The following is a 57,176-nucleotide window of genomic DNA, read 5'->3' on the forward strand; positions in this document are numbered from 1 at the left end:
ACCGACAATAACCACTATAAGGTGATGATTACAATAGCATAATCCGAATTATTATCTGTAAATGTATTTGGATTATATTACTAGTTTCCTACTTGGAGTATGAGTAGTTTCCTAATAGGATTCTGTAAGCCTTTTTCTATTAGGACTCCTTGATTTCCCCTTATATATATCCCTTGTAAACTGCACGGGAAGGATGTGACGGCCCGGTGTATTCCTCTGCTATTGTAATCATCACCTCATAGTGGTTATTGTCGGTTGGCGCCAATTTTCCTAACAAGTGGTATCAAAGCTATCAGTTGGAAGATCTGATCTACTCCGGTGGCGACGTTCATCATCGCGTGTTTTTAGCCGACGGCGGTGTTTGTCCTCCCCGTCCCTGCAACCGGTGCACGCACAGCAGCATTGCATTTGTTCTATGACTTCCGTCGACGACGTTCTCAGGCTCGTCCAGCTGCTTCCTGTCCTTGGTCGTTGCATACATGCACTCCATAGCAAGGCGTGCGGTAGCAACATCGTTGGATTTTTTCCTGGTTGTGGTAAGGTGTGGCTGCATGTGCTTATGTCACGTCAAGGTCAAGATCAGAATCAATTGGTGAAGATCAATATTCCATTGATTTCTTTTCTACCCGCACCAAGTCTATCAGAACTTTTCTCTCATTCTTGAGATCTACCATATTTTTTATCTGTAATTTTTCTCGAAGTCTTTCACCAAATTAGACATTAATGGCAACATCAGTTTCAGCATATGGCAGATTCTTATGAGAGTCTTCTTGTACAAGCTGGTGTTTGGAAGGGAAAACAATTCACCGAGGAGATTTTGGTTGTTCCTGTTTATCACTTTGATCAAATTTACCAAGAGATTCCAATACTTCGTTTCGCTATTCTATTGGGTTCCCCTAATTTATACCAAAAACTTCAGGATTTGATCCTACGGCGAGTTTTGAAGCATTATTCAATGATCTTGTTTTGATCATGTGATTTTAGAGGAACTGCTATAAGCACATGACCAGTTTTTCATGAGGTTTATCAGGAGATTAAAGTACTTCGTTTTAGTTCGCATCTCTATTGGGTTGTACCAATTTATACCAACGGGTTTAGGGTTTATTCCCATTGCGAGTTTGAAGTATGGCTCACTGCTCCTGTTCAAAACAAACGAGATTCTCATTGTCCTCAAAGTTTGGTTTGTGCTTACTATAGTCCAAATGACTATTTGCTGCAAGATGATTTTATCGACATGAGGTTTCTGGTGATTTATGATTTTTATACTACAAGGGAATTCGTCTCAAGGTGGGGATTATTAGAGATATGATCCGAATTATTATCTATAATGTATTTGGATTATATTACTAGTTTTCTACTAGGTTTCTTCAACCATTTTCTACTGGGAGTAGGAGTAGGATTAGTTTCCTAATAGGATTTTGCAATCCATTTTCTATTAGGACTCCTTGATTTCCCCTTATATATATCCCTTGTAAGCTGCACGGGAAGGGTGCGACGGCCCGGTGTATTCCTCTGCTATTGTAATCATCACCTCATAGTGGTTATTGTCGGTTGGCGTCCGTGGTTTTTCGTAAGGGTTTTCACGTTAAATCTGCTTCTCGGATATATGTCTATTTCCCTAGCATTACCAGATCATCTTAGTTCAGTGCAATTGACTTTGACACTGAGAACTATACTATTAAATGTGTAGCTAACAAAAGCAACAAAGCTAGTTATATTTAGGTGCATTGGTTAAGGCCTTCCAATGCAAGTAAGTGTCATGGGATCGAACCACTATTAGCATCTTACTAAAGTAAGTTTAAAAGAAGGGGTTAGATATATAGGTTTTATATTTTTTTCTTTTAGAAATAAGAGAGTTGGTGGTGAAGTAGGTGTCAGAGTTATCTCCATTCACCACAACTACTTTTTTTTTATATAGGAGTACAGATATATACTCCTTCATTCACCACAACTACTTTTTTTTATATAGGAGTACAGATATACAGATATATACTCCTTCATTCACCACAACTACTTTTTTTTATATAGGAGTACAGATATGTACTTCCTCCAGTTCTAGAATAGAAGGGGTCCTGGAGAAATGGGTGATTTCAAAATTGAGTTCATTTTCAGATTTTTAGTCCATTTTTAACCTTTTTGCCCTCGTGCATGCAGCATGCATATACGTCTGATATTTCGAAGGCTCGTGTGGCTCTCTCTTCTTCCTTGTAACATGCATGCATTAAACTACACCTCGTGCTGCTCTCTTCTTCCTGGTTGCTGTGCTGCCCTGCCCTCTTCCTAGAAACGCTTTAAACCTTGCCGTTGCTTGCTGCTTCACCTCTCTCGTTTGGCAGCATCGTTGTTGCTTGCTGCTCCGCCTCTCTTGCTCGCCACACGCCGTCGCCATGGACGGGAACTCGAAGGAAGTCGCGGCAAAAGAAAACAGCACGGACTTGAACCCACGACCTCAAAATTCAACCATGCTGCGCTAGCCAATCAAGTGAATGAAAGTTGCTGTGTGGTAGTAGCTCCAAGGTATATTTAATATGAGTACAGTGAAAAACTAAGGGCTTATTAATGACTTCTTAGTATGCTAAACCTTATCCTAAACGACCTTTATTTCAGAACCGGAGGAAGCATACGTGTGTCTTTATATATAGCCATCAAGATCCTCGTATCCTCAAAATACATAACTAGATATCATAATTTGCTAAAGCATGTCATCTAGTCCCAAACTGTCACGGTATATTTGAGGGTCGTATGTAGTGCTAATGTGGCGTCATTTTTTACAAGTCAGTAACCGTGGAGTCAAAGATGATGCCACATCATTTTCTGTATGACATGCCACGTATGATCCCAGAAGTGTTGCAAGAATTTAAGACCTAGTTTACGCACTTTAATAAGTTTGAGATCCAGATGTATATTTTAAAAGTACGATAACTTAGATGATATAGACAAATAAGTTTTTTTTTAATAGAATTGCCTATTTTAAAATTAAAACACAATATATTAAAACATAGAGGCAGTAACGAATTTTTGATAAAGTTTCACCTGACTTTACCAATAATGTCAATGGTTTTCGAAAGGTTTGGGCAAACTGAAAAACCGTTGACCTCTCATTTTAAGGTTGGTAACTGTTTGATACTATCTTCATTTTATATCGTAAGACTTTCTAGATTTAACTAAATTCATTAATTGATGAATATATAATATATATATATAAAGATTCATTAGCATCCTTATGAATCTAAACAATGATAAAAAATCTTACTTTGTCAAACAGAGGAAGAGTAATAAACATGCAGTAGACCATATAACGATAGTCGTACTACACGTACTCGACTAGCATAGTTTGCGATTAATAAACCTCCGAAGCAAATATTTTCACCGTATGAACTTTTTGGCCACGGCACCAACATTAGCGGAGCCGAACGGCTTGCTATGCCATTATCGGTGAAGTGACAGCATCACCATGCCATGCCAGAACAGGCGACGTGATAGCATTCTCTTGCCATGCCATCAGCACTGGTCTGGCCAAAAGGTTCAGTTTTGAAAATATTTTCTCTCGGAGGTTTAGTAATAAAATTATTTCTTAAAAAGGTTTAAAAATAAAAAAATCCCGTGTAGGGCCCTGTCCCGGTGGAGCCCACCCACACTTATGAAGATGACCTAAACTTGTACTACCTCCGTTCTATAATAACTTTATTTTTCATTTTTCCGTGCCCGACGTTTGACCATTCGTCTTATTTGAAAAATTTGCACAAAAACTTAAAAAAATTAGTCAGGTATAAAGTACTATTCATATTTTATCATCTAGTAAGAATAAAAAAATTAATCATAAAAAAATTTTAAATAAAACGAATAATCAAAATAATGTATCAAAGAACTGAAAAATGATTTTATTTCGGGACGGAGGTAGCAGTACTCCACTCCAATCGTAGGTGCTACAGGAGTACTCTAAACAGTACTTCCTCAGTCTCATGATAAATATATTTTTATACTGTTTTTGTTTAACGTATAATCATCTATTTTATTTAAAATAATTTTTTAATTAGTATTTTTATGGCTAAGATGATAAAACATGAACAATATTTTATGTGTAACTATTTTTTTTAATTTTTTAATATTTTTTAAATAAGACGAATAATCACACGTTGGACACGGAATTCACAAATATAGCTATATTTGGGGTGGACTTAGTACTTACTCCCGAGTAATTAATTAGAGCAGGTATAATAGCAGGCTATAAAACAGCTATAAACGTATTTTAAGAAGATAAGAGATGAGAGAAGGGTAGCGGGCTACATGCTATAGATTTATAGCCAGCTGTATCATAGATTTCAAGACATTACGTGTGTATGACAGATGGAACACGGTATTATATGTTTTGTAGGTACCTATTGTATAAATTAGCTATTAGATTGATTATATATGATTTGGAGATAGTAGTTGGCTATATTATGGGAACTTGCTCTTAGTTCACTGTCTGTGTCGCTTAACAGGTGATCATTAGGAGACCCAAGAACCCATCATATGATGGAATAAGTTTATTTGAGGTCTCTTAACTTGTCAACGAATCCAATTTTCATCCTTCCGGCAGAAAACCAGATATAAGGGGTCCTTCAACTATCAAAACTAGTCTCATGGAGGTTTGGATAACGGTTTTAGCTAACATGGTACGTACGTGGCTAATTTGACTCGGTCTTCATCTAATGTGACGTTTGCGTGGCATTTTGATCCAGGAAAATCATGAGACCCACGTATCAGTTTTACACGTATAATAATGAAGAATGGGTGGGCTACATGTCATACTCAATCCCTTTTTCTTCCCCTCACCTCATCTCCCATGCCTTCATCTCTCTCCCCTCTCCTCCCTCCTCTCCGCGGCGGAGATAAGCACAACGTGGAGAGGTGGCCTCCTCCACTCCTACCCCAATCGGCCTATCGCTAGCGGCCACCGCCCCTCTCCTCGTCGTTCACCGTGCCTGCCTCCGCCGCCGCCAGCTGCAGATATCTGAGCAAGAGGAGTACGGCAGTAGCTTGCTCCATAGCAAGTGCGGTCGCTAAGCACATGCGGGCTTGGAATAATAGTTACTAAAAGTATCATGATACTTGAGTTACCTGTCGAAGAGTTTCTCCATTGTTTCAAATTGCTTCTCTGATGAAACAAGAGTTTCTCTGACATTAACGAGTGCCCACATAGGTTATGAGAGATTGGAAGTCATGCTTTACATGAATAAGCTCCTGCTCATTTTCAGCTTCACGTTGGCTTTGTCGAGTGGTCTCCAACACCATGTCTTCAAGAATTCAACCCTCTGCCTCATCTCATTCAGCATACTGTACCAACTGCAAATTTCTCCATTTCTTCAACTTTGGCCGATATGGACTCAACCTGCAGTATGTCTTCCTACTAATCTCTTCCAGACCCATCCTCATCTTTTCTTTCTTGTTAGACGCTTCAAATTCAGCAACAATCACTCTCCCCGTGTCATCCCTTGACCTCCACGAGCCTCTCCCGCAGCGCATCGACCTATGATTGCTATTGCCGCAGCTCCTCCCTCCATTTACGGAATGCAATGCTTGAGAACGACCACCGAAGGTCGAGGCGAGGGGGAAGCAGTGGCGGCGGGAGCACCCGGAGGGGCAGGCGCGGCAGGCGACGAGGAGAGGGGCGGCGACCACCGGCGGTTGGCCCATGGGGGCAGGAGTGGAGGAGGCCACACCTATCCATGCCGTTCTTATCTCCGCCGGCGAGAGGAGGAAGAGAATACATGGAGATGGAGTGAGAGGAGGAAGAAAAGGGGATTGAGAATGATACGTGGGGCCTACATAGGCCCCCATTTATTATTTTTATGTGTGAAACTAGTCAAATTAGCCACGTGTGCGTCACATCAGCTAAAACTGTTGTTCAAACTATCATAGACCTATATTACACTGGTTTTGATAATTAATAAATCTATTATATCTGGTTTTGTGCATGAAGGATGAAAATCAGACTCGTTTCAAATAAACTTACTCCTCGTGTGATTAATAACGCGATCTGGGACCAACCCGAATTCGGAGCGAACGTGCCATCTCCCCAACACCTGGGCGGCTCGCCGTGTCGGGCCCGGTGGGCCCCACGTACCGTGCCTCGCTGGACTCACCTCCCGTCTCCGCCCGCCCGCCTCGAACCAGTCTCCCGCCACGTGTGCGCGACCGATTAGCGGGCCCCACCAAGCCCGCTGGGCCCGCCCGGCCCCCCAGACAGCCACCACGACGGCCGCACGCAGCTTAGCTTGCTCGACACTGACTGTCACGTGGGCCCGCCCGAACCCTCGCTTAAAACCAGCACATCATGCTCAAATGCTCAATGGGGGCGGTGACAGCGACACGCTTACATGAAGAGAAAGAAAACATCGTGTTTTTGCCGGAATTAGATCGCCAATTTTCGGCGCACCATCATTCCTCTCTCTCTCTCTCTCGCCAAGAAAACCATCCGCGCATTACCAGCTGAGATAGGGTGCCATATTTGCGTGCAAATTGCAAGCTAGCGCGGGTGTTTCACGTGAGAATACCTAACAAATATTATTGATAAATACTTAATTTAAAAAAATACCATCGATGAGCGCAAGTTTTAGAAAATACCATCGTACAAATAAATTTATCTAAGAAATATCATCGCTGTTAGGATTTTATCAGCTTTTCTTAGTTAAGTTCTATTATAATGTGAACAGCGTATTTAACCACAAAAATGAACAGAACCTGTTAGGTGATTGACATTTCTCAGACTTTGTACGATGATATTTTATAGAACTTGTACACGTCAATGCTATTTGTTAGACTTAAATGTTTATCGGTGGTATTTTTTAGATTTTCTTTTACACTTATAATTGCCTTTTTTTGTGTGTGTTTCTTTCTCCTCGTGTCACGGACGTGATTAATCCCTAATCGAGGAGTACTTAGCACTGACAGCTCGTGTTAACTACTACTACCACCCGAGACGAAGCTATTTAAAACGGGTCGTCGTCGTCGACGAAGCTGCCGGCCGGTCGCCATCGATCATCACGAGATCCCCTTCCAAAATCTCCCCCTCCGGGAAGCACCCGCGCGCCGCCGTCCACCCTCGCCGATCGCCACGTGTCGCGATCGGAGCCGTCCACCCCTCGTTCGCCAACACGTGTGCCCGCGCGCTCTATAAGTGGCTCGCCTTCCAAATTTCGCCGCGCTTCTTCTTCTTCTTCTTCTCTCCATCGCTTTGGGTAATTTTGGATGCCAATCTGTGCTGCTGCTGCCGCCGCTGATCGGTTGGGGATGATGACGACGACGCCGTTGCCGCCGCACGAGGGGGGCGGCAGCGGCAGGCCGCCGCGCCGGCGGATGCTGGCGCTGCCGGCGGTGTGCCCCTGCGAGGGTATCTCCCCCGGGACGCTGCTGGCGTCGCTCGCCACGCTGGCGGACGACGTCGCGGCCGGGTGCGGCGACGTGGCTGCGCTCCCGGCGCTCCGGGGCGCCGCCGGCGTGGCTGTGCGCGTCGCCGGGTTGCTAAGGGAGTTCCTCGAGGAGGTCCGGTGGGCGGCGGCGCTCCTGCCGGGAGGCTCCGTGCTCGGGATGTCCGAGCTGCACGTGGCGCTGCAGAAGATGCGGTTCTTGCTGGAGGATTGTGGGAGGCAGGGGGCGCGGATGTGGGTGCTGATGAACGCGGAGGCGGTGGCGTCGGAGCTGCGGGTGGTGCTCGGCTCCGTGGCGACGGCGATGGACGTGCTGCCCGCCGGCGTGGTCGCGGCGTCCGAAGACGCCAGGGAGCTCGCCGCGCTGGTGTCGCGGCAGGCGTGGCGCGCGGCGGTGCAGCCGGACGAGGAGGACGGCCGCGCGGCGAGGAGCGTGAGGTCGATGCTCGCGCGGTTCGTGAGCGGCGCCACGCCGGACGCTGAGGACGCGAGGCTGGTGCTCGGCCGCGTCGGCATCGCCAGCTGGTGGGACTGCTCCCAGGAGGTGGCCTTACTGGAGGCCGAGATGCTCGAGCGGCTGGAGGCCGGCGGCGAGAATGACAACGACCTCGTCCTCATCAGTGGCCTCATGGCGTTCTTGCTCTACTGCCGCGTCGTCTTGTTCGACCGCATTGATGACAGCAAGGCCGACGAGCCGGCGCCGGCGTCGGCTTCGGCGTCGAGGCTGGCGAGCTACTTGACGCGAATCAACCCGGAGGCGCTGCAATGCCCGATCACCCTGGAGCTGATGACTGATCCGGTGACATTGGCCACCGGCCAGACCTACGACCGCCCATCCATCAGGCGGTGGGTCAAGAACGGGTGCCGGACGTGCCCCGTCACCGGCGAGAAGCTCCGCAGGGCCGACGTCGTGCCGAACGTCGCGGTACGAGGGATCGTCGAGCAGCTGCTGCTCAGCAACGGCGTCTCGCTGCACGAGCCGAGCAGCAGGCACCGGTGCGCGGTCGACAAGACGGCCTCGCCATTCGGCGCAGCGGCGGCCGGCGGCGTGCGCCTTGCCGTGGCGTTCCTCGTATCCAAGCTCTGCCGGGGCGCGCCGGAGGAGCAGAAGAAGGCGATGTACGAGGTCCGGAAGCTGTCGAAGCGCAACGTGTTCTACCGGGCGTGCCTCGTGGACGCCGGCGCGGTGCCGTGGCTGCTTCACCTCCTCTCCTCCCCGGACGCCTCCGTGCAGGACAATGCCGTGGCTGGCCTCCTAAACCTCTCGAAGCACCCCGACGGCCGGAGGGCGCTCGTCGACGCCGGTGGGCTTGGCCTCATCGTCGACGCCGTGAACGTGGCCGCCAAGGTCGAGGCGCAGCAGAACGCGGCGGCGATCCTCTTCTACCTTTCGTCGAACGCCGACTACTGCGACGAGATCAGCCGCATCCCGGAGGCGATCCCGACGCTGGTGCACCTGATGCGGGAGGGCGCGTACCGCGGCCGGAAGAACGCGCTCGTGAGCCTCTACGGCGTGCTCCAGAGCGGCGCGAGCAGCCACGGGAAGGCGGTGTCCGCCGGCGCCGTGGCGGCGCTCGCAGCCCTGCTGTCAAGCGACCGCGACGACCTCGTGAACGACGCCGTCGCGCTGCTGGCGAGGCTCGCCGAGCAGCCCGTCGGCGCGGCTGCCGTCCTGTCCAGCTCGGCGCTCGTCACGCGCCTCGTCGACTTCCTCGGCGCGTCGGCGTCGCGGTCGGCCAAGGACCACTGCGCGACGCTGCTGGCCTCGCTGTGCCGGCACGGCGGCGACGCGGTGGCCGCCCTGCTGGGGAAGACGCCGGGGCTGATGCCGTCGCTGTACGCGCTGATCGCCGACGGCGGACCACAGGGGAGCAAGAAGGCGAGGTGGCTTGTCAACGAAATCCACCGCCACTACGAGCAGCGCCAGCCGCCGGTGGCGCCGCCGCCGGCCGGTGACCGTGTCATTCGAGTATAGTACACGAAACACTTTTTTTTTGCTTTTGAGAAACGTACAGTACACGAGCTTTGTATTATACGGTGTACATTTGAATTTGTATTTTTCTTTCAGATGTAAATGTTTTTTTTTCTGTCCTGGCTTGAATTTTTGAAGAGCAAGGATGGAATTTGATTTTCACTCTACCGTGGTACATGTATTTATGAATGTATAGCTGTACATACAAAATGTATAATTGTACGAGTGATAAGTGGTTTGCAACTTTGTATTTCCTTTTCTCCGTTAAAGGAACCCTTCCGAACGCATAAATTTTACGCGATTTTTATAGGAAACTATTTAATTCTACAATTTTCACAGGAAACAGTTTAGCTTGTCTAAATTTTTTCCATAAAATTCTTCTAAACCGAGTAGTCCTCTTCACATAAGACAGTATTAAGCAACCAATTAAGGATGCCTTGCACGTTGCTGAGGCTTTCTCCGGGAAAAAAATGTTGATTAGTTATTGTAATACAATTTGATATTGTACCTTGCTTGGTTGATTTGTATAGGATTGTTCTTGCTTGTGGTGTACATTTCTGAAGGCGTAAGCGAAGCAACCTCTGCTTTGAAGCAGCAAAAGGATGTTCGCTCGATGGATCGTATTCTCGATTCTGCAGTTCGTGTACCGCTTGCAAATTACAATGATGCACTAATGTTTTCTCAAGAAAGGCCAGCATTTGGAAAATGTTCTTTTTACGAAATATTTATAAATAAAAAATAATTTATAAATAAAACTTTTATACACATGTTGACCAACGTAAAGACAGCAAAATAAACTGAGGTTGCTAGTGAATTACTCTCTGCGGTCCAAAATATCTATTGCTTAGGGCAAGATTTGATTGAACTTTTAAATTTTTTATAATTGATAATTTCTTAAATGCTTAGTTTAAATAATATAAATGATACACATATATTCTTCTCAAAAAGTATTATGACGTTATCTCTTATTAGATTTTGTAAATGTATTATAATTTCGAGTGGAGGCATTTTAAAAGTTTGGTAAAATATTATACAAAACAAAAAAAATTCCATGTTAGCCCGTCTAGCTCAGTCGGCAGAGCGCAAGGCTCTTAACCTTGTGGCCGTGGATAGAGATGACAACGGAGACCCGCGACCCGAGATCCGATGGGTATTTACTTTATTAGGGTATGGGTATGAGCTACATATATTACCCGTGGGTAACTAATTCGGAAAATACTTTCACCCGATAGGTACGCAGGTATGAAAACGTTTTTAGGACCCCATACCCGTTTACACATGGGTAATAAATACCCGTAAGTTTAAATGCATGTCATGGCCTAATATCAAATTAGCCTAGCCTAATTAACCAAAACCATAGGTATTTAAATCATCCATATCTTTTCCACCACACTATATAAATGTGTGATGTTCTAAGTATCGTCTATGCAATATACAATATAGAAACCGTGATATTTAGATTGTTTTAAACTTTTGCGAGTATATGGGTGACCCGACGGATAAGGTTTACCCAAACGGGTATGGGTATAGGGAAATTTTCTTATCCGTGACGGGTATAGGTATTTTAATGGTACAAAATTTTACTAGTGGATATGTGTATGGGATAGCAATATCCGATGGGTATTTACCTGTTGCCATTCCTAGTCGTGGGTTCGAGCCCCACGGTGGGCGCTTACTTTATCCTTTTTTTTGTTTTCCATTTAAAATTGTGGATTAGGCAAATTTGGGTTCAGTTTACCTTCCTTCGGTTCTGAGTTCAGGAAATTTTGGTTTGTGGATTCAGGCAAATTTGGGTTGAGTTTAGCTTCATTCGGTTCTGAATTCAGGAAATTTTGGTTTGAGCTTTGAAGGTAGGAACCGTCCGCAGCGCAAGCACTGAATTCAGTTTGACTTGTTTTTGTACAGTGCTGGCTAAGCTATCCCTTCTGCACTTCTGCAGTAGTAGTGTCGATCACTAGTAATTCTGCTCCCTCTGTTAGGGAGCAGGATTTGAAAAGCGAATCTTTCAAAATTCCGGAGATTAATTAACTCACCCTTGATTCACACATGCACCTATATCTTTTTACTTATACATGTGCTTGTAAGCAAAAATTTAAATTTTAACCTTAAATTTAGAGTTGATTTTGAGTTATTTTTACCGAAATTTATTTTTTAGCCTTAGATTTAGATTGATAAGAATATGCATATAAAAGTTTTATTCACAAATTATTTTTTATTTGCAAATATGTTGTTCAATTTTTTTTTCTATGTGAAAGCCAAACAATCACCCCAATAGAAATTTACGTTCATATAAAGCGTTCGAAACCCAAGGATCATGGCCCTTTTATTTGAAATTTCTATTAAATAGACAATACTAAATAGATTTTAGAGGAAAGTTAGTGAGAACTCCAACATTTTCAACAAATTTCGTCAAGTCCATCTTTTTTATTCGATTCCTGTAATTTTTAATTTTTATGCTTTATTTTGTATTTTACAATTCTCTATTTTACAATTATTCACAACCGTGTGTTTTTATATTCATCTGTTTTTCAATACTACATTTCAAAAGAGCCATAAAGTAAACAATCTATAAATGCTTAAATTTTACGACAGACCCTCATCTCACACTGCACTTTTCGGGAACTAAAAAATTCCATCTAAAGTCACTTTTCATCTTTTCGCTTCTTCTTATACTTATAAGCTAAAATTTAAATTTTTAACTTTAAATTTAAAGTTAATTTTGGAGTTTTCACCAAAATTTATTTTTCAACGTTGGCTTTAGATCGCTAAGAATACGTATATAAAAGTTGTATTTATAAATTATTTTTTATTTATAAATATACTGTTTGGCTTTTTACCTGCATCACCCCATTTTTCTTCTTCCAATCAAAGAATCTTAGTAAAATTTAAGAAGGACAACGTGGAGTACTGCATGCTTGGTCTTTTTATCCCTGTCTGTCTGTATGTGATCGAGACAGTGAGAACAGATTGATGAGATAACATATCAGATGTGCCCTGTTGTTTAATTTCTTGATTAGTTGATTAGTTCATCTAAACCCAACACCAACGATCTAAAGAAACACAAGCCGGCCGGCTTCTGCCGCGAAGCATCCCTTGAAAGCAGAGTTCCATTTTTCATTTTCGGGTGGTCGTGTGTGTTCCATTTCGACGAATCTTTGCAAAAGACTTTGAACAAAAGGGCGTGAAAAAAATAGGCAATAATTTATATGTAGATGCTTCCGTGTGCTTGCGTTTGTGTTCATTTCTCTGAAAAAAAAATGAAATGAAAATCCTGCTTGATATATGACCGGTGATTTAAATGCTCGAATGATTTCATGGTGGGTGAGTGCTCGTTGGAACATCAACGTCCTTGCTTATAGCATTTTTCTGGTGGAAAATGTGGGTATTTTGTAATGGTACACGTCAAATTAATTCAATTATAATCGGATCATCCGTCCTTTCTCACCAGATGAGATCTTCAAACTTTGACATGTTTGTCTTCTTTTTAAAAATCAAAAATATATTAAAAAATGCCATATTATTGAAGTGTATTGCATCTTAAATTTAAGCATGAAATATTCATGAATCATGGTTAAACCATTTGAAAGTTATTAATTGTCCAAGAGAAACAGTGATAATAAGTTCTATCAGTTATTTGAAAACAGAGGAAGTAATTCAAAGGGATTTTAAATTGCAAAGTTTGTTTTTTTTAAGAATAGTTTTAAGTGAATTCTTTGTTCGTATTTGCCGGTACATGCAACTCCATATTTAGGACTCAGGAGTATTAGCATTAAGACAGAAGTTTGCATGTTCGGTTGGCATGTCATTTCTTGTCGTCAGAAATTACATTTATATGGAAGAGCATGCTTGCTACAGTTGTACTCGAATAGGAGGTGAATTTATTAAATCCACCTGAGAATTTATTAAATCGTGATTATCTGCATGCTTTGATCCCTAAGAACCAGAAGTTAATTCTACAACTGGTATAAGGATGGTATTTGTCGTTTTGATCGCTCAGACCTGGCTTTAGAATTATAAAAATTATTTCTTTATCAAATTTTTAAACACAGAAGAAAATGCCTCTAAGTCTCATCCGGTCTGATAAATTCTTTTATCGTGCAATACAATACTAGGGATAAATATAAATTTTATGTCCATGCTCGTACTATTCGTAACAAATCGATTATGATGTTTTCAGAACAAATCGATTATGCAGATGCGTTTGCACAATAAACTTATTTTAGAGATATAATAAAATTGAACTAACGTATATGACTATTCTGCAGCATGAAGGTACATAAAAGAGTACTACCTCCGATTCGTATTGTAAGACTTTTTTATCTTGTCTAAATTCATCAATTAATGAATGTATATAATTTATATATATATTTAGATTTATTAACATTCATATGAATCTATAGAAAGTCTTATATTATAAAATGGAGGGAGCAGTTAGTAAAAATGTACTCCCTCCGTTTCGCAATATAAGAATTTCTAGCATTGCCTAGATTCATATGAATACTAATGAATCTAGACACGTATATAAATTATATACATTAATCAATGAATGAATTTAGACAAGACTAGAAAGTCTTACGATTTGAAACTCTATACGATATGAAACGGAGGTAGTAGGACATATAGAGTTGGTGGATATCAGATTGAGTGACACCACGTTGCCTTAGAATATCATTGTTAATCTAGCCCAGTTTCAAGAAAATATTTCTAAAAAAACATAAAAATAAATAGTCTTCGAAAGCAGGCAGGGACCTAAGCCGGGAATTTGCTCTGCTAAACAGGCCCTAATTCCTAACGCTAATGGGCTGGGTTAGCAAGGAACGTTTTGCGAGGCCCACATAATGACATATCTCCCTTTCCTTAGAGAAGAGGAATGGCATATCTCATCCACATTTTCCCTTTGATTTGGGTTAATACAAAACTAGATGCGCATTCTAGTAGATCATCTAAATTTAATTATCCATATTGCTATTTGAATGATCATCTAAAATATATTCAATTCATATTAGTTATTACTCTAACACAACATCTATATTATATCATCTATATATACTTTATTAATATTTTACAATCATATCTGCTTATGTTATTATTGTACCATTCTCTTGAGATTGGTCGTTAAGATATGAACTAAGGAGAGGGAAAATTTAAATATGGAGTATCTCTTTCTAATATGAACGATACTATATTTTTTTGAGGATATAATGAAGTATCTGCTGAAGGAATATTTTTTCCTCACGTGCTCTATTTTCAAAATGGGGAATGGAATGAATGCTCTATTTCAAAATAGGAAATGGAATGAAGTATCTAGTGGGATGCCTTAGGCCCTGAATTAAACTGAAAGAGAGACGTGCACACACACCCAAAAAAAAAAGGGAGAGAACTCCATCAAACTATTTGTGCATATTTCACAATAGGGTAGCAGTTATTTTGTGTGCTATCTTTACCCCTTGTTTTATACTGTGTTAACACACTGCAGTTCTCGTTTTGGGCTGAACAATAAAGATAATCAACAAGCTAACAACCTAAGCCTAATGGCATAATCCACCACAACGGCTGATAAACCAAAGGTTCTATAAACCACAACAAAAGTACATGATGACCCAAATGATTAAGACGCCAATTTGTAGCTTGCAAGCAAGATAATCTCTTAGCTGCTCTGACGTTTAGGCAATAGCTAGGCTGTGTTCGAGGGAGAGGGCTGGGAAATTCTCCTCCGGACACGGAAAATAGAGTGATGTATTAGTATACGATTGATTAAGTATTAGATAAAATCTTAAAAATATATTATTATAATTTTTAAACCAACTTTGTATAAAAGTTTTAACAGAAAACATGCAGTGAAAGAAGAATAAACCAAAAAAACCAAAAATTTATTATTTCCCGTTTCATATTGTCAGACATTTTGATTTTTTTAAGAGAAGTCATGGCTCGTTAAGTTTGACTAAGTTTATTGAAAATTGTAGCAACATTTTCAGCAGAAAGTAACTATACTATAAAAATATACCCAATATTCTAATTAATGAAACTAGTTTGGTGTTAAAGATGCTGCTATATTTTCGATAAACTTGGTTAAATTTAAAGTATTTTGACTTTTGAGAAAAAAATCAAAACATCTCCTAGTATATAACGTAGGGAGTATTATATCATGACTAGCTTAAATTCTAATGCTGAAAAAACACCAAAATCAGATTTAAACTAATTTTAAAATTTAAAATTTATCAGTGTTATAAGCTAACAAGTAGCTAGACGGCAGAGTCCATTGGCTAGCTAGCTAGCTCAATTAGAGGCCTCTTCCAAACTAATCTTATGACTTGCTAAACCTGCAGTCACGTTCGGTGTACGTACGCTGATTGAAATGCAAGCTGCCTTTGCTCAGCATTTCATACAAGCGTTGACGACCTTTAATTTTTGTTCACAGCCTTGTTACTCCTCCTACTCTTAATTAAGCACCCAACGACAGCAATCACTATTCACTAATGATATTTTTTCTTGATCATGTGTGAGCTAAACCACGCCACCTGTATCATTTGGTCTCTGTCTGAAATATTCCTGTCACCAAGATTAATAGGAGTTCAGAGTTTACGTGTAAGCTTTATATATGGCTTTTCCTTGACAAGAACACCAAACAATTTTCCGGTTTGCAACGAAAAGGCATGCACCTAAGCATTACTTGCTCGATCCCTATGGTGTTTTTTTTATGAGACATTTTTGTTTTAAGATGTTGACCAACAATTAGTCAAATTCATGCAAATATGCAATGCTTAAGGTTCTATCAGTATATTCATTCATTTTCTTGACATGCTTTTCCAAAATGTTAACATTATATCAACTAGTACAAGAATGTGTTTTTATATATAAGAAATAAATGTAAAGGTTAAGTTTAAAGACTTTTGGCACGAATACATCTTTTACAGTAGAAATCAATGGAGGTACTCCCTCCAGTTCTTAATAGTTGATATCATTTATTTTAGATACATTTAATGGTTTGGCTTATTAAAAAACTTACGTAATTACCATTTATTTTATTGTGACTTAATTCATTATTAAATGTACTTCAAGCATAACTTATATATTATTTGTTTTGCACAATTTTTTTGAACAAGATGAATGATCAAACGTGTACTAAAATATCAAAGTTATCATCCATTAACAACAAGAGTTATATTATTTATTTATTATTACCCCTTATACATATTTCATAGTACAAATCAATAGAGGTATTATCTATAACTACACTGTTCTTATATGATGACCTAAATACATATAGTCAAATTAACCTTAAAAGTTAAATTCATATCAGACGCAAAATATCAATATTTAAAATGTAAAAAATATTAGCAGATTTTCATTAAAGACAATCTCATAGATCATAGCTTTTATATATCTACATCAAATATATAGTTTCAAAAGCAACGATAAACATATGCATCGGAGGCTCCGTGATTGTCCAACAGGTACAAACTCCGTTCCAAAATACTCTTTTCGTTTCATCTCTAGGACGTTTTAATTAATCCTAAATTTATCAATATATATTGTTTATATATATATATATATATATATATATATATATATATATATATATATGTCTAGATTCATTAACATCCATATGAATTTGAACAATGCTAGAAAATCTTACGACATTATAAAACAGATGTAGTATAATAATTTATCAATTCTTTAGAAAATTAAGGTATAGAAAAAATCTCATTTAATCACTCTCTAGTGGTTAAAATTTGAATTTTAAACCGCTTAGAGACTCTTGTCAAACATCAATTATATAAATTATTATGTATTGAAATTAGTGTTTAGAATGTTCATTTTTTGGGGTACATAAAAAGAACTGTGGACTGCGCGCGGTAGTACTCACTTGTGTCTAGGGTTCTCGTTACCGCGGTAACCCAGTTGTCCGCGAGGGAGCGGCACGGTAAAGCGACGGTAACCGTTAATGAATTTGAACCAAATTTGAAAATTTTGATACAATTTGAAAACAAATATACATGTGGTAGAGTTGATTTTGTAGTAAACATTGGTGCGATAAATACATAAAAAACGTAGATTTGGACGCAATAAAAAAATAAAAGTGAAAATTGGTTCAGAAAATAGTAAAATTGGGCCCACAAGACCCAAACTAGGGGAGGGGGACCAATAGTTGTGTCCCCCTCGGCCGGACAGTGCAGCCACGGGGGAAAGGGTCGGCCACGCAGCAAGGAGAGGAGAGGAGGGCGACGCCGGCAGCAATGCCGCCAGATCCGCCGTCCCCGCCATCGGATTAGCGCAAACCGCGCGGGATGGCGTGGCGCGGTTACCGCCGAGGAGGAGCGACGCTCAGTTACCACGGCGGGAAGGGCGGTAACCGCGTAAGAATACGCCAGCGCCACGCGGTAAGCTTCGGTTACCTCGATGCTCTGATTTTTTCCTAGCTAGATTGTGCTGCGGTAACCGTATGATATTGGGCGATTTTTTGATGATTCACATGGTTTAAGCTTCAAATCCGGCAGTTTGCAGTGGTAGAAGTATACGTAGTTGATAGTGTAGTTATCGTGCAGTAACCGTGCGGTTGCCGAGTTTACTGGTAAAATTTAAATTTAAATTTTTTATTTTTAAATTCATCGCTGTTTTTTGGCATCCACGATTACCGTGCGATAACCGTGCTACCGTGGCACGGACGGCAAAAACGGTAAGTTGAACCCTGCTTGTGTCTAGGTCAGCTCATGCAATTATTCCAATCTTTCGAGTATCATACTATCATTGATGATCCACTTTTATATCGTGTATGAATTACATGGCACCTTCAAAACATACAATTTGAAGAACACAACTTACGACAAAATACGTACTTAATCGCACATATAATCATAATTAATAATAATTAACATATAGTAACAGTGTTTAAGCAAGGACGCAGAGGCGATCGAGGAGTCGACGATGATCTCAACGGCCGATCGGCGGCGGCGACGACGACACGTTCATGGTGTTCATGCATGCATCCATGCCATTGCGCACGGTGCACATGTCCATCAGCTCCAGATCCAGGCGGTCCAGCCGCCGAGCTGCGCCTCCTCGTCGCCGGCGGCGTGGTGCACCACCCCGGCGGTGGCGCCGAACATGGCGGCGTCGCCGGGGAGGCCGAAGCTGCAGCCCTCGTCGCTGACCGCGCCGCCGTCCTCCTCCTCCGACGAGAGAGCGTACTGGCGCCCGTACGCCGACGCGGCGGCGGCGGCAAAGTAGGCCGACTCGCAGCTGAGGTCGTTGGAGCCCTCGGCGACGTCGAAGACCACCGCCGCCGCCACGCCGCCGCCGCCGACGTCGTTGTCGTTGGTGGTGGCGCCGCTGCTGAGGAGATCATCTTTGAGCTGCTGCTGATGGGCGGCCAGCGGCGCCGCCAACGCGTCGTCGACGGTGGCGCCGCCGCAGCCTGTGGCTGACGCGGCCTCCGTGTGCTCGTCCGGCTGGTCGACCTCCTGCGCCGCGGTGGTGATGGTCGCTGACGACGGCGACATCTCCTTGTCTTGAAGCTTCTCGGTTAGTGAGATTACCTGTGGCCGTAAGCATTATTATCAGCGCTGATTCAGAAAATTTGATACGCAAATACTGTTCAAAATATTTATTTTTAAAAAATGAGACGTTAGATTAATTCTGAATATCACTTCAAGAAAATCATATACGTTGATATATGTATAATTATTGTACTAGAAAAATAATGGTGTAAATTGTTTTTTTTTTGAGACAATGTACTTGTCCTTCCAAAACCATAAGTACCGTATCTATTTCGTTTCAAAATATAAGCATATATAATATATAAGTCGTTTACGAGATACTAAGGTGTGGTTAAAAGATTTACTTTTAGTTTATGGTGGTCGGTGTTTGAATTTTAGGACCGATTACATTCTGTTTAAAAGCAGATGATTGGCTCAGGAATCGAATGATTGAAATTATAAGAATAAGTACAGAAATACTTATACTACGAAACAAATTTTAAATTCTATAAATACTTTTACTTCCATTTTAAAACGAAGGGTGCATTTGCAAACCGGAGGGTGTCATGTTCTACGTGTATTAAGCAGTTTAATAACAGGTTTTGCCGAAGACTTTTCGGGACCCGATAATGCTTACGCTGCACCCCAAAACGTGAGCACATATGCTGATCACTTCGCCGGCATCGCTGTCTGAATCCGATCCACCGGCCGGGTTACATGCATGCATGTGTGGGTGAGTGATCTAGCCTCAAGATTAATTTGTGATGTCTAATCCAAGACACAGCATGTGACACAAAAACTGATTTGTGATGCACCTGATGAAGCATTTACTACCTCTCGTCTCCTAAACGTGACGCCGTTGATTTTTTTATACACGTTTAGCTATTCGTCTTATTTAAATTTTTTTTCAAATATATAAAGCTATATATATGCATAAAATTATATTGAACAATAAATGAAATGATATAAAAATAATTAATAGTTATATATTTTTTTAATAAGACGAATAGTTAAACGTATATAAAAAAGTCAACCGCGTTAAACATTTAGGGATGGAATGAGTATAGCTAGATCTACCCACCAGAATACGAGAAACTAAAATATGTAGATAGAAGGTGGATCACTAGTTCACTACTCATGTTAATTACTAGTAATGGTGAGCTGTATAACTAACATTTTTTTACTATTTTCATCGTTAATGCTTTGATTATTTTTTCTTTTGCGAAAAATGCTTTGATTATTAGTGTCGTTGGTTTTTATTTTTTCTATGATCAGGCAATACTGCAAGTGTAGGTAAATTCATTTTTACTGTTTTTCTTGTAAAAGGAGAGCCGGCAATTTTATCAGTCGTCTTTAAAGATCAGCAAAGTCTCATGATCAAACAAATAGAAAGTCTACAATAAACCCACCAAACTGTAGCTATGTTCGTAATCATAGTGCGCACATATTTGGCTTTGGATTCACTTTGGGACTAAAATCACAGCCTTGATAGGGGCACATAATTTTACTAAATATAAAGAGTTGTGACTAATCTTTTCATTCTATTTCAGTATTTCACAACATAATACTCTGTTCAAAACTAGATGACGTCCTAGAACATGTGCCGTCAAATATCAACATTTTATCATTAGTAGATAATCATTAAAACTACTTCCATACAATTATATTTCAATATTGCATTTCTATGAATATATGATACGAAAAAGAATGATCATTGATCTAATTTCGCTTCTATAATATGAGTCTTTTGGTCCAACCAGTTTTAATTTGAGTTTTGATTAATGATCAACTATTTAACCACCCTTGAGATTACAGGTGCCCAAGACCCAACTTAATACTACTGGATATATATAGCAAGAACACTCCAGTTTGCAGGGTTATTTGCCAGTTGGTTGCTGATCCAACAGTATGACACAGCTAACAGAATCAAGTTTCCCTCTAACAACATGTTAGGTGGGTTTATTGTAATTTTTCTGGATTTTATACATGATACTACCTTGCTTGCTGATATTAAACGATGCCAATCTTAACCAACTGTTCACCTCGTTGGGAAAAATAAAAACATGAATGGTTACACCTTATTTTAAGATAAAATTCTCTAAAATTATGATGTTTTCTGTCCTTCCTATGAAGCAAATACCGTGCTCTAGGTTTTCTTTTTGACAACTCTCTATGTTAAACTATTAATTTCTGATTCTATATAGATGATGTTTTACCATAATCCATACATGCAACTAAACTACAGTAATATACTAATATGAACAAAAGTACTTTTTTTTCCAAAAAAAAAATGAACTAAGGCCATGTTTAGTTCCCAAAAATTTTTATCAAAAAATATCACATCGAATCTTTGTACACCTAAATAGAGCATTAAACATAAATGAAATGAAAAACTAATTGCACAATTATATGAGAAATCGTGAGACAATCTTTTAAGCCTAATTAGTCCATGATTAGCCATAAGTGCTACAGTAACCTACATACGGTAATGATGGATTAATTAGACTCAAAAAATTCGTCTCGCGGTTCTAGGCAAGCCGTGAAATTCGTTTTTTCATTTGTGTCCGAAAACTCATTCCGACATCCGATCAAACGTTTGATTTGACACCAAAATTTTTTTATTTTCCCAACTAAACACCCCCTAAGAGAAAAGAAACTATGCCTAGCTTGCATACATAGATATTCTGAACCAGAGAAAGCATGTGAATTCACGTGATTACACGTATTGACAGAAAAACAATCTCACATTTAGTCGTCAGGTTATAGCATTAAAAAAAAAGAGATAAATATGCATGTGCTGGTTAGATTAGGGGGTGTTTAGGCTTTGGGAGACGAGCATAAAAATGTTCATTAGATTCCTAACCACTGATGAGATTGATACTAATAAAAACGCATCGAGTAGTGGGTCGCCGCTGATGGCTATCCAATCAAAGGCGCCAAAAGTGGAATCTTTATTTCACAAGTGCGGTGTGTGTTTTTGGAAGGAGGCATATTTACAACCAGGTCCCCGAAATTCCACAAATTTGAATCGTGATGCTTGGTGTTTTTGCAGTTAAGCCCCCAAACTTGTTCGAATTTTAGAAGAGTGGTCCTTCGATGTGCTTGCTGGTTGATTGAGATTTGAGAAGGTAGAAATGGTGGGAGAATTTTGGTAGTACCTGCGCGCGGAGGCGGTCGTTGTCGGAGAGGAGGACCTGGTGGTCGGCCGCGAGGGCGTCGTAGGCGGCCTTGAGGCGGTCGAAGTCGTGCTCGAGCTGCTTGGTCTTCCACCGGGCGCGGCGGTTCTGGAACCAGACGGCGACCTGCCGGGGGGCCATGCCGAGCCGCCGCGCCAGCTCGGTCTTCCGCTCCGGCTCCAGCTTGTTCTCCTCCTCGAAGCTCCGCTCCAGCATCTGCACCTGCTCCGCCGTCAGCCGCCGCTTCTTCTCGGGGGCCTGCTCGTCGTAGTACTCCTCCTCCAGGAGCTCCTCGTGCGTCGTGAAGAAGGGCCGCTTCCCCACCGCCGCCGTCCCCCGCGCGTCCTCCACCCCCAGCACCGCCGTCGGCACGCCTGCGTCAAGCCACCGCTCGTCACCGGAGCCGACGACGACGACGACATAGCTAGGGATCGGCACAGATCTCTGTTTACCTCGGAAGAAGCCGCCGCTGTTGGCGCTGCCGCCACCGCCGAAGAGCAGCATCTGCGCGCCGCCGCCCGCCCGCCGCGCCACGCCGGAGTCGAACACGACGCGGCCGGGATCCATGCTCTCCTCTTCCTCCTCCTGATCCCTTCCCAAGAAACCCAAGAAAACCCAAATCTCCAAGCTGCTCCTCTTCACGCACGCACGCGCGCAGCAGCAACCAGCAGCCGCGCCTCTGCCGCCGCCGGAGAAGGGCGTGGGCTTAGAAGGAGGAGGCGACCTTATGGCGGAAGAAGCTGGTGCTCCACAGCATGCGCGTCGACGTCTTCATGGGGTACAGCGAGAACCCCATGCCCGCCGCCGCTGGTGTCGAAGAGGGGAAAAAAAGAAGAGCACGAAAAAAAAACAAAGCTTTCTCCGGCGAGGTGCTCCTCCGGTGGCCGGGCGGCCCGGCCAGGGACCTGTATGCAAATACCAAAATTTCACAGGGACCCCAATGCGAAAACAGCAAGAAGTGGGCAGGTGATGGGAGAGGTGGCAGCAGATGCGAAATGTCCCTCTCTCTCTCTCTCTTTCTTTCTCTATTTTTTTTTTGATTTTTTTGGCTTCTGAAATTTTGTTGCTAAAGTTGAGGGCCAGTGAGGGGTTGGGTTTAAGTAGGCAAAAGAATGGTAGGATTTGACCAAATTGCCCCTGATTAAGAGGGAGTGATCTTGCCTCCTAACTGGGGGATTTGGGGCATTTTTAGTGTTAATTAATGTGGTTTATGTGGATCTAAAGGTGCCACTGATCCCAGATCTTGGACATGTGTTAGGTTTATAATCGAGGGCAACTATGTTGGATTAGCAAATACTGCCCCCCAGTAGCTTAATTTAAAAATGGAGTGATCTCAACATGATGAAGAAGAACAAAAAAAAAAGAAGAGAAAATATTAGTTGTGTGTACATACAGCCTAGCATGATAAAAGACCATGCGTATTTGTCTAGTGCATTGTTATTAATTAACTTGCAATATTTTTTTGACATATACCAGGTTGAAGATAATGGGCTTTCTTTTTCTGATTATGATACTAATTGGTGCTTTTATCAGCTTTGCAAAGTAAATCTAGGGACTTGGGCTGCATTCTTTTGCTACATATTTCTTAGATTTTATTCGGCTTTTGCGTGCACGTTTTTTCAAACTATCTTTTTTAAAAAAACTATATATAAAAATTCATCGTCTTATATTTATAGAGTAGATTTTTAACCTTTCATTGATTAATTTCATTATTTATATAATTAAATAGTTATCCCAAAAATTAGATAATATTTATGTTTTAGCAACGTAACTTTAGATATACATCATGTCACATGACAGGTGGGGCCCAACAAAAAGGATGCCAAGAAATTTCATCCTCACATTCCTAATCCCTTGAGCTGGCTCTCCTTCCTTTGCAATTTGTCATCTTTTGTCTGACTGATAATCTCTTTCCATGCACACAGTGACATCTGTTCACAGGAACAGTTCCTCAGCTATGATTTAGACTAATTGGTTCCTACATTGTTGGTTTATGAGATCCAGTAAATTTATATATTTTTGGTGTAGATGCAACTTTATAGACATTGCGGTAGGGATTGTAGGCTCCATCGTTTCTTTATATAATTATTTATAAGCTAAAATTTAAATTTTAAAAATTAACTTTAGACTTGATTTTATTTTTATAATGATTTATTTTACATCATTTGTTTTTAAGGCGAACATGGAACATGACATAAAAATTTTATCCATAAATTGTTTTTTAAAAGAAAACACAGTTTCGTTTTTTCATATAGAAGGGGAAACGATATGAGTACAGTGGACATCGTAAATCTGGGATGATGCATACGCACACCTCTTTTAAAAATCACCTTGTGCCGGATAATTTTTCTATTATGCAGTTAGGACCATTTCGTATATTTTTTTAGTACACATGACCTAATACACATCAGCTCTTTATACCAATGAACTTTCATCTACATGTAATCAATGTATTTGCTAAAAGGGAGGTTAGACATGGCTAAAAAGTTGTCCCGATGATATCCAAACCAAATTAAACAATAGTAAATTTACGTGGTATAACGTGAAAATATTGGTTAAATGTGATCCAAAGTGAAAATCATGTAATAAATCATGGACCAAAGTGCAATTCACTCTTATAAAACTTACATACACCCTCTCTATCAATGCCTTGATTTGAATTAAATCCAAAGAAAATGCAGATCAGCGGCTTGGCTCCTTGTGCGATGTTAGATTGTTAGGTCCCCGTGACCTAATTACACACCCTGATACTCATTTCTTGAAATGAATATCATATCCTGCTATTTTAATTGGCACATAGACGAGGAGAAAACTAGTTGCAGCAGCAAACAATTACAAAAATTGTCTGCCCATGCATGCTAATTAAGCCGGTAGCTAGCTAGCTAATTACCACCTACTGCCCTCGTTAATCTCGCATTAGCAGAGTAAACCAAAGCTGATTAAAAATCCTTGAAATTTGAGCACAAATTCGGGTCGCTTTCTTCCCAGTCGGCTGGTTACAGCGAATGAGCAGCGGCTTGCGTGCAGCCGCTAACCCTAGGCGCATTTGATTAATTTTCCGAAACGGCTAGGACACCCCCTGACGTCATCGGCACGCGCAGACAGCGACCTCGGCGCTGACGTGGACAAAAAGTTAGCAACTTTAAACTCGGGGTTTACAATTTTTTTTAATTTTCTTATAACAGGTACAGTAGCAGACTATAAGTCAGCTATAAGCCTATTTTAAGAAGATAAGATGGGAGAGAGAAGAGCAACGGACTACAGATTTATAGTCAGCTGCAGCACGAAGTCCAAGACACATGTGTCTATGACAGGTGGGACCAAATACTAACGGTATAGTATATGTTTATAAGTAACTATCGTATGAATTGGCTATTAAGTTGGCTGTAGACGATTTAGAGGCAGCAGTTGGCTATACTATTAAACTTGCTCTTAGAGAAGGTTATTTTTGCACCGTCTCTATATTCACTGGATATATGCAGCTACTTTTCTTAATTCGGGAAATTAGCCCCTCAAATAATCCAATCCAAAATTCATGCCCTTATGCTACTCAGGGCATTTCTAGCAGATCAGTTATCCCATTCTTTATTATGAAAATAGAGAATGAAGAGTAAAAATTGAGCTTAAGTAGAATATTCATCTCATCTTCTATTTTTAAATGTCATCTAGAAAAACCATATTTAGATGTTCTCCCTTATCCAAAGAGATATAGATGATATCATATATAAATAATTTGCTGAAGTACAAAGAGACATAAATGATGAAACTGTTTTAGATGATCATCTAAATAAAAATATAGATAATCAAATTTAGATAAGTTGTCGGGATGTTCTCATGTCAGTGTAACCACTAGGTTAACTTGTCTTTTTCACATTTTTTAACCTTACTTAATTGACTTTTTGTGCATGCAGGAGTAGGAGCACAAAATGACTGGTTCACAGTGAATGATAGTGAATTGTTTTTCTTTTTTGTCTTACCTCAGCTGATGATGGGTGTGTTGAAGAAAACCATGCTGCCCCTGGTATTTGGAGCCACCTGTATTTACTCTTTTCGAGATATATGTTTGAACATAAATAGGTTTGAGGTGATGAAATGGAATTATCCAAAATTATGGACGAGCATGTTGTTGAGTTGAAGTGACTTGTTGACTTATCTTGGCTTTGTTCCGGGCAAACACATCGAATGCATATAATTCAACAGAATGCAAGCATATGGGAAACCTAGATGCACTTTGTTTTGAGAAATTTGTATGATAAAAATATTAAACACAATATATGTGGTTATTTTCTTTTAATTATTTCGTTTGGGAAAACCTTTATTGCTCTATTAGGGTGTGATTATTTGGTTTTTCATGGAAAAAAGACAAATAACATATTTATAAATAAAACATTTACATACGTATCCTTAGCACTGTAAAAACGTTCGATAAAAATAAACTTGGGTGAAAAAACATTTAAATCAACTCTAAAGTTAAGATTGAAAATTTAAAATTTGGTTTATAAGCATAATCACAAGTGAATATACGAGGGGGCTAGGCTATCGTAATCATAAATAAGTACTTTTAAATATGAAAATAATAAATTCAATCTTATGGTAAAAAATTATAACATAATAGAGCAATCGTAGATTATAGCTTTATTGTAACAAAACAAAACACATATTATACTTTGATGCGGATGGAGTAAGATTTATACTCACACCTGGGACAAATATGTAGCGACTAATGAGGGGCCCGGTGTCCACACCCATCTCTACAAAAGTTTTTGTACGAGGTGATACGGCGTAACCATTCTCGGTTTCTATTTACTTAGGGCATCCTGATTTGACTTTTGGTTAGTTTTGTCGGCCAACATGAACCCAGTTGCCAAAGAAAAAAAGAAGCCAATTCGTTTTCGTGGCTCAGAGAGGATCTCCTACTCCTAGTTGGTGTTTTACTTCAGACTTTCAGTGATTGCGATGTAGAAAGTGTTCAGAGTTTGTAGTCATTTTTGGTGTTCAATCGGAGAAGCGTACAGTGTTGAAATAATGCGTGGTACGATGCATTGCTTAGCCAAGTTTTGTACTGTACGATCAGGGATTGTATTGTCCATGTCCTGAGAGCTCATGGGCTATGGCTCACATCTTTCTGCAAGTTCATTGCTGTGTCATGAACATGACAGAAGAGCAGGAATTCAGTTCTATCAAGTGGGAGATTTGTTTTAGTCCAACAAAAAGTAACAAAAAATACCTCGAGGTATCGGTATCTTGCGGTACCAAATCATTTCTGATCATTATCTCGAGGTACCGGTACCTCGATATACTTTTTGTTGGACTGGAGCAAATCTCCTCAAGTGGAGGCAGTTCAGTGTTCAACTGAGGCCCCGTTTAGTTCGCAAAAACATCACATCGAATTTTTTACACCTAAATGAAGCATTAAATATACATGAACATTAAAACTAATTACACGGTTATGCGGGAAATCGTGAGATAAATCTTTTAAGCCTAATTAGGACGTGATTAGCCATAAGTGCTACAGTAACCAACATGTACTAATGACGGATTAATTAGACTCAAAAGATTCGTCTCACGATTTCCAGACGAAATCTAAAATTTTTTTTATAATTAGAGTACGTTTAATACTTCAAATGGGTGTCCAAAAACTAAATTTAATGTTTTTGCAAAAACTTTTTACAAACTAAAGAAGCCCTGAGAGCAGACAAATGCTCTTCAGAATGTATTCTGCACAAGTACAGTTGTGTGGAGGCCTGGAGGGTGACATTTCTGCTAGGTAGTATTTTGCAGATATGACATGATATGATATTTGAGGATCAGAAAACGGTTTTAATTGCATTTTCTACATGCAGAAGGTAAAGGAATGATAACTAAGCCTTTTTTCTTTAGCTTTTGTTTGTAATAGCAGATAATGATGAATTATGTAGAAAATGAGCTGAAAATTTGTGAGTGGTCAAAACATAAATATAGTGAAATGCTTGCTGGATTTTTTTATGTTCAGAAAAAATCAGTATCCAGTGCAATTATTTAGGCTGAAAGCACAAATCTTTGTTTTCTTCTTGAATATTTTCCTCTACAGCTTTCGCAGTTGACAGAGATGTTTCTTGTTGGTGTCGATGAAAATAAATATGAAACAGAAGACCTAGATATTTCATTCTAATAAACAAAGTATAGATGAGATGGGTTAAACAATTAGGTGCACTACCTGAATACTTAGAAAAACAATCTTTCAACTACGTATGAGTGAATGAATGCGCATGCTTCCAAAGCTCCTAAATGGTGTGATTTTAGCAAAAACTTATGTATATAAAAATTTCTTACAATATATTTTTAAGATTATTTTTCAACTATGTAGTAATCAGTTCGGTCATTTACATCCTCAAATAGTTATCACAAATCATTCATCTATTTATTATCCCATTTCATTTAGCAGAAAAGAACACATAGTAAGATGCCATTTGCTAGCCTGTCTTGCCTGTGCCATGCTTTGGATGACATGAGGAATAGTTGTTGACACACAATAAAAGGAATGCAGCTTTAATAAATCAATCCCTTATCTTATATTCCACACTGTTGAAACCAAAGTACCCAAATGTCATGTCATGTCTTTAGCCAACCACATGTTCTTTCAAGATTGCAGCAGCGGCGGATTGATGATGCAGTCAAAAATATGATTCCACTGACTAAAAGGCTCCAATCCTTTTCTACCCTATCTTGATGACATTTTTATTTTGCTTACTGAAGAGAAGGCTACCTTTCTGTTCTTGGTAGAGAATCCTTTTCCAGCATTGCTGAATGCTTAACATCTGGGCAGGAGAAGGGGTTGGAGTTGAGAATTGCATTTTCCATATCAGGAGCAGATCTGACTTTGTCCAGTTGTGTGATGTACTAGATGAAAAAGAAAAAAATAAACAATAACAAATCTTTGGATCTAGAAGTGACAATTGCTTTGTTTGTTTAAGTTATCTGAACAGAGTATTTCTATTGGGTTGTTCAGTTGCCTGTCTGACCAAATGGCGCATTGCCACTGGACACAAGAGGGAAAAATGGCCAGGATAAACAAAAGAAAACAGGCTTGCTTTAAACAAATGTGATGGTGCTAGGAAAGAGCAGCACAATGTTCTGTTCTGTGATAATTGTTCAAAAAAAAAGTGTACTTACATGGGCTCAACAATGCAAATTTCAGGAGAACGGCATGTTCAACCTTGACAATCCAAGTCAATTTGAGCTGCAGCTGCATTATCAATTTATGATACCTGAGGCAACTTTGCCTCTAAAAAAGAATGGAATAGATAATAAATTGCGCCGTATTACTGGATATGAACGGCATGGAGGAGTGTCATGTAGGACACTACTTCTATCATTCTACGCATGTATTCTTGACTTAAAGGCTGGATTTTTATCAACAGTTTGCTGCCCATGAAAAACCATCTAAGCAATGCTGAAAACTATATAACTCTGTTGTTCTTATCCTGCAACTGTCTCATAATCTTCTATACATTGGAACCTGGATCATCAATAGACCTCCAGAATGTCAATAAAAGCTGACATGAAACATTATGGAAATAAAGTGTTCTAGAAAGAAAGGGATAGGCTGAATTCAATTCCATTATCCAAAAAAAAAGGTTCTTCCTCAAAGCATTGCACGGCCACATGTAAGTACTGTCATCACTCTCGTTAATCGTTTCCTAAACACTGTCTGTAGCAGCGTTTGCCTGGTAATCCATTTCGGTTAAATTTTGGTGTTGACCAGGTCAACATGGGTGTACATGTGAGCAAAACAAAGGAAATTGTGCACACATGCATAGCTCTGTTGCTGAATGAGACCAGGTCACCGAGCTACTCTCTGATTGAATCTGGACATAATATATAAATCTGCGTCGAATATGCCGCGAATTGGTAGTTTTTCAGGCCCAACAACCATCCATTTAGATGCTCTAATCTAATCAGCTTGCTCTCATCACCAGTACCATGTGACTTCAGAAGCATGGCAAATTGGGGTTTCTGACTTTCTTCCATCTGATGGCTGAGAGAGACAACAGGTAATGAGGTAACTGTGTGGAGTACTGGCTAGACTACGGCCGGCAGTACCAGTTATTTATTCAGATTCTCTCGTTTTTCGTGTTAAATGGTATGTTTTTTTAAAAAATTTTCCATAGCAAAGTTGCTTCAAAAAATCATATTAATTTATTTTTAATTTTTTTATAACTAATAATTAATTAATCATATATTAATCTGTTACTATGTTTTGCGAGCCGGATTACATCTCCCCTAAACAAACGCTTCCCACAAGTAGTAGCATCCACTAGGGGGATTGAGAAGTCGCACGCCTAAATATTCCATCAACCTCCAGCAACTAACAGCATAGAAAAATGGGGACCAAATGCCAAAATCTTTAATTGTTTTTCATATTTTGACAAGGTACAACGAGGAACACATCCATTCACTCCACACGTACACACGCCTACGCGTTTCTTTTGGGTTAGATCGGATAACAGTGAGGTTCTAATGCATGGGAAACGTGTAATCCCACTGAGCATGTGCGGTCTAGTTATGGCTAATCATGGGATTAACCCTAGTGAAACGTACGGAGAAAACACCTAGAGCAGTCCCCAATACATACAACACTCTGCACATCATCTTAGACTAACTCCTACAGTACAAAACACTTAAAAATGGTAGAAGAAAATTGATAGTTGTGATTGTTTGTTTTTTTACTGAAAAGTTATGGATTCTAATTGGGGTAGAGCACTAGACTGCTCTAATGCCGTGCAAGCTTCGTTACTAGAATCAAAGTTGCGATCCGCTACTCTCACCATCGAAGGCAACAGTTTCCGAAATAACAAGAGGCCGATTATTTGTCTTTCCCAGAGAAAAAAACAAACAACTATATATTTGTAAACCAAAATTAATTTATAAATAAAAATTTTATAAACATGTTCTTAATAATTTAAAAACAACATTAAAAAATAAACTATGATCAAAAATCTTAAAATTAATTTTAGATTTAAATTTTAGTTCATAAGTACGAATAAAAACGAAAAAAAATATAGGTGCAATATGGTAGCCGGTGCAAAGGGAGAAAAAAGGTGTGCCATGATGTGACACTCCTTTAGGCAGTATTATAGCATTACCTAGAGTCATTAAGAACACACCTTAGCTGGTTGTCAACTAAATATTACTCCTCCTTTTTTTCGACAGAATTGATTTTTGGATGGCCTGATCATTTGTTTTATTAAAAATATAATTATTAATTATTTATCATAATTTCATTTATTACTAAATAAACTTTAAAATGATTTATAATTTACATATTTACACAGAAATTAAATAAGACGAGTAGTTAAATATAAATTCAAAAGTCAATAATATAAGAGAGCATAGTTTGATCATATAGTACATATATTTGTTATTTCGAATTACGGAGTGTTATCTTAAAAGATGAGTACACGTGAGTTATGAGTTATAACTTGTTAATTATTAATTTTGAATTTCATAATTAATAAATAAAATACTAAATTGAGAATCCAAGATATGCACGATTTCATTTTTATTAGTTCCAAATTTTAGTATTGTTGGATCTGCGGAAGAAAAAATAATGAATCCATGGTATTTTCAATTATGTGTCTTATCAAATTCAAACTCTCAATATGATCTACGGTTATGATAAGATGATCGATCAAATCGACGGTCAAATTATTTTAAGTTGTATGGGAGCTCTCTCAATGCATTTATTTTCTCAGACTATTTCACTTGAGCATTTAACAAAATATTTTTTTCTCACTTTACCATCTAAAATTCAACGTTAATATGTTTCAAGTTTCAACATATTTAGATTGGACACATGGAAATCGTGTATGCATGCACTTTTTTTTATCAAAAAAATGCTTTGAATATTACAACTTTATAGAGCTTCCGAAATGTTCATACTTTACAATAAAAATTAGTGACTTAAGTTACATTTTAAAGACTATGTCAACATTAAAAAAAACACACCGTGATTTCGTGATCGGAGTAACTACGTCTCTTCCGGTGCTAGTGTCACATTGCATGCGCCGGTTAGGCACGTCACCAATAGGTCAGTCCTTACGTTTGATGGCATCAAGAAGCAAGAAGAGGAACACCGGCTGGTGAAGTAACAAAATCATGAAAATCAGATGGTTGCTTGCTTGCTAATCATGGGCGATTTACACTGATTTGATCCCCAGGTCAAAATGTGTGTTGTATTATTGATGATAGAAAAGAATGGCTCACAAACAAACACTCATTTACTAGTGGGGAGCAAAAAGGCCTTGGAAAGAAAAGCCCATGCTGCTTAGAGTTAGAGGAGAGCTCTGTGCATTAGTGAGCCTGGAATCACAAAAGGGGAAAACCCTATGGTCCATGGCCACACTGCATGACTCACACACCATGATCTCCAGTCAGCTCCACTGCAAAGCTTATTAGCTGCACCCCTAGACAAACTTCCCCCAAAATTTTAACTTTGTCATGGCAACAAATGATTTTGGTTTTCTTTTAGTCGTTAGTTGTGGTGGTGCGCTACGCCTCCCTTCATAGACTAATTTGGACCAACAAACAAACGACCTCTCATCCAAAGGAGCAAACAAATACAAAGAATCATAAGGAACATGGCATGTCAAAATCCTGCTAGATCACTCAAAAGTTGCATATGTGCAGCTTATTGGATGACAGTGCAACAGCAACATCAGCAGCAGCAGCAGCAGCATACAAAGGAGAAGCATCTGTTGATTATCATCAGGGAGAGTGGCAAGTGGGTTGGGTTGGTGATGGATCATCATGTTACAGAATTTTTCCCACCTTGGCAAGGGGGAATGAATGAGTGAATGAAATGGCAATGGCTGCGTAGCCATGGTGCACCGATTCGACGGTGGCAAACGCACTCGGCGTTCTTGGCAGCCGCTGGTCCAGATAAACCATTGGAGAAGGAGCAAATGGAGCAAAAGGATCACATGATTCGCTTCTGAGAATAATAACGAAGGCTTTATATCTTCACAGGAAATGTCAAAAAACCTGCTTTTCAATCGACTTTACCAATCTCAAACAGAAACAGAAGAAAAGATTACAACACTATCCAATGTTTTAATTAGTTACGGTATGGAGTATATATTCTTGGTAAGACCTCGGATGTTTTGGATTACAATTAAGAATGATTAGACAAGCAAACAAAACTGGATGACACTCGAAGGCAAACAGCACCTGCTCTTCTTGGTAGCGCAGCAGAACCTTCACCTGTGCTTTTGTATAACATTTTTCTTCGTCAAATCACCTGGTGCCCTTCCCTTTCATTTTCCCCTTCCCTTTACCAAATCCATTTGCGCTTCCTTTGCCTTTCCCCCGTCCCTTTCCGTTGCCATCCGGTCTCCTGTTCTTCTGGAATTTGCCGTCTTTTGAGGGTCCATCATGCCTCCTGATATTTTTCTGGAATTTCTGGAATTTACTGTCCTTTGAAGATTTATTCTTCATGCGGGCAATATCCATTGCTTTTTGCTGCCTGCTCTTTTGTATTTGTTGGGGATTTCTAATCTCGGACGGTACATCGGCATTTGGTATATACCGGTGCCCACGTCCAGCTGCAGTGTGTTTTCTGTTTCCTCTTTGATGGCTACCTGCAAAGGGTGGTCATGGCATCACGCAGCATTAGAGATGTTACGACACTCAACAGAACAAGGGAAAGCCATGCTGACAAAATTTATTGGAAGATAAGAACAAGCACACGCAAATTGCAAAAGGCAGATAACAATGCATGTGATTATGTGAAGCAACCCTTATCCCATTCAAATGCTTGTGATTCCATCAGGTTTCCAGTCAATTTGGGTCATTTGTCACCAGGGTTTCCTTATTTGTACACCCCCTGATTTCAGCTATTAACTCAAAATAATGCAAGTCCATCCATTTGTGACAGGTGTATCACTAAGCTAACCAGGAATGGATCAAGCACAAGGACCACAACAACCAACAAGGCAAATCTGAACACAATTACAATTAACCTTTTTTTATCATGGCTCAAGAAACACAGTAGTCGACTGCATTAAAAATGGCTTTTTACCAGCCCTGTCTCCCAAGCTCACACAATCCCATAGAATCCCTCAACGTTTCATAATGAGGGAAAAGTAGAAAATAAATAAGCTATCATTTGCAATGAAATTTTATATATACAGGTATGATACACAAGGGATGCAGACAACTATGGGTAAATTATGCTGTGGTGGACTGATGTCAAGCAGTAGCTTCAGCTCTACCTAGTACTCCAAACAAAAGATCTGGTTGAGTACATACAATTTTGGAATGTGGATGCATAAGCATGTGATCATATATTAGATTATCGAAGAGCTATTTTGTAATTTATAAACCCCACAAAATATGGTCAATTAAAAAATAAGCTCGCCAGATGAGAAACTATGAATGAAATCATGAAAAGCAAGACATGCTATAGCACCATCCTGCCAATATTGAGCAACCAAATTTGGTTATTAATCCTTATAAACAAAACGGGCAGATAAGAAATAAAATAAACTTCAAAAGAGTTGACATTAAGAAAAGGCATTCCGATCAAGTGACACAATAGGAGGATAAATAATGCATTACCTGTCGTGGATGCACCCTCTTCTGCAAAGTGACCAGATCTTCCGCCACTACTGATAGCTCTATGTGTTTTCTGCTGCCATTTCTTGTAGATCCCTGTTTTTGTTGGCTTCAACGTTGCACCACTTTCCGTCTTAATCTAAGGAAATTTGGCAGGTCTCATACATGAGAAGTCAATAATTGTGTATTCTGTGACATAAAGGAAAAATACGAACTAGAAACAGAACTCAATGTGGTTCACTTCAGACGCAGATAAGCAAAGTGGAAAAATCATTTCAATCATAGAAAACAAAGGTAAAAAATTGACCTGCCAAGCAACTGTGTAGATTATGAGATTGAGAAACAAAATCAATACATATATCCTACGCATTGGAAGAGCATCATATCTCACTGATGGAAAGGGCAAACTACGCATATTGACAAGTGACCATTAAATATTGAGAAAACTCCTTATTTTCCATGCTTTACTCATTTTCCTTGTAGTTGCAGGCCACTGAAAAAACATCCAATTTCTTCTTATTCTACTGATGGTATCTACATGTTTTCTCATGCAACTCCTGCCATCCTACCGCGAGTGAGTTGCTGTTGTTACAGCCTTACAGGTATTATACCTGTCAGTTTTTTTTTTCCTTTCCTTTTTTGCATACATGGCAACCTAACCTTGGTTGTCATCTGCTAGTTCACATCCCTGCAGATGGCCCACTCCTTCAGCCCTAATGGCAGCAGGCTTTTCTTTGTGGCCATCATGTGAAGCAGGCCACAGATCAAGGCACATCAGCGGAACAACAGGCAATGGGAGCATGCTCCAAACTCCATTGCAACACAAACCGCGACTCAATTTGCAGGGACATCTTCTCAGCTGTCTGTGTTCACCTCTGTGTGTGAGGTACAGTCATGTGTTGTTCCAAGGAATGGGCATTTGCATGAGTTCATTCTCTGGTTACTAGTCATTGTAATCATGTTCGAGTTGCTATCCATGGTGGGAGTTCAGGATATAGTGGTTGTGCGAGACATGAAAGAAGACAGAAGAAGTTGGTCATGAGGAAGAAGGGCAATTCCATAGTTTCAGACCCTAGTTAACAGGGCGTTAATGGAATGTTGGAAAGTTCTTCCGACACTTTAAAGAAACAAAGATTCTTAGAGGTGTACAAGGAAATCTGCTGCTAAATTCACATAGTAAGGATTTTTTTTCCCTCTTAAATATCACAGAAAGAAAGATGCAGAACATCTATCTTCAACAATTAACTAACAAACTCAAAACTACCTCTATCAGAGTTGATGGTCTGTTAGAGAACAAGAATCCATCACCAGTAAAAAAGAGTCTTCAATAACAGTATCCAGATGCACTCATACACAATCATGATTACAATCATGCTGGGAGTTATCAGACTAGGGCCACGTTCGGGGGATGAATTATGAGGGTTAGTTTTCCAACGCGGAAAACGCAGTAATAAATTAGTACATGATTAATTAATTATTAATTATAAAAAATTAAAAAATGGATTAATATGATTTTTAATGCAACTTTCCAATGGATTTTTTTTCAAAAAACACACCGTTTAGCAATTCGGGAAGCGTGCACGAGGAAAAAGAGGTAATATGGCTTAGTTATCCAAGCCAACGAACGCGTCTTAGGGTAGTTAACAGAATTGATGTTAGAAAATTCTAGGTTCCAGTGGAACTATAACCCCTGTGTTCTAAAATTGTGTTTCTAACTTTATAGTAAGAAACCATTTCAGATGGAGGCCTGGAGGGTATCAATCAAAGCACCTACATGACTAGTCGAGTATAAGTATATTTTAAGAATGAAGGCACTATTTCCTATTGTTATTTCTAGTTCAAATTGATACAGCCAACAAAGAGCACAAGAAATCCAGGATATCTATGACTAGCCTAGCATTTGCTAAGTCTGTACCATTACAAGGAAAAAGAATATTGGAATCTAAATAAAGCAATTCAACTCGTTGTAGAGATGGCAACAAATATGTTTACTACCTCCGTTTCACAATGTAAAACTCTCTAGCATTGCCTAGATTCATATGGATACTAAACACACACACACTGACACACACACATATCAATAGATGAATGTAAGCATAGTCAAATTGTCTTACAATATGGAACGGAGGAAGTACTAGTCTAGCAATGTGCATTTCAGTGTCTCTTCCAAAACAAGATTAAGCACATAACATGACCAAGATTTACCTTTCCTGTAGCAGTGACACGATCCCCACTATTTAACTTGACAAACTTGTTCTGCAGTAATGAATAAACACCATGACTACGTGCAAAATACATATCACAAAAATTAATGTCACAATCAATGGTCATACCTTTTTCCAGTGATATCGAGTTTTCTGTGACTGCATACCCGAGGTTTCATCATCGACTAGATCAAGAACAGCAGCATCCAATCTGCATGATAGCATTATGCCTTTACTTAAGAACGCAAGACTGTGAACCTGAAGGCTCCATTACAAAAATAATAAAAGCATAGTTTGGACAAAAGCACTGTGCATCCAATTATTGTCTTTTGAATTGCAAGCAGCAGATCCTACAGGGAGCTCTATGGTATTTGTGGTTGGATCAAGCAAATATAAGTATGCTGGAGGGAAATATTAATTGATATTATAGCAATAAATGCCACTCGTCCAGCACAGGTATGAAAAATGGTCGGACAGCTAGGCGATACTGGCCAGGAAAGGTGTTTTTTTTTTCATACTAATTTTAATTAAGAACTGTTACTACTGCTTATGGAAACCAAACTGGCATGACATTTTGAAGAAAGGAATATCAAAACATTAAGTGGAAAAGGGAAACATAAATAAACCAGATAGAGATAAGAACAGGCTGGCTATCAATAAAATTTTTATATCTGATTTTTATATCCCAGGTCCAAACAGCATTGCTTTTCCCAGTAGATGCTGAGTTCATTTGATATGGCGATTGAACTTTGGCATTGGAAAAACTCAATTAGCCTCCAACTAAAAGGTCACAATCATATATCAGCAAGTGCATACCTGTTTTCAACAAACCCTTCATTGGCCCTCACTGACAATCCAGCTTCCAAATGCTAGAGTAAAAGAAAATCAACGAGGGCAACAAAAAGCTACATCAGGCAGCTGTTATTTAAGTAATGAAAAAACATTTACAAACCCATGGAAATTTTGAATTGGAGGATCTTTAAGCTCTTTGAGAGGCATACTTGGTTTTGAGGCACTGAACTGATGTAGTAGTCTTCATCTCTAAAGCTCTGTGACTTTCGCTTATTACCACAAACTTCTGAAATGGATATAGAATACAAAGTAATAAGAGTGATGATGGTGCAACTTCTCCAGGAATACTGTCAGTGAGGAAGAAAATTCAAGATGCCCTTTTAACTGAGAACAGCAATAACAGAGGTGTTGATCGCACAATGGGGAGAAAAGAATTTAGGACCTTTCCTCTCCCAGTTTGAAATGTTTTCCACCATTTCTTCCTGTATAAATAAAATCACAAAAATCAGTATACAAAGCATAAGAAAAAGGTGCCGTACTCAATGTAGCATAGACAGCACAAGAAAAAAAAGTAGAATGGTTTTAATACTAGCAAGTCATGTTTTCCCCATTATTCCATTAACAAAACAAAATTCTAACTTCTAACTGACAATTAATCTAAAAAATGAAAGGCACAGGGTTGCCTGCCCTCTCTATGACTGTATACTAGGGCAGTTGAGCCCATAATTAACCATTTAACTCAGACAAAGTTGCAAACACCCTTAGGTGGGCAACTGAAAACAAGAAACTAATGAACTGCAGAAGAAACAATTGCTAGAATAATAATATTCTTTATCTTTACTAGAATAATAAAAGAGCTCTTTTGGAGTAGCTTCTCCACATAAATGACACAACTCCACAAATAGCATAGCTCACAAGGTCTGGTTTGATCTTCAGTCAGTCTAACAACTCACATCCTAACTGATTGGAATTGACACACCTAGCTGCTAGAATTTCCAAGATCTGACAAACTTATCCAGTTAACAACTTATGTACTTTTAACATATCCAAGTGGTGGTCTGAATTACGCTATGTTTGATGGGAACAAGCAAATATATGCCATTTAAGAGTAATACCTTTGGATCTGGATCACCAGAATTCTTTTGATGCACTAAATTTATGATACCCTCATGCACTTCCCTTTTTTTTTTCATCACATCAAGATATTGATTTGAACCCTGAAAGCAATGCAAGACATTGATGACAGCAAATTTAGAAATAAATGCTATGACACGATTACACATCTCTGTCACATTTGGATGTATTACATTCCAGACATCTAAAAGTATATATAAAAAGATTTAGTTGTTGCGAGTTTAGAAGAATAACATGCAAATATGATGTGCAAAATTCATAAAACAAAAGAAATACTTGATTACTTTAGAAAATCTTGATCTAGCAGCTTCACCCTCGGCCTCTAAAATCGTCTGCTTTGGCCTAGTATAAGTATTAATTTAAGATGAGAAGACCATTACATGACACAGAATAAGCAAGTGAAAGAAAAATTTGGAAGTAATCACAATTCAAGAAACTACCTAAATGATTTCAAGCGCTCTGAGAAGGCAAGAGCTGAAAGCTCATCTGACCCAAGTACTTCCCTGAAAATTGGATGAAGACCTTCACGAGGCAAATCTTTTACCCTTCTGATTGATTCTTGTGAAGGCATTGGACGAGTCTTCAAGTATAACCGGAAAGCATTAGTGCATGGCTTTTCCAATGCAATCAGATCTGTACAACCACTTATGACTTCTTTTACTCCATCTGAGACAAGATCAATGATTGTCTGAGGAAAACGCCCATATACTGTTTCTCCATTTGCAAGAGCTTGATCAATTTTCAAATTCATTCCCTCCATATCCTTCAGGAGTTCCTCCTCTGTTGGAGCAGGTCTAAGAGGCTTTGAAAGGAATAGATGGAGGTCCAATAAATAAGGCATATCCTCTGAAGTGACAAATGAATATGCTGTTCCACTTCTACCTTGTCGGGCTACTCTTCCAACCCTATGAACAAATAATTTAGGCTTTGCAGGAAAGTCCCAGTTCACCACATTATCAAGCAATGGGATATCCAGACCCCTTGCAGCAACATCTGTCACAATTAGTAACATGGTTTTTCTTGCCCTGAATTTTGAAATATGAATATTGCGGGCTTCTTGATCCATAGCACCATAGGAAAGAGAAGGTTCTAAGCCCTCCTCAAGGAACAGAGTATTTAAGAACTCTACATGATGCTTGGTTGAAACAAATATTATTGTCTGTTCCTCAGAGCTGATTCGCTCCCTGACCAAGTACAGTAAAGCTGCTAGTTTCTCCTCCTGGCGCAGTGTGAAAAAGGCAAGTTTAAGATCAGGACTGATCTTTTTGTCCAAATCAAGTCTTACAATTTGTGGGTCACGAAGGCCAGCTTTTGCAAAATCTGCAAGGGCTTGTGGCAAGGTGGCACTGAAGAGCAATGTTTGTCGCGTATCACTCAGCTTATGTAGAATTTCATGCAGTTGCTGGATCAACCCCAAGCTAAAGAGGGAATCTGCTTCATCAAACACAACATATTCGACTGTCCTAAGGTTCAAGTCCTCAACCTCCGCCAAATGGTGCACAAGTCTGCCTGGTGTTGCAATTATGATATCTGGATTTTCTGCCAATTCCTCAAATTGACTCTCCATGCTATCTCCACCAACGATCAGGCTAGTCTTTAGATCTACACAAACAGAAAAGTATATATACAACTCATCAACATTGTTGTGGCATTTTATTTGGCAGATAGAAAGACACAGCGTAGAAAAATATATAAAAAATGTTATTCAAGTTATAATGAAGATACAGACACCACTGGCAAATTACTCAGGTCTCAAGCAGCTGAACCTGTGATGTATCATGTCAAAAATTGGACCGTATTGTCATAATAAATGAGAAACATGATACTGAGGAACACTTAACAAAATCACCAGCAACAATAAAAAAATCAAAAAATGGGATAGAATCAGGGTTTGCGTTACCGTCCATACCGCGTATGCTGAGGCGCCGCGGACCCGCGGTTCCCGTGCGGTAACCGCGGAAGCCGCAAAAACCAGGATGAATTTGAAAATCAAAAATTTGAATTTAAATCTTGCAGGAAAGGCGGCTTGCCACGCGGTTACCGTGCGGTGTTGCATAGGAACCGCAGCTAATGCTTGTCATAACAGCGCATGAGAACAGCGGAAATCGTGGTTTCCCGCGCGGTTTTCACAGCCAATACCGCAGTTACTACAAGGAAACCGCAGGGAGAAGAAGATTTAAAAACAAGAAAATCTGTGAGATGTCAAATGCAAAAAGAACTTTAAAAAATCTGAAAAAAAATACAGGAAAAATAGAAAAATATTTTGTGACTATATTTGTAAATTTAGGACATAATATAGGGAAAAAAATTTTGACATGACATTTTCTAAATTCTTGACATTACAACATACAAACATACACTGTCATATCACCCTTCACCAAATAATTCACATCAATAACAAGTAACAATAACTTTATTTTGATTGATGCGTCACAACTATACCTACTACCCATTAATACGAACAAAACTATTATGTATGTGCTAACATGCACATATAATTTTCCTCCATACATACTTTCGCTATATCTATCGTTGTATATTTGTATTTCAACATTATGTACAATATGTGTCTAGTGCAAATTAATAATGACTCAACAACAAAATATTCTTAATCATCTTCTTACAAAATATTATTTGCAATAGGCTATTTTTTAAAAAAAATTTCCCCAAAATTCTCGGATATGATTTTTAATTACGCCAGAAATACATTTTTTCATGAATTTCTTTGACAAAACTATACCATATATCAACCTATACAACACATATTTTTTTGGTTAAATTCCCTCAAATTTAAAGTCGAAACCGCAGCCATACCGTTACCGCTCCTCAGCGGAGGGCCTGGTTACTGTGGCTACCGCGATAACGTGAACCCTGGATAGAATAACATGAAGCTACAAACATGCGATCAATGGCATTAAGAATATTCCAGGACATTGATCAATAATTTAACAGAACATAGAAATAAAGGAAATTTCAGAGAGAGAAACATTCTAAGACATTAATAACCTGCTCTAAGCAATAACGACATATATAAATATATAGTTAGCCAAAACATTTCTAATATCACGTAGCATGAGAAAGTATAACCACAATTCCAGATTCACCAAGCTAATTAGCTAAATTAGTTGGGAGTGGTAACGAGCGCGGTACGCACTAGTGAACTTCCCAAGCTGATGGGTGAACTTGAGCGTCTGCGTGGCGAGGTCGCGCGTCGGGGAGAGGATGAGCGCGCGGACGCCGGCGCCGGCGTCGTGGCGGCGGAGGCGCTGGATCATGGGCACGAGGAAGGCGGCGGTCTTCCCGGAGCCCGTGCGCGCCATGGCGGCGATGTCGTGGCCGGCGAGGATGAGCGGCATCGCCTTGCGCTGGATGGGGGTGGGGACGCGGTACCCCTTGTGGCGCACCCCGCGGTACACCTCCTCGCAGAGCCCCATCGACTCGAACCCGCCCGACTTGGCCTTCTTGTTCTTGCTCGCCCCCTTAGCCTGCTTCGGCCGCCGCGGCGGCGGCGGCCTCTGCTGGTCCGCCACGGCGCCCGCCGGGGAGGAGGAGGGCCTCGGCTTGCCCCCGCGGGGGGTGGATTTGGAGGGCGTGAGGCGCGCCATGGGAGAGGAGGAGAGGTAGCGGTGGGTTTTAGGGCTTTTTTGAGGTCTCGGCGACGCGGCGGCGGAGGCTGCAGGGTTAAGCTGCGAGATGGCGCGGCCGCGCGGGGGAGGCGGGCTGGGCCGGGCCGCGCCGGGCCGGAAGCCTGGAAAGATGGAAATTTGGGGTAGAGATTGTGGATGGGCTAATGGGCTCACCCCTATCCTCCTTGGAGAAACTGGGCCCGTTTGTAAAAATCAGCACTGGGCCACCTCTATTCTTCAGAAAATGCTCCAGCCTCCCATGTCCAAAGAGCGGATACCCTATCACCTACGGAATTTTTTATTTCTATTTTATTTTTTAAAACATTTACACAACTAGAATTTCATTCAAAAATACTGTAAATCTAACCTCCTCGCATCCAATCAGAGGGGTAATGTATAAAACGTCTTCCGGAAAGGCGTGTTAGTTGATGTGGCAAACGGAGATAGGGGCACGACGACGGCCGGTCAGCAGGTCGGTGGTTATTTTTGTAATTTAGCAAGTGGGAAAATGCAAAAAGTTTGTCATCCGTGTGACTCCTCGTCGTCCTCGCGACGTCTCGCCTTCCGCGTGTGACGCCTCGTCGTCCGCGGCGACGAAGGCGGTATGTTTAAGGTGCAAGATGGTGCGGGGCTAGGCGAGCTGGGCTGGGGCGGGCCAGAAGCCTGGAAAGATGCATAACATTGGGACTGTTTGTGGAGTTTTAGATTCTGAGAAGCAGCTGTTTGGTAGCCAGCTTCTAAGAATCTAAAAAAGCTCCTAAACCCAGCTTCTAGATTCTTAGTTCATTTTCCAGAATCTATAACTATAGATTCTCAGAAGCTGTGGATCGTTTGGGGTAGCTTCTGGCAGAAGCAGCTTTTGGGAAAAGCTATAGCTAGAAGAAACTCCCCAAACAAGCCCCTTATCTTTTCGTCTCTACTTATGCTTATATACAAAATTTAAATTTTCAACCTAAAATTTAAAATTGATTTTGAAGTTTTTTCATCGAAGTTTATTTTGTAGCCTTGGCCTTTAGATTGATAAGAATATATATATAAAAATTTTATTCATAAATTATTTTTCGTTTGTAAATATGTCGTTCGATGCAATCACGCTTGGATTTTGGAGCAGAGATCGTGGATGTGCTACTGGGCTCACGTTTATTTTGTACTCATTATTTAACAAAAAAAATTCTTCAAAAAGGTTACAGTTTCATATCATATATTTTTGTCAATAATGTTGGCACAATTATAGTTAGAACATACCTACTATCGTATTATTTGGCTGCTGCTAACTTCTATTACACATCCTAAATTGTCACCATGAATCCCATTAATCAAAATTTGAACATATTTGATCAAAATGGAAAATTCTTTGATGGATTAGATTGTACAGATGAAGTATGTTTATGTTTTGATCGAAGGTGTACTCTTACATCTCATTCATCTGACTTGAGTTGTTTTTTTTCCCTACCAGTTGTAACCTTTCTTCTAATCATCACATGATGGATAAACTCTCCAACTTTTGATTTACATATGAACGCAGGGGAGATAAGTTAAACATTATTTTCCCTATTCTCAATCAAACAATATTATATAAAGATAAGTAAACCAAAGTCATATTCAATTTAATGCCGGTGGCCTACCTCGTAAGTCATAAACATGTCCCTCTGGCTCTCGTGGCCACGATATTCAAGGACATACTGAACACCCCTCGATACACACGCTAAACCCAAGCAAACAGCAGCAGGGTATTACATCATCGTACTCTTGTTGTTTATTAGCCTATTATTATGACACAAACAACAAAACATTGACGATGTGCATTTACGGTACGTCAAATCGCTCATGTTTATGTGTAAAATTTTCATGAACGTTTTAGAATTCTTTGAACTTTCCTAGCTTTCTATGAATTTTTAAAGTTATTATTGTTCCCCCGAACTTTTAATGTTTTTGAATGTTTATGTTCGAATTATCTTATTTTCTTATACTATTTATATTATTTTCAAGCCCTTATCCAACTCAGCTGCCCCCAAATGTTGTTGGGATTTTTTTCCCCACGTGAAAGGTTACCGGAGAAATATTCGTATGGTTATAATAGCATGGTTACAAATTTCTTTTTCCTTTTTTTTTTCTTCCAAGCTAGGCCTTGGGGAGATAATGGCCACCTTCTTATAAAAGAGAGCAAATTGGCTCCGTTCTTTTCAACCTTATAAGATTAACCATTGGATTATCCATTAGCACAGTTCTCAAGTAGTTAAATTGTATGTTTCGCACGAAAATTTTCTCTGCAAAGGTTTATTTTGATAGATTTCTCTATCTTTCAATTTGCACTATTTAATTATTAATTAATCATACACTACTTATATTTGTCAATTTGCTTGAGGCTAATCGGCTAACCGAAGAGAATGAGCCCAATCTCAAGCATTCTCAAGGCAAATGATTACAGAAAATCTACAAGTTCTTTCTTTTACCAGAAAAGTTAGAATAAAAGTATTAACCTAGCACTAGGAGTCAGAACGAACATTTACCTTGAGTTGAAAAAATCATAAATTACTTTGGAGTTATTAGAACTAAAATTTAGGATTTACATGAATTAGTTTAATTCCCATAAGTAAGAAAAATTCCTAGCGTACTACTAAAAGGCTCAGAAGGTTATGCACTTGGGCCGTTGTGCGCCCACTGGCTCAGCCACCTGCCAACATTTTTAGTTCCAGCCATCCGCTGGAGAAGATCAGATAGGACTGTACACAAGAACAGTTTCAGCACAATGCAAAGTATAATCAGTTTCTGTACACAAAAAACGCGAATCTCTAAAATTAAAATGCAATCTACGCTACGACCGGACCAATGCCACATGCTAGCTAATCGAATCAAACGAGCTTTAAAAGTTACATGCAAAGAGAAGCAATTATTAGCGGTTCATGTATACACCAGAACGAATGGTAAACACTAATTCAACCTCTTGATCCTTTTTAACAAACTTGGAGACAGGATCAATGTATTTTAGATGGAGTATTCTTACAGTATGAGCTTGCAAGCAAGCTGGCAGTTGATGACTAGTGAATCAAAATGGTGCAACGGCAATAGTTCAACCTCATGCCTTCGCTCTCCCTGATAGACCTGTCTCAACTTTCTTGATCTCAAATATAAGCATCCTCCACATCTTAAGGACAAACATTTCAGCTTCAACATCCAAGATTGACTGTAGGAGCTCCAACATTTTTGATGCCTGAACATGGTCTTTGGTGCATGAGACGATGTAATCCACCAAAGTTGATTCCTCCTCGCCCAGAAATTCAATAATCTTCTTCGCAATCCAAGGTCTCATTCTCTCGTGCAACTCATGCTGCATCAAAAGACTAACAATGTTAGCCTAGACTAGCCATAAGGAAGAAAGATGAGCAGAACAAATAGTGCATAAAAGGTGGTAAAATGCAATATGTCAACTTTATATATATATATATATATCACGACAATGAAAACAACTATATTCGGCAGCTGGTAGAATTGATCAGGAACATTTGTAAAGAAGACAGCACTATAAAGATAATTTACTCCACAAATGCAGTGACAGTAACGTCAACAGGAATATCATGCATGCACACAGTAGTAAAATAAAAAACAAGAGAAAAGACATTTTAAACACTGAGAATGCAAAGTCGCCAAATATATTTTCACCTTGTCATATATCGCCCAGTTAATTTCATAGGCAAAAAGCTCTTCCTTTGTCCTTGGAATCATGTCAATTAATTGTTTTGCATCCAAAATACTCTTGTTCTCAGACTTGGACTTATCTTTCTTGTCTCTCTCTCGGTCATGTGTCTTTTCCCTTCTCTGATCACCAATGCGACCGCCATCTTCATCATTTCTATCTCTATCCCTTTGGCTCATTCTATCGCTAGATCTCCTACCCCTATCTTTCTCAACATCAGGCTTTTCATCCTTTGCTACCAATATGCGCTTGGCAAATTCAGCAGCTGCTACAATATTTGGTTGGTCTGCAGAAGAATTGGACTGAACAGCTTGCAGTTCCTCTGTGGAGTAATCAATAGGAACTAAAGGTCTTGCCCTTTTATCATCATTATCCTCATCATCCTCTTCAGCAAAAACTGAAGGTACAGATGTCCGCTTGCCAGAGCCAATCAGACCAAAACCAAGTTTCTTTGCTGGAGCATTGCTATTATGTTTGGTGTCCAAAATTTCACCAGGTATCATGTTTTTTTCATCGCCATTATTGTCTTTACCATTAACACCTGTGCAATAAAACAAAATAAATTGCATAACTATAACCTGGAAAATGAGATACATTGCTGGAAGAAAAAAAAAACTCAAACTCACCAGCATCATCACCATTAGCAAAGGCATCACTTTCCTTTCCATCATCCACAACAATTGGTATGTCTTGTGCATCTCTTTCCTTTCCATCATCACCATCAACCTCCATAACTGTAGAAGATTGTGCAACGGCTGCAGCAGCTGCAGCAGCTTCATCTGCTTGTTGTTGCAACTCTACAGCTCGCCGTCTTGCTTCGGCAATTTCTTCTTCCTCCCTTAATTTGTCTGCTAAGTCTTCCTCCTTTTCACGCAGCCGCCTCCTTTTCCGGTCTTCAAGTGTGCCACTACTCCTCCGCCTTCTTTTTCTACTATCCTCTTCATCGCTCTCATCTTCCTGCTTCACGATCTCCCTTTTGCGCTCACGTTCCCTATCCTTCTCTCGCTCCTTCTCATGTTGTCTCTGAAGTTCTTTATCTCTCTCTCTATATTCCCACTCTTTAAGGCGCTCCTTGTACAATCTCTCCACTTCTTTATACCTCGTGTCCTTATCTCTGTCTCTCCTGACTCTTTCTCGCTCTCGCTCGCGTTCATGCCTTTCTTGTTCTTTTTCCCTGTCCCGCCTCTCTTTATCACGATCTCTATCCTTCCTCCTATCAGGAGAGGCAGTTTCTAACTTTTCAGTTTCATTAACTGCCCTTTTATCACTGCCAACATCATTCTTATCTTCAGAATCTGCAGTAGCAACAAGTGTATATAAGGCAATTCAAATGTTCGAATGCAAGTAGCTTAAGAAAGAATTATAATTGCAGTGTTTTATACCAGTTTTTGTCATGTCTACATCAGATTCTCCATTCTTTTGTTTTGAAGAGATGTCAGCAGATTGTTCAACTGGTGGAGGTGGCGGTGGCGGTCTAGTCTTTAACCACTCTTCAATCATAACACTAATTTTTTCTGCAACATCCTTATCACTCTCAGAATCTTCCTCTGTGACAACACCAAATTTCTTAGGATTTTCTTCATTTCCCTTATCTCCACCATCTCCTGCCTCCGTATCTGTTTCATCAGAAACAGTATTTGACAATTCATTTCCAGTGACTGCAGCAGTCACACTCCCACCACCATCTTCTGTTTCTTTGGTGTTCTCTTGCGCTTTCTTCTTTTCTTCAACATGTTTCTTCAGGTACTCTTTGGTGGCATCATTAATGTTAACCTAACACAGAAATATATCATAAGGATGCACAGATAGCATTATTGCCTGCTTCAGAAACTTTACAAACAACCTAGAAACATTTGTCCAAAGGAAACAACAGAGGGTAAACACATCTGGGAAAAAATATAACCTCGTTTTTGGGTTGTGGATTCAAATACAAGTAACATCTATGGACACATAATTTTTAATTTGAGAATACTGTTGAAACAAGTAGTGCTACAGATCGATTCAAACAAATGTAGGTACTAGCTAGCATGCAATGATCAAATGGAGGTAAGGCTAGGTTAGTAGGTTGCATACACAGCCACAGACAACTCAGCAAGCTAAAACATGATGTACAACTTTCCACAAGGAAAGTTTCCAACAGATTGGACCTCTTGCTAACTTAAACCAAAAATCTGTATACATGGAGCCATTCCTTAGGAATTTCAGGAGTTGGAAAGCTCCAATCCTTCTTTACAAATGGCCAAAAAGTTAAATAATTACTCCTAACATAACTAGGAATCTAGGTTAACTCTACTTAAAGAAAAAATATTCTCAGGTGCCCATTACTTTTTGAACCATAGACATCTCAAACATCAGAAATTCATCATGCATACCACAAGTTCTTGTCCATCAATGCTCAATTTATTGAGCAGTCGTGTTGCACGAAGGATGCCTTCAGCAGATTCGAATTCACAAAAGCCAAAAGATACAGGCTTTCCACTACTTGGATTCTGCGTACGCTTCCAACTCTTGACAGGGCCACAAAGCTGAAAATTGGAGAAAATTAAGAAAGACACGAGCCAAAAAAACTGATTAGATGGCACTCAAGAATAAAACAAAAAAAAAAACTGCTGAGGTATGCAAATCAACCCTGCTGTGCAAGTCTTAAGACTGTACGAGGAAAAAAGACATACCCGAAGAATTGAAAGAAGAAATTCGTTGTCCACTGTTGGAGCAATCTTGCCAACATAAACTGCAGTTGGTAGCTTGCCAGGAGGTGCAGCAGCTGGAGTGGGTGGTCGGGCAGTAGGGGGAACCATAGGAGGAGCACCACGAATCCCAGGAATTATTGGTGGGCGCTGAAGCGGCATAACACCGACTGGAGGCATGGGGCGTGGCGGAAAGCCAGGGCGCATCATAGGGTATGGTCCAGGGTAGCGAGCCATACCTGCAGAAACAAGTAAACAAACATCTATGCTACCATATTAGTAAGAGTACAACAAAACGACATGATTGGCGCGATAAACAACAATCCTTGCTAAGAATATGGAGTCAAAAGTGATTGGCAGTATGGAAAGTTCCAATTTACCATAAGATAAATAAATAGGAACGGTATAGAATATATCAGGAAAAAGTTTGCCAGCTCATAAATAATAGTAATGAATGCTGAAAAAGGTAATATGCTTGCAAAATAAAATAAGAATTAAGAACTAAGTCAAGCTGGCGTTACCTCTCAGCACCACATGAGCAGGATAATGTACTTGCATTGGTTATTTGCAAAACTTGGGATAGCTCACACCATTGCAATGCACTACTCAGATATAGAAGCTTAAGAAAACGTGTCACTATCTCTAAATTTCTTATTAAGAATATAAGTAAAACACACCAACAGAAAAAAAGGGAATACTTGACAAGAAACTTAAGCGATAGGAAATTATGATACCTTGGCACATTTTTGCCACAACCCATTGCTGAAGGATCTAAGTACATAAAGAAACTGAACCTAATTAAGCAGTGAGCCGAACTAAGGCATGTAATCAATAAACAATGAAGAATGTAACCAGTTCAAATTCAAGCACTCAGCATACCACACGCAGTGAGGGAGCGAATGATCGGTTAGATCTTCAGTTAGAGTTGCAGAATCAAACATGAACAGGCACCTCTCGCGGTACGGAGTAATGGCCAGCATGAGCACGCACCGCTGTAGCATAGAAATACCCGGTCATCGTTATCAAGCGAGCGGATCCCACATCTCACAAACCCCACCCCTAAACAGCAACACCTCCTAACCACGCCAGATGGCACATCCTTCATATTCCCCCCAAAGCGACCAGATTTCACACCGGAGCCCATCAAACGTCGGAGACAACACCAACGTACGCAATTCAGGATCCAAGCGTAAGCATATAATCATCATTAATCCCTCGAGATCGTCATAGACGTATACGGGCGATGGGGGGATATCGGGGGACCCACCGGGAGGAAGCGCAGCGCCGGGCTGCTGGAGGTACACGCTGGGCTGGGGCGCGTACATGGCGGGCGGCCGCACGGCGCCCGGCGGCATCACGGGGGGAACTCCCGGCGGCTGCATCGGCTGCCCCATCGGGTACCCCTGGTTCGGCATGGCCCCGTACTGAGGCGGCCCCGGCACCGGCACCTGCTGCGGCGGCGGGGCGCCGAGCGGGCGGAACGAGGGCGCGAAGGAGACCGGCGCGGGCGGCATCGGCGGCGCGACCGCCTGAGGCGCGGACATCGCGGGCGGCGTCGGGCTAGGGTTAGGGTTTGGCGCGAGGGGGTTAGGAGCGGCGGGGTTCGGCGGCGTGTTGGTGGCGGAGACCGCAAGCGGCGGGGTGCCCGCGGCGGCGGCGGTGGGGGGCGTCGCCGGCGGCGGGTCGAGGCCGTCGGGAGGAGGCGCTACGGCGGCCATGGTTGCCGGCGGAGGGGGGGAGTAGGCTGGTAGGTCCTGGCTCCGAGGCCGCGGTATTATTATAGTACTAGGATGTGGTGGTCGGAGTTCTGGAAGGAGCGGATGGGCCTCAATGGGCCCGGAGATGGGCTAGCTTGAGATGGCGGCCCATAAGGGAAGAGCCCACGGGCCCGTTAAGGCCTGTATATCACTCGGCAGAATTTTTTTTTTTACTAAATTCATTGTATGAATCACGAATATAATTGTAGTACAAATGCGGTTTAATTAGAATGTAATCATTTTGTTTTGTATTTTATGAATTTTTATTTATGCTTAGATGTATCTATTGATCATTGTATATTATATGTATGTCTAAATTCATTAGCATCCATATGAATAAAAGCGATGTTACAAAGTTTTTTATCGTAAAACGGAGGTAACAACTAGTATGTAATTGTAATATAAGTACTCATATATGTAAGCCTCATATCAATAAAAAAATACCCATAGCTCGATGGGAAAGGCTTTTGTGTGCAATACAAGTGTTGTTGTCTCGCTACACCACATGAACGAGGCCTCCTACCCTGCCAAAGTTCAAGGCTTACCCAAGATTGCCTGAGGTCAACGAAGAAAAAGCCATAGCATGAATCTTGAAGAAGACATAAAGGTCAAGAATTTCGTGCGATTTTTTTCCTCAAAACCACATGTGTATATATAGCAAAATCTCCTTGTTAATTGTTGGGTTTTTTTTCTAGCTACTTGGAGTCAGCAAGAGACAGAGATATACCCCATTGTTAATGAAGAAATTATATTGTAGGCAAAGATATATCACAAGTCAAAAATATAAATCATGATAAGTACAATAGGATATATCTCTTCATTAATATTGTGTAGTAAATCTACCTCACAATATATTCTAAGGACCACGACAAAAGAACCCGTTGTTCCTACCTTCTTTGTTGACTTCTTTGTTGAGAAACTAATGAATTCCCTATTATGTGTGCCAAAAGAAAACAACTTCTCCATTATATGGATGTGGATATGCACCTAGCTACTTGGTTAAGATGTTATCTTCCTTTTGTATTATTGCACTAACTAAAAAGGAAAGAAATTGCTAATGATTATCTAAATGTATTTTTCTAGGAAATCATGTGAATTGCTGACCTTTACTCCATGATTCGTTCAATCTCTCCCCCATCGTAGACGAAGAGCCCATCTCCAACTAGTTATAGAGAAAGAATGTGTGATATATCAATAGAATATAGGAAGCTATCATGGATCACATCAGAGAGGGGGTTGTTAGGGGCATGTCTCACCAAAGAAGAGCTTGTCAAGTGCAAATCTTGCTGGGGAAGAGGATGTCGAGGGTATATCTTATTGAAGGGGAGGCCCTCGGGGATATATCTCATCACTTGGTAAGAGGATGTTGGCGAAGATTTTTGTCATCGAGGGTCATTGGTGCAAATATTGTTGGAGGTGAAGCCATTCGGTGTAGATCTTGTTGAAAGGCAAGCCAGTCGAGTAGGTCGTCGAGGGTGGACCTCCTAGAGAGAAGGTTGTCAAGGTAGATCATACCTAAGAGTTGATCGTCGGTGCAGACCTTGTCGGAGATGAGGCTATTAGGCATGGATCTCATTGAAAGGTAGGCTACTCAAGTCCCATCTCGTCAAAGAGCATGCCATCTAGGGTTGATCTCCTAGAGAGAGTGTTCTTAGGGTAGATCATACCTAATATGGTCATCGTTGTAGATCTTGTCGAAGGTAAGGATATTGGATATGATCTCATCGAAAGGTTGCCTAGCCGGGCATAAATCATGTCAAAGAGTCGATCGCTGGTGCAGATCTTGGCAAAGATGAGACCATTAGGCATGAATCTCTTAGATAGGAGATTGTTGGGGGCAGATCATACCTAAGACTAGAGGAGAGGCCATCAAAGACAATTCTTATCAGAGAGTGGATATAGGAGAAACTTGTTTGGCGTCAAGGTCACCGGGGGTGTATGAGTCTGGGAGGGCAACTCAAGGTTGGGGGAATGAAGAAGGGGTGGCGGCGAGGTGGGTAGAGTGCTAGGGCTCGGGTTTTCTTTCTTATATAGATTGCGGGGGGGGGACAATCTGAAGCGTTTGATGGAGATCAACGGTCCATTGTTCAGATGGTTTGTGGACATAAACATCCACAAGTTATATAATAATCAATTTCAATAAAAAAAGAATATATTGGTGAGTAAATACCATTCATTCACCTATCTCCTATAGGGAATTCATGCACAAGGTGGACTGAAAAAATTCACTTTATGCTCAATTCCTTCGACATTTTGCCACACATAGTTTGGATAAAACAAACCATATCTTCTTCAACTTCTTCCTACAAGGCAAAGAAAGGAGTGCAAGTCTGATACATGTTACCAAGAATATTCAATTATCAAGTTTGAAATGTTGCAAAAATATGGCTTTAATTTTTTGCATTCAAATACCATTATCTCTTCTCTAAATTAGTTTTTAATCCAATCTAGTTATATGAAAACATGATTTTGACTTTAATATTTGGATAAAACTACCATTGGTATAAATTTGCATTCATTTAAAATATGAGACAACACTTTGTTTGCTTTCAATCTAGTGTCAAGTATTATTCTTTCAAAAGAATAGCTTTTGATATTAAGGTCAAAGATATGTACAGCAAACTCCAATGCATTGGAAACCATAACCTATCTCCAATTCTCCATGAGTGAGATGTTAACTATTTCGATGTGCCAAAGCCAAGGCAATTCAAATTAGGGAAATGATGGAACGTGATAGGCACAATATATATGACTAATAGGTTCTGAAATTGTTTTTCTTGATCGATGGGATCTGCATATTGAAATGTTTAGTTCCTTCTGCCATTATGTGATTCTCTTTCAATAGTATAATTCTCTATGAGTAAACATGAATGATTTCATTCATAGAATATAATGTTTCATAAAAATGGTGTAAGAGCAGCCTAACCTGTTAATGAAATCCCTAAGGAAACACCCCATCCAGCTGACACCATGTCATGGACCTTGTTGTCATATGTGCACAAATATTTGGAAACAAAGGAAATCAACTGGAACATGCCAATATATAATTATCTCTTCTCAAGAATGCATACAACAGTGTGCAATTGAAAACGGTCGGGAAAAAATGAAGAATTTGTGGCAACTGGTTTGAGTTGGTTTATGTAGGTTTATATATAAGGTGTGCTTGGTGAAGGAAATGTCATGTTTAAATGGCATAAATAATTTTGGGAAACTAATGGAAGAAGTGCAACAGAATGAGAATATCGATGGAGGGAAATAAAAATAAACTAGCTGTACAATTTCACTTAAAAAAGAACCATGCATGGAGGAATATTTAAAATTTCAATAGGCTATAATTGTTCATAAATGGTTGCGTTGCACTGCGTAACAATATGAGAGTAAACAAAATCCTCCACTCTAGAAACAAATTTAATAGCTAGTTATGTGGACCTCTGTTGTTTAAAACCAGGTTTTGTTAACAACAAGATTTGAACCACCATTAGGAAATTTTTATGACCGGAAACATACACAATTAGAGCATGATGAAGCATTAGGAAAGATTAGCTCGAGAAGTCGATGGAAGGCCAACCAATAATGAAGAAATTTCTATAAGAGGTTAGAGCAACTTCGACCAATTTATGAATAGATCTAGTTTAATTTTTTTTATAACCTAAATGTTTTTTTTCCTTTTTCCTTTTAAGAATAACCGTCGATCGGTTGTCCGTAACTGAATCGGACTCTAGCAAGTCTCTAGGAAAAGGTAAGTAAGGTGGTAAGAGATACATGAAATCGAAGGAGTAGGAGAGAGAGAGAAAAAGTGTGAGGGTAATAAGTTGGCTTATTACTAGCTAGGAGAGCAGTTGATATGTTGACAAAGAGATAGGCGTAAGGGAGAGGCAAGGGTAAATTGAATAGCCAAGTTCAAATGATAGAAAAGTAGTAGACGGCTAGCACGGGCTATGAGCAAGTGCATTCTATACCTAGAGACAGTCCAACAGGGACCTTTTCCCCCCTAAGCAATCCAATATGTGGAAAATAAGATGCGATCATTCTAGCAAAAAAATTCAATGGTCGCCATTTTAGGATGGCATAGGCCATGTCCTTTACCCCATCTTCTCAAGATATATTCTTTCGTTTTCTCTGTACACGTTTCTCGAACTACTACCTCCGTTTTTATTTACTTGTCATTGTTGACCATTACTATTTTAACTATGACTATCAATAACAATTAAGCGATTAGTTGATGATTGGTGGAAGCTATACTGCTGCATATTTATATGTCATATATCATAAATATAACATATTTTTTTATATACACAATTTTTTTTCAAAAAAAGACGAATAGTCAAAGTTCTCAGATGAATAGTAACTGATGTCAATTATTTGAAACTGGAGGGAGTAATAAATAGGACTCCCACCGTCCTAATATAACTGTATTTATGGATTTCCGTATCCAACTTCTGACCATTTGTCTTATTTAAAAAATTTATGAACTTTTTTTTAAAAACTAATCACACATAAAGTATTATTCATGTTTTATCATCTAATAACAATAAAAATACTAACATATTTTTTCAAATAGGATGGGCAATCAAATGTTGAAAATAAACAGCACAAAAATACGCTTTTTGTGGGACGGAGGTAGTATGTTCTTGTAAAAAAATTCTATAGAAAATTTGCTTTAAAAACATATCAATCCATTTTTTCAGTTTTTTATAATGAATAATCACATGTTAATCCACGATTATATTTTTCACGCCAGCTCCTGACCAAACAAAAAGCTCAGCCGTAGCAACAAATGATCGTTAGTGGATTCCAATTATACAAAGGTATATATAAGGCGTAAAAAAAATGTAGCGGCGCTCCATAAATTATCCCTCAGCCACACAATATTTCACTTATTGTAGTTTCGATACGTTTATTAGTTCTTTAGAAAAAAAGCAAAAAAAAACTATAGCAAATATGGTCATAAATGAATGTCGTTAATGTCGTAGAATTGTACTATCATGGTCGATGCAGTGATGTATGTAGAGGGCGGTCTCGGTGGACCTGGGACCAACCAAAAAAAATTCAAACCTATGATCAATATATGTAAAAAAGGGGGGAAAGCCCTGTGGAAAGAAAAAAATTAAAAATAACTCACTTATTAATGTATCGGGACATATACCATAATCTTTTCGCTTATACTTATATTTATAAGCCAAAATTTAAAATTTTCATACTAATTTGAAGTTGCTATGGGGTTCTTTTCATCGTAAGCCTTAGCTTTCAGCTCACTAAAACACGATATAAAAGTTTTACTAACAAATTATTTTAGTTTGCAAATATATCGTTTGATTTTTTTTAAAAAAAACCCAACAATCACCACAAGGCTGGCTGGCCAAAACAAACGAGGATCTCATGGCAGATTGCACACGCGCGGTGACACAGACAAAAGCGTGTGGATATATGCTAGCCTTTGTTGGTTGTTTCATTGATCCAGTATTTCTTTTGGACAAATTTTACTGCCAATTTGTCTTTGCTTGTCCCCATCACCTACCAGAAAGAGCCTGGAACACTTTCCAACAGTGTGTTACATCACAATCGTCTTCATCCTCCTGTTTCGATTTGGTCACCGCATCATCTCGATCTCCTCTGGACTCCTTAGGTCTTATGTATGGATTTTTCTAGTTTGGAATTAAAGTGACTCGATCCTTTGGAAATTTTATGAAATTCTCGTGTTACAAAGAATGTTCTAAAGTGGATTATTTGTGAGCAAGAATATCTGGAGTACCCTGCATTCCAACCAGTAGGTTTGACGAGAAACATGCGTCATATGTGTTTGATACTCTGATGAGATGAAATTAGTGTCAATAGATTCTCTCTGTGGTGCCATTATTTATTTTTATAGAACTATTATAGCATGCCGCGCCGTCTTTACGGGATAGATTAACGAAACTTTTGGATATATTAAATAGAGACGTCTTAGTTGTTGCGCTCCTCTTACTGTGTTCCTATATTGCACACCTCCACGTGCTCAACCTTGTCTTGAACTCTCTCTCCGTCGTCACACAATACCTCGTCGGCTTAGCTGTCGTCGACGCCGCACGCTAGGAGAACATTTCCTTTGCGCAATCGACATCGCTAGCGTCCGTCCCCACGCGATACCTCATCGGCGCAGCTATCGTAATCGACACCGTGCGCTGGGAGAATACAACTCGGTTTCATGCGTCTCCCCCCACACTCAACCTTGTCAGCGCAGCTGTCATCAAAACATGAGTGGTACTAGTTGATACCAGATGATACCAACTTGTATCATTGGTGCATGGTATCATTAGTATTATTTGGTACCAAATACCATGAAATACCGATTAGTATCATTGATAATGAATGGCAGCAACGAAATAGACAGAGGGCAGCAGTGCGGAGGGAAGCCAACGCTTGTAGCGAAATAGGCAGTGGGGGAAGCAGGCGGAGGGCGGAGGCGGAGCTCATGTGGTGGAGAGTAAAGCAGCGTGGTGTGATTCGGTTCATTAATGGACCCCATCCAGGACGGGAGGCTCTTTTGTAGACTTTCTTTTTTTCTTTAACAACATAGACGACTTTTTTTCAACGTTGCGATTGGTCAGTGACCTTTATAGTATATGAATGGTTTAGAAATATGTTTTGAATCAACTTTTTAATTTATTCGTTC

At 40.0% G+C, this 57,176-nt stretch overlaps 4 protein-coding genes across 6 annotated transcripts; 1 reads left to right on the plus strand and 3 right to left on the minus strand.

Annotated features, from left to right (window-relative positions):
• Positions 1 to 7,326: 7,326 nt before the first annotated feature.
• Positions 7,327 to 9,662, plus strand: LOC102719037 (U-box domain-containing protein 19; the record flags this gene model as incomplete). The annotated part of the gene is made up of 1 exon (XM_040527161.1): positions 7,327 to 9,662. A coding segment is annotated over one exon (2,061 nt), but the record flags the coding sequence as incomplete, so codon positions are not given.
• An 8,415-nt stretch (positions 9,663 to 18,077) lies between these two features.
• LOC102705552 (homeobox-leucine zipper protein HOX5-like) lies at positions 18,078 to 23,093 on the minus strand. Its single transcript, XM_006659335.3, has 3 exons — positions 22,489 to 23,093; positions 22,019 to 22,410; positions 18,078 to 18,920 (listed from the first exon to the last, which is right to left on the minus strand). The coding sequence occupies exons 1-3, from the start codon at positions 22,601 to 22,603 to the stop codon at positions 18,402 to 18,404; spliced, it is 1,026 nt and encodes a 341-aa protein (XP_006659398.2). The 5' UTR covers positions 22,604 to 23,093; the 3' UTR covers positions 18,078 to 18,401.
• Positions 23,094 to 33,009: 9,916 nt separating this feature from the next.
• Positions 33,010 to 42,407, minus strand: LOC102719319 (DEAD-box ATP-dependent RNA helicase 29). The gene is made up of 11 exons (XM_006660066.2): positions 41,915 to 42,407; positions 39,201 to 40,362; positions 39,045 to 39,102; positions 38,742 to 38,843; positions 38,069 to 38,108; positions 37,836 to 37,912; positions 37,651 to 37,703; positions 36,964 to 37,045; positions 36,836 to 36,886; positions 34,634 to 34,769; positions 33,010 to 33,654 (listed from the first exon to the last, which is right to left on the minus strand). Exons 1-11 carry the CDS (start codon positions 42,363 to 42,365, stop codon positions 33,311 to 33,313), a joined length of 2,556 nt encoding a protein of 851 aa, XP_006660129.1. The 5' UTR covers positions 42,366 to 42,407; the 3' UTR covers positions 33,010 to 33,310.
• A 2,838-nt stretch (positions 42,408 to 45,245) lies between these two features.
• Positions 45,246 to 50,553, minus strand: LOC102705834 (RNA-binding protein 25). Of its 3 annotated transcripts, none has more exons than XM_015840531.2 (7): positions 50,035 to 50,553; positions 48,753 to 49,006; positions 48,453 to 48,605; positions 47,463 to 47,853; positions 46,707 to 47,375; positions 46,047 to 46,621; positions 45,246 to 45,714 (listed from the first exon to the last, which is right to left on the minus strand). In XM_015840531.2, the coding sequence occupies exons 1-7, from the start codon at positions 50,483 to 50,485 to the stop codon at positions 45,463 to 45,465; spliced, it is 2,745 nt and encodes a 914-aa protein (XP_015696017.2). In that variant the 5' UTR covers positions 50,486 to 50,553; the 3' UTR covers positions 45,246 to 45,462. The 3 variants fall into 3 exon arrangements, with proteins under 3 accessions (XP_015696017.2, XP_015696019.1, XP_015696018.1); XM_015840533.2 differs by lacking the exon at positions 50,035 to 50,553 and adding an exon at positions 49,502 to 50,006; XM_015840532.2 differs by lacking the exon at positions 50,035 to 50,553 and adding an exon at positions 49,289 to 49,481.
• Positions 50,554 to 57,176: the final 6,623 nt, after the last annotated feature.

Source organism: Oryza brachyantha, chromosome 8, assembly GCF_000231095.2.
Source record: "Oryza brachyantha chromosome 8, ObraRS2, whole genome shotgun sequence".
Lineage (NCBI taxonomy): Eukaryota > Viridiplantae > Streptophyta > Magnoliopsida > Poales > Poaceae > Oryza > Oryza brachyantha.

Excerpts from the sequence above, each read along its gene's own strand:
- LOC102705552 (XM_006659335.3), bottom strand. The coding sequence starts at position 22,603 with ATGGATCCCGGCCGCGTCGTGTTCGACTCCGGCGTGGCGCGGCGGGCG. Across the intron at positions 22,411-22,488 it reads CAGCGGCGGCTTCTTCCGAG|GCGTGCCGACGGCGGTGCTG; the intron begins GTAAACAGAGAT and ends GGCTTGACGCAG. Across the intron at positions 18,921-22,018 it reads ACGACCGCCTCCGCGCGCAG|GTAATCTCACTAACCGAGAA; the intron begins GTACTACCAAAA and ends TTACGGCCACAG.
- LOC102719319 (XM_006660066.2), bottom strand. The coding sequence starts at position 42,365 with ATGGCGCGCCTCACGCCCTCCAAATCCACCCCCCGCGGGGGCAAGCCG. Across the intron at positions 38,109-38,741 it reads CTGGTGATCCAGATCCAAAG|GAAGAAATGGTGGAAAACAT; the intron begins GTATTACTCTTA and ends TTATTTATACAG. Across the intron at positions 37,704-37,835 it reads GTTCAGTGCCTCAAAACCAA|CATTTGGAAGCTGGATTGTC; the intron begins GTATGCCTCTCA and ends CTTTTACTCTAG.
- LOC102705834 (XM_015840531.2), bottom strand. The coding sequence starts at position 50,485 with ATGGCCGCCGTAGCGCCTCCTCCCGACGGCCTCGACCCGCCGCCGGCG. Across the intron at positions 48,606-48,752 it reads TTCTTCTTTCAATTCTTCGG|CTTTGTGGCCCTGTCAAGAG; the intron begins GTATGTCTTTTT and ends TCCAATTTTCAG. Across the intron at positions 47,376-47,462 it reads TGTAGACATGACAAAAACTG|ATTCTGAAGATAAGAATGAT; the intron begins GTATAAAACACT and ends TTGCTACTGCAG.